At 39.2% G+C, this 70,602-nt stretch overlaps 1 protein-coding gene across 1 annotated transcript; it reads right to left on the reverse strand.

Moving 5' to 3' along the window:
- Nucleotides 1-31,169: 31,169 nt before the first annotated feature.
- LOC311080342 (interleukin-8-like) lies at nucleotides 31,170-32,625 on the reverse strand. The gene is made up of 4 exons (XM_084110258.1): nucleotides 32,466-32,625; nucleotides 32,253-32,379; nucleotides 31,601-31,680; nucleotides 31,170-31,438 (listed from the first exon to the last, which is right to left on the reverse strand). Coding segments are annotated over exons 1-4 (279 nt in total). The 5' UTR covers nucleotides 32,536-32,625; the 3' UTR covers nucleotides 31,170-31,436.
- Nucleotides 32,626-70,602: the final 37,977 nt, after the last annotated feature.

Raw genomic sequence — 70,602 nt, forward strand, 5'->3', positions numbered from 1 at the left:
CAGTCACCAATCAATTAAGTATTGACAGAATAATAAATGCACTTTTGTCTATTATTGTCTGTTATGTGCATTGCACTATGTGCACAATGTACCAAATACATTGTGGTTTAATCTAACATACAATTAAATTAGAGGTAACAGTAAGTCAAGATACAAAATGAACTGAATCTGACCACCATGAAGGGTGATATCAAGGAGATGTGCACTAAAACATGAATCATACAGTGGTGGTCAGAATTAATGGCACCCCTGGTAAATATGATAAAAAATGGCTGTAAAAAAATAAAGCTGCATTGTTTATCCTTTTGATCTTTCATAAAAAAAAATGCACAAAAATCTAACCTTTCATTGAAGTAAAAGAATTGAAACTGGGGAGGAAATCAGATTATGAAATAAATGTTTTTCTCCAAAACATGTTGGCCACAATTATTGGCACCTCTAGAATTTTTTATGAGTAAAATATCTCTGAAGTATATTCCCATTAATATTTACCTTTATTTAGCACACCAGGGTGACTAGGAACATGAAATTGTCTAGCTATGACTTCTTGTTTCACAGGAGTTTAAATATGACGAATACACTGTTGTGGCAAAAATTCTCATTAAACAATCATCACTGCGTAAGAGACACTCTGAATCAAATAGTCATTCAAAAAGAATTTATTCTTGCAAGAATAGGCCCAGTTGCCCGCACAGAAGTGACACAAGGTTACTCTGTGGAGCAAGTGCAACAAGGGGGAAGGGAACAGGACAGTCTTTTATATCGTTTTCTCAAGGTTTCTGCTTACAGGCTTTCTTATCCATAGATGGGAAGGTTTCTTAGCTAGTAATCTGAGTTTGTGCTTACAAGCTCCTAGATCCTAAATCGGACCACCTCTGACCTTAAGGGTCAGAGGTCCTCTGTCCAGCTGCCCCTCGTATGCCTCACTCGCTCCTTTCAGGTGTAGGAACTTACATTAATCACAATAAAGTTCCCTGCTCCTACACAGACTATAGATAGTACAAACAGATAGCATTTTGTTAGTCTTACACTGCAAATCAATGAAAATCAAAATTTTCCACTACAATTCCCCCTTTTTATCATTCACTGATAATTGATCACTCAAAAAACAACAAGCAAAAACAATAAAAATAATAAAATGCACCAAGTTTAAGTGTTACATCACACTTATACTCTTCATTTCTGATTTTCATATAACTGATCATTCTTCTTAAACTTGTGGAGAAAAAAGATTAAAAGGAAATAAGCTTAGGCTGTTTTTGTAAGGATAGGCCCTTAATTTTATAGCAAGCAAGTAAAGGTTTATCTGAAGCCGGGCTGAATGAATAAACACTGTTATTGCACCCCCGACGCTAGGTCAGACCCTCAGTCACCTCAGTATAAACAAGAAATAGTATAGATTATATTAGTAGGAAAAAACATATCAATTCAACACCCCTAGTTAATTCAACAAGCCATAAAAATACAAAAGGATAAAAAAGTAAGATAAAAAATCCATCATTTCAAACCCTGTCCTTGTACGCCACCTCGTAACACGGATGACTGCTGCTTTTAACCCTCTTTACATATCATCGTCCTCAGAAAATAAGAAAAATAAGAAAAGAAAACGTACTCGGTTACTAATGTAACCTCGGTTCTCTCTAGAAGAGGGAACGAGTATTGCGTAAGTAGCTTACGCATCGGGAAAGTCTTCTTTCTTCGAGATCTGAAGCCAAAAAATTATCCTTAATTTTGTATTCATTGTCAACGCAGTGCAGCAGCCGACAGACCTAGGCAGGCTAAATAAGCGTGCTCATTGGCTGCTCGGCTGCAACTGCTTAAGCCTATCGGTGAGCGCTCTGAACGCGGCAACCAATGAGGGCGCTTCGCGCCCTCCACACCCTTCTAACCGTCAGAATGGGCGTGGCCAGCGTGTATATATTCAGCGCTCACAGGCTAAAATTCTGGTTTTCGCAGTCTGAAGCGCAAAAGCTCGTGGCGCGACACGGCAGGTTACGCAATACTCGTTCCCTCTTCTAGAGAGAACCGAGGTTACATTAGTAACCGAGTACGTTCTCTTACGAGAGGTTCTCTCGTATTGCGTAAGTAGCTTACGCATCGGGAACCCTTTGTCAACGCCGTGTGCGCCGAGCATCCAGCCCATGAATCCCAGGGGAACCGGGGAAAACACTCTGCTGGGAAATGTGGCCGGTCGGAGAGACGGGCCAGCGCAGTACATGCACTTCATGCAGCATATGAAATAGAGCGGCGCGGCCGGTCTATAAACATAACAGTACAAACAGTAGGGCCGGCGGAGCGAGCCCATACAGTACATAAGCACTCATAAGGGTAGGAGAAAACGACATAGTCGGTCTCACATGAAGAGAAAAATTCCCGCGCGGCAGAGAATAATGCGGGCGGCCAGCAGCGCGGGCCAGCACCGATAACAGCGCGTAACGGGAAATAAGAAACAGAACGGATCAGCCGGTCTGAGTCAAACACTTCACCCTGAGTAGTTACCAGAATAGCGCCAGCATATGAACGTAGTCTGCACACGGGAGCTGGGCAGAGCATACATGTCACTTATACTGACAATATTTTTGCCTGTAGGGCAGGAACTTCCAGGTTATAAAACCTCACGAATGTTGACGGGGAGGCCCAGCTCGCCGCCATACAAATGTCGTGGATAGAAATTCCGCTGGACCAGGCCCACGACGAGGCCATGCCTCTAGTGGAATGGGCTCTGATGCCCAGAGGGCACTGCAGGTGTTTGGAGGCATAAGCTGCTGCTATCGCATCCACTATCCACCTGGACAAGCTCTGCTTCGAGGCGGCAAGACCTTTGGTGCGTCCGCCGAAGGAAACAAAGAGCTGCTTTGAACGCCTGAAAGCGGCGGAGCACGTGATGTAAACTCTCAGCGCCCGGACAGGGCATAGGAGGTTATCACTGTCCCCACTATCGGATGCTGGCAGAGCCGAGAGGGAAATAACTTGTGCCCTAAACAGGGTTCCAATCGCTTTGGGGATGTAACCGTGCCTCGGTCGGAGAATGACTTTCGAGTCATTCGGCCCGAACTCGAGACATGCAGGGCTAACAGATAGCGCGTGCAAATCACCCACTCGTTTGACTGAAGACAGAGCTATCAGAAAAACGGTTTTAAGCGACAGATACTTTAAATCCGCGGATTCAAGCGGTTCAAAGGGAAAAGCCTTTAGGGCCGCCAGGACCAAGGACAGATCCCACGAGGGAACCGAGGGGGGCCGCGGGGGATTCATCCGTCTAGCTCCTCTGAGGAAGCGGATAATGAGCTCATTCCTTCCCATTTCCCGGCCGCGCGTCGTCTCAGCGAACGCTGTAATAGCGGCTACATATACTTTGAGCGTGGAAGGGGATCTGCCCTTTTCCAACAGCTCTTGTAAGAAGGAGAGCACCCGCGGGACCCCGCATGCGCGCGGATCCAGGTTTTGAGTAGCGCACCATTTAGAAAACACCGACCATTTAGACGCATAGAGCCGTCTCGTGGAGGGGGCTCTCGACTGTGTGATCGTGTTCACGACCCCTTCTGACAGGTCAACGGGTATCCGTTGATCACCCATGCATGCAGCGACCAGCGCTCTGGATGGGGATCCCAGATCGATCCAGCGGCTTGGGAGAGGAGATCCTTTCTCACCGGGATCGGCCACGGGGGTGAGTGCGACAGCCTCACTAGCTCTGGGTACCAAGTTTGGTTTTCCCATCGCGGGGCTATAAGCAGCACTGAGTGGTGCGTTTCTCTGATCCTCGAAATGACCTGTGGCAACAGGGAGATCGGAGGAAAAGCATACAGCGGGAGGCTGGGCCATGTCTGGGACAGCGCGTCCTCGCTCTTCAAATTAAAACTTCAGGCATTGAGCATTGTCTTTCGACGCAAAGAGGTCGATTTCCGCTCTGCCGAATAGGCGCCAGAGAAACTGGACTGTCTGGAGGTGCAGAGACCATTCTCCCGGGGGAATGTTGTCCCTGGACAGTCTGTCTGGACCGACATTCAGGTGGCCCGGTACGTGCGCGGCTTTCAGCGAGCGGTAAGCCCACACGAGAAGGCGTTCTGTCAGCCTGCACAGATTCCTGGATCTGACACCGCCCTGTCGGTTCACATAGGATACCACGGACATGTTGTCCGAGCGGACTAGCACATGGTGATCCCGTATGAATGGGAGGAAGCGCCTGAGCGCGTTCTCGACCGCTATCATCTCCAAACAGTTTATGTGGAGGCATTTTTCCCGGTCTGACCATAGGCCAAAAGCCGGTTTGCCCTCGAACAGAGCGCCCCAGCCTGAGGTGGAAGCGTCCGTCGAGATAATTTTGCGGTGTGAGATAGCTCCCATTGTCACTCCCCGCTGGTACCAGTCGACCGCTAACCAGGGCTTCAGAGCTGAAACGCAGCTCTGAGTCACTCTGATGCGAATACCGCCGGAAGCCCATGCTCTGTGAGGCACTCGGGCATTCAGCCAGCGTTGTAGCGGGCGCATTCGTAAAAGACCCAGCCGAAGCACTGCTGCGGCTGAGGCCATACAACCCAGTAGCCTCTGAAATGTTTTGAGAGGTACGGTGCTGCCCGGCCGGAGGGACGCGGCCAGGCGTCGAATGCAGCGCGCGCGCTGTGTCGACAGGTGGGCCGTGTACTGATATACCTGACCGTCGAAGGCGAATCTCAAGAATGGCCTGTGACGGGGTATTATCAGGATCTGAAAAGCACGCGTCTTTTAGATCGAGAGATATAAACCAGTCCCTCGGGCGAATTTGCGCGAGAATTTGTCTGGTTGTGAGCATTTTGAACGGTCTTCTCATAAGAGCCTCGTTCAAACGTCTCAGATCCAAAATTGGTCTGAGTGCTCCGTCCTTCTTGGGAACGAGGAAATAACGGCTGTAAAAGCCCGACTCGCTCATGGAAGGGGAAACCGGTTCCATAGCCCTTTTGCACAGAAGTGTAGCTATTTCTGCTCGAAGTAGATGTGCTACTTCCCCATTCACTCTGGTCTCGATACGCGCTTGAAAGCGCGGAGGGCGGCGAGCGAACTGCAGAGTATAGCCCTGTTTTACTGTGCTTAGCACCCGTTCTGATGCGCCTGGAATAGTTTCCCACGCTTTTGCGTGTGCAGCCAGGGGCAGAATGGCCTCCGGGCTCCGATCGCCGCGCATCGCGGGCTCGAGAGCTCGAAACGGAGGGGCGGGCGCGGCGCGCGCGCTCTTGGTGCTTAGATACGGCAGATCGCACGCAGCGATAGCTGGCCGTTTTACACACAGTGTCCCGGTGGCTTTAGACGGGGAACATAAAGTGTGAGGCGCGACGCGCGATGGCGGCGTCGGGGCGAAAATGTTCGTTAGTATGTGTGAGCGCTCGAGGGCGGGCACAGGAGTTACATTCAGGGGCGGGCGCGGCGCGCGCGCTCTTGGTGGTTAGATACGGCGGATCGCACGTAGCGATAGCTGGCCGTTTTACACACAGTGTCCCGGTGGCTTTGAACGGGGAACATATAGTGTGAGGCGCGAAAATGTATGTGTGAGCGCTCGAGGGCGGGCACAGGACTCACATTTAAAACATGACCGGTCGTGCGAGGCCGTGTGACAGAGCGGGCAGTGAGTAGGTGTGGGCACGGAGAAGTGGACACGTGACCTACTTTTAACACTAAAGCGGCTTTTGCCTGCTTCATGAGAGTGGGCTCTGTGAGAGACACGGGATGTATAGTGCTTGTGTACAGGGGTGAGCACAGAACGTGGGCACATTCACTGTACTAGAAACACATACGGCGTCAGCCGTGCAACCAGACATTATGCTCTTTTGACATTTTTCTGGGTTGCCGTGAGAACGGCGGATGCGCGCAGGCGAGCGGGTAGATACCGGCTCGTTGACTGCGGGGTAAACAGCTGCAGTAGCCGTGGCAACGGGGACTGACAGAGCGTTAAGCTTCGACGGTGGTCCAGCCGCAGGGCTGCGGGATTTAACCGTCTTTTCTTCTCTTGTGTTTAGACGCTCAAAAAATACTCGAGCACCCTGAGAAGGTGTGGTGCGAGGGGTGGGTTCGCTTTCTGTAAGTAAGAAAGACTGGCCGCGAGCTCGGAGAAGCAAGCAGCATAAATTTTATTTTCCCCGAGAGCTGAGCTCGAACGCGGGTCTCTCGCATGAAAGCGTATGATTCTGCCACTGAGCCACAGGGGAATCACATAGGCTTTAAGTTAGCGCGAGCATATAAAAAGCGACCTCATGTGTCGCGTCGGCGTTCGTTTGCAGGCGAGCGTGTGTTTAAAACAGGCTCGTTTACTGCAATAGTAATATTTCCAGTCGCCTGAACTTAAGAGGGGACTGAGAAATGTGTGAGAATTGGCGGTTGTCCAGCCGTTGCGAGACTAACACACTCTCTTCTCTTTTCGCCGGTGAGTGAGGCGCGTACGCTGAACGCTGCTCGTGACCGTCCGCTTTGTCATCCCTTGAACGGCGCAATCTGCGCGGCCCAACGAGGGAGAGAGCGGGCTTGTTTTCTGTATGTAAGAAAAACTGGCCGCGAGCTCGGAGAAGCGAACAGCATAAACTTTAACTGCCGCGAGAGCGGGGACCGAACCCCGGTCTCTAGCTTGACAGTCTAGGATTCCGCCACTGAGCCACAGGGGAGAATACATTAGTATCATGTCTTGTGACGGCTTTGCTTGCAGGCGAGCGTGTATTATAACAGGCTCGTATACTGCAATAGTAACAATTCCAGTCGCCTGAACTTAAGAGGGGACTGAGAAATGTGTGAGAATGGAGGTTATAGTCCAGGCCACGGCGGGACGAAAACACTCTGTTCCCCTTTCACCAGTGACGCGCGAGGACGGAGTAGCTTTCTTGTAACGTAAAGAGAGCTCAGACCGTCCGCTCCTGCCATCCCTTGTGAGCGGCGCAGTTTGCGCGGCTCGAACAGAGGGAGAGGAAACTCGCTCCGAGACCGTGCCATCCCTCGTGAGCGGCGTATTGCACGGCTCGAACAGAGGGAGAGGAAACTCGCTCCGGGACCGTCCGCTTCTGCCATCCCTTGTGAGCGGCGTACTGCACGGCTCGAACAGAGGGAGAGTACGGGTATCTATCACATTCTCCTCATCTCCTGACGCGGCGGCGGCGCGGGCAGAGCCGGCGGTAGAGCGGCCGGGAGGGAGAGGGCGAGAGAGAGCTCGAGGGAGAGGTTCCGGCGAGCTCCTCAGTCACAACAGTCTCCGGTGGTCGCTGCGAGCGGCGCTTCTTATTGCGCGGCCCGGCAGGGACAGGCGGAGCGACAGCTTGGTCGAAAGCTTCAAGTCGAGCCCGCAGGGTCGACATTGAAAGCTCTTCGCACTCGGAGAGTGCGGTGGCGGCGTGCCCGCGGCCCAGGCGGAGAGCGCAGAGAGGTGGCGGTCTCCGTTGCTGAGCGGGGCGCGGCACGAACCGCAAAAACGAGGCGTTTTTACAAAAACGCCTCGTGCTCTTTTAGAGTACACACAGAAACAGTAATAATGTAAAGGATATGTCGCCGGATAGCGTAGCAGGCACGGATGGCTGAAGGCGGCGAAGACGGCCGGCTTCCTCAGGCGCTGTCCTAAGCTTGCTGGTCGCTGGTTTCAACGGCGGCGGCTCTCAAGATCCAGCGATGCGAAGAGCGTCGCTGAAGACAAGAAAATCAGAATTTTAGCCTGTGAGCGCTGAATATATACACGCTGGCCACGCCCATTCTGACGGTTAGAAGGGTGTGGAGGGCGCGAAGCGCCCTCATTGGTTGCCGCGTTCAGAGCGCTCACCGATAGGCTTAAGCAGTTGCAGCCGAGCAGCCAATGAGCACGCTTATTTAGCCTGCCTAGGTCTGTCGGCTGCTGCACTGCGTTGACAATGAATACAAAATTAAGGATAATTTTTTGGCTTCAGATCTCGAAGAAAGAAGACTTTCCCGATGCGTAAGCTACTTACGCAATACGAGAGAACCTCTCGTAAGAGAACATACCCCAATTTACCACATTTCACTGTAGCTTCTACTATTTGCATCACATTCACATTTGTGTTCACCAGTTTCAACATCAGATAGACTGTCATGATCAGACATCCCTGCTCTCACCAGTCTCTGTACTGAGCTGGAAACACATTTCATAATACATGGCAAGCATAACAATATCGCCAATCCTATTGCATTCCAGTTTTCTCATATTCACCTATGAATAACACAATTATCAGAATAACATACAATCATAACTCCTATATCAGCCTTTTCCATTAATCCACGCCCATCTACATATTTCATAACCCTTTTCCTAACCATATTTTGTTAACTTTTAATTCAATCGGGAAATGGTTTTACTTAGTAAGCTCTATTTAATGCCCTATTTAATAAAATCTAACCAGAAGAGTTTTATGATGTTATCCATTCTATCCAATGTGGTTGTTAAAAATTAACTCTGACTTTTCCATTTCAGACCGACCGTCTTTTTGTGCTTATGACTGTATTTCACATCATTGAATAGATTTTCTACTTTTCCTGAAAACATTTGCACCAATCAAATCATTAGATCTATATCAATACTAAGCCCTAGTTTGATTTAATCAAATAAAATCATCAAAATCGTCACAAAACAGATTCTTCTGCTAAACTTCAACCATTAGTTGGTCCACATCCTCCTCCAGGTGTGTTGATCATCTCTTTCGCCCCATGGACATTCCGTCTTCACCAGGGTGACTCTTTGCGAGTCGTTGCAATGGTCTTTCCCTCGTTGGCAAGGGAGGCTGTCTTAGGTGAGAGGCTTGGACCCAGGTGTCACACTCTCCAACCATTTTCTGATCATTACAAGATTTTTTCCCTCAGATCACGACCGGCCGGTCGTCCTTTTGGTGTGACCTGTGGAATTTTCCATTTGTTTACCTTGCTGATGATATGCTCAACATTTGGCCAATAAACCATAAGTTTCTTCTCATTTTACAAACTGAAACATTATCACTGGATAATTTCTTGCTCACTTAATAGCACTCAGAGTCCTTTTTACCCCCTGAAAAACACTCAACCCACTTTGCTCATGTTAACAAAACAATATTTATACATTTGGAACAGAATCAGTTCTGTTTGACACAATCCATCCTGACATTCTGCAAAAGGAAAGTTTTAAGTTATGCGCCACGCAGGTGTGGCACCTCTCTGCCACAATAATAACCCAGGCCAGGATAGTTAGCCAAATTCATCCATAGCCATTATTTTACTGGGCACAATCTGCCCTGTATCAAAAGTCTGCATGCTCTGTAAAGAAAAACAAATGTCGAGGTTATTGTCAGATAGTAAAGTACACATAGTTTCTTTTGTCTGCTGTGCTGCCGCGGCCTTCGCTGCCAAATCTGCCCTGGCGTTCCCTGTTGAAACAGTCCTTGTTATTAGCACACTTACAGACAGCAATTTTGTTAGGGAGAAGAATGGCTTCTTGCAGGGATTTTTCCCAATTAAACCCCGTGTCCTCCCAACATTTATTGTCCCACCTGTGCGATTGCATTCAGCAAATGTGAACCCCTTGGTATGGCAATTGTTACCATCCCCCTTTTGATGCATGATCCAACTCGTGCATCGAGTAAGGAATAATTGACGACAGGCCGTTGAATTATTAGAAAAATAATGCACACCCGAGGTGGTAATGCCTCGGGTGTGCATTATTTTTTCTAATAATTCATTGTTCAGATTATGTATTTCAAGACGTTTGTAAAGTTTTTGTCATTAAAATGCTCTTGTATGTAGGACTCATTTCTTACGCATCTAATACCATGCCTCCGTTGCTAATTCCAAAACGTAGGTTTGAGCCACTGATAGCAGACTAATGCTGGGGACACACGACTAGCTGACACATTCTCTGACTGTTTTCATCGACTGCAGCAGATTTTAAACACCGACTTTGAACACAGACTGAACACGCTGAACACGCGTTTGGGCATGATCAGTCAAATTACATTCATTGTGCAGTTATTAATGCAGTTATTAGAGAGAGATGTTGCAATAATGAGACAGAAAAGCATGTGCGTCAATATTATTATTTATTTATTAATTCAATTCGTTTTAATTAATTCGTTCATTCTTTTTTTTTTTTTTTTATTATTGACAGATGACAGTAGACTATAGCCAAATAAATGAAACACAAAGCCCTTTTAACAAGTAGGCCTATCAATAATTATTTATTTGTCATATTATCTGCAATAAAAATCCGTGCTGCAGGACTATCCATTTATTTAGCCTATATTCAGTTTAATTTTCTATTGATTATAGATAGGACTATATACTTTATTTATTAAAATTAAACTGCATGTTTCTATTGATTGTGAAGCTAGACATTGAAAATTCCATATCAAGCGCATGGGGCTAAATGCTTTTTCTTGTTATGAATTGTATCCTTTTTTTCCGTTATTACAGTTAACTACGCGACGTGATATGGAACTGTAATGCGGTCAAGACCTGCCTGGAACTACTTTAGCTGTGTGTTTCCCTGAAAATAATGCACACCTTAGAACGTTCGTCAACCAATCAGATTCAAGCATTCAACGGCCCTGTAGTATAATTTAACATAATGGTGTTTGGGTAAACAAAGTTTGCAACACTAACCCAAATGCCGTCCTTCAGCCAAATTTCCTCCAGACATCTTTCTCTGCCTCTGAAACAAAAATATGACGTAAAGCCACAATCTCATATTCTTATCTAATAATTTGAAGGGCAACGGCCCTGAGTCTCACTGCTTTTCAGGCCTGTTGTTTGGTCTCTTAAGTCAGTCATCTACAAACATTTTTCAATGTCAAAGTCATCAATTGTTTCTATCAGGTCAGGTCGTGGTGTACAGACTTGGTCAGTGTCAGTCAAACAACATTCTCCTCCTTTGTTCACTATAATCTACCAGACAGAGCTTGATGACCAATCAACTTAAAACTTGCCCCATGTTCTGTATTGTCTTTTCATCAGATTTTCGGCTTCTTTACAATTTGTCATTTGCCTTAACCCATCTGTAATGATAAAACACTCATTCCAGAGGTTAATGACACAATATACACACTATGGAGACAGAATAGCTCCCCTAAACTAACACATACCAAACATGAATTAACACTCATAAAACATACAATGCTGTCACCATCCAACACACATACTCATAACTGACTATGAACCGCTCATATTCTCATATTCATATCTTTTGGTGTTTACTCTAAACATATTTAAATTTTAAATAAGATTTTAAACTTCTCATTTTCCTGTAGCTTTTATCTAATTTTACATGGTTTAACCAGTTTCAAAGCACGTCTGTTCATTATACATTTTTTCTTAGAAAAGTCAGCTGGGTTGTTTTGGTTCATTATCATTATTTTGTTTAAGCTTGCTTTAGCAGGCCTATAACAGAAAGACAGACAGAGTACCATCCCTTCCTCCACTCAACAGTCTCTCTCACATAATGTAGACTGTGACAAATCCAAGATGGCTGCTATGGTGTGAGTGTGCCTAAGAAGCTGAAGCCTGCTTGCTCAAATTTTTGTCAACTAAGGTTCATGTGAGATATACTTTCTACTTTTATTTTCGGACAATAATTTAAGGTATTTGAGGTCTTTCTAAAATACTAGTTGAATATTTCCCCACTCACTTCTATGCAAGTAGTGGAGACAACGCACAATGACTCATGAACCAATCTCCCTCCAAACAATTTGGGAAGGGATGCAGCAAATTAAAACTGAGATGATTTCCCATCTGGACTCGAAACTGGATACTATCAATCAGAGCCTAAACAAAATTGAAGGCTCTGTTGCTATACTTGGTGAACATGTGACACAACTTGAGCAGAGACTGAGTTCCAATGAGGATGATGTGAGGGATTTGATACAACGAGTTAAAACACTAGAAAAGGATGATTGATCGTACTGAAGCTGCCGAGAATCGCAGTCGTGCCTCCAACCTTCGTTTTATCTCTGTGCCTGAGAAATCAGAGGGCAGTGATATCTACAGCTTTATGACTCGCCTGATACCGCAGCTCCTAGGCGGGGAGAATTTCCCTGCTCCTCCAAGCATTGAACGGTGTCATCGTACTCCTCTCTCGGATAAGTCAAACTCGACCAGACCAAGGCCAATAAAAATAAAACGAGCTTGTGTACAATGGATCACGGATTCATATCTACCCTGACTTCAGCGCTGCTCTTACCGTGAAACGACGGCAGTTCGACCCGATAAAGAAAAAGCTTCGGGGTTTGGACTTTAAATACTCACTGATCTTCCCATGCATGCTGAAAGTGATCCATGGTGGTAAGGTAAACTTTTCCAATCTCCTGAAGACATTGAAGTATTCCTCACGGATCTCTCCACTGACTCTCCTTGATATCTGAAGCTAAATGTAGCATAACGTTATTGATCAATATGAACTTTTTCTTTTCCTAAATTTGGTTATTTCCCCACTCTCAGCACCGAGCTGCTCAGGGGTGATAGTTTTGTGGACTACTACTGAGAGTAACTGTAGCCTATTCATTGGTAGCGACAACACTTTGTTTTTGGCTAAAGATACTCTGTTAACCTGTGTTCGAGCCTACTGTTATTGCAGCTCTGTTTTGTTTGCTGTTAACTATTTTGTAAACTTGTGTACCTGAGTAGCCGCTGCTGTCACAAAGTGTTTAACTGTTTTTTCTTTTCCTCTGCTTTTGAGCAAAGCAGGCTGAGCTGTATGTTGTTTTATTATGCAGCCTATTTTTGTTTTTATTTTTGCTTTTGTATCTGTTTGCATTTATCATCCTTTATTGTCCTGTGTGTGTATTTTTTGTTGGTATGTGTTTATGGTGTGTGTCTCGAGTACTTTATGTGTGCTGCTATGTGTTGTGAATAATGTCTGTGCTTGTCTGATGTGTGCCTGTCGCTCTTTCACCTGCTTTCATCCAACTCTTTCTTATCTGACCTGTTGCTATTATAATCTCCTGAAATACAATAGAAACAACTAAAGGTTTGAGAGTAATTCATCTTAATATTAGGAGCCTTGTATCAAAAATTGATGAACTTAGAGCCTGGGTTACGCATTATAAACCCAATATTATTACTATTTCAGAAACATGGTTACACAGTAAGATCACTGATGAAAGTGTTGAAATTGATAATTTTGTTCTGTATAGATCTGACAGGGCCTCTAGAGGTGGCGGGGTGGTCACTTATGTTGCTGTGAACCTAGTCTCTGAGTGTGTTATTCTGAATGAAGAACCAGTTCATTTTGAAAGTCTTTTTTATTAATATTACGTTTCATGATAATAAACATTTAACAATTGGTAACATATATAGGCCTCCGTCTTCTACAAGTGACTCTATTAAATGTATTTTGGCAACTATTAACTCACTTGAGAGGCATAATGAAATGATTATCTTGGGAGATTTCAATAGGAATTGGCTTGATTGTTACTCCTCTATTGATAGAAACGTAATTAGCAATGTAAATCTCACTCAGTTGTTAATTTAAACAAAGGGATAAAGCTTGGGCCAAATATCGCTCCTCAAAAGATTCTACTGACTGGGAAAATTTCAGATACCTTAGGTAAGGTATCAGATATCTTACTTATGTAAGACAAAAACAAGGAACGCCAAATCTAATTACTATAAAGATAGTTTCTCTCAAGATTTTCGTAATTCTAGACAGTTTTGGAATCATTTGAATCACATTCGTAATAAAACAAAAAAAAGCCCTATAAATCAGATAAAAATAAATAATGAAATTTCTTCAGACCCAGTATTTATTTCTAAGGCTTTTAATCAGCATTTCTCTTCCATTTTTTATTCCCATCACTTTAACTCCTATGAGATGACTGGTACCTCGAACTTAATTAATACTAATAATTCTTTTTCTTTTATTAAAATCTCTCCAATTGATGTTTTTCATGCCATTTGTGAGCTAAAAGAAAACAGTAAAGCGGGTCCGGATGGTCTAGAAGCAAAATTTGTGAAACTTGCTGCTCATGTATTAATGTATCCTCTTGCAGACTTATTTAACTTATCTTTATCTACTTGTGCATTCCCCTCCATATGGAAATGTTTCAAAGATGGTGATAGATCTGATATGAACAATTTTCGTCCAATTTCTATTATCTGTATTACTGCAAAAAAATTTGATCATGAAATGGGAGGGAGGCCGCACTATGCTTAAATATATATTTTTTTATTTTTTTTATTTGTGCAAATAAAATAAAAAATATATATATTTAAGCATAGTGCAGCCTCCCTCCCATTTCATGATTATAATTATTTAGGCCAGCACTCTTAAAGTTGACAAGTATACTCGAGTGAAGCCTGCTCATATCCACATTTGCAAAAAAATTTGAGACACTTATTTTTAATCAATTATCAAAGTATTTAAGTCAATTCAATATTTTATCTCCATCACAATCTGGATTTAGACCGAATTTTTCCACTACTACCGCTCTACTGAAGTTCACAAATGATATGTTGTCATCCTTTGATAAATCCCAATTTACAGGTGCAATCTTTATTGATCTTACTAAGGCTTTTGATTTGGTTGATCACTATCTTCTTCTTGATAAGCTCTACTCTATTGGTTTGAATCAAAATGCTCTTCTTTGGTTTAACTCCTATCTTCATAGTAGACGACAGTGTGTTGTTTTTCAGGGTTGCCAGTCCGACTATTTACTTGTTGACAAGGGTGTTCCACAAGGCTCCACGTTAGGACCACATCTTTTTACTATTTTTATTAATGACTTACCTCAAATGTGTTCTAATTCTTTTGTTCATCTATATGCTGATGACACTGTTATTTACACCTCTAACTCAGATCTATTACAAATTCAGAATTCCTTACAGTCTGACTTCAACCTGGTACAAAAATGGCTTCATAGTAACAAACTTATACTGAATAGGAAGAAGTCATGTTGCATGTTGTTCGGAACTCGACATAGTCGTGTTTACTCCTCGGAGTTACAAATTAATTTCGATAACGGGATCCTTCTTGAGAAGGTTGACTCATTTAAATATCTTGGACTCTGGATTGACCCGCAACTTTCATTTAAACCACATATTGACTTTATTACTAAAAGATCATATGGTTGTCTAAACTCACTGTACCGTTCTATTAATTGTTTCACTTTTCCTGTCAGAAAAAGAATAATTTCTCAGATGATACTGCCTATTATTGATTATGCTGACATTGTATCAGAATACCATTGACACCAATCTAATGCCCCTTGATGTTGTAGCTAACTCGCTTTGTAGATTTATTTTGAGGTGTCCTTATAGAACTTATCACTGTTTAATGTATGAATCACTTAACTGGTTGCAACTTAAATCAAGAAGGCAATTCCACTGGGTTCAGTTTATCTTCAAATGTGTTTATTTTAACTGTCCCTCCTATTTAAAACAGTATCTAATTCCATGCAGATCTTCATATCCACTCAGACACATGCAATGCCCCCTTTTCTTTGTACCCAGAATTTATAAAGAAGTTGGATGTAGAACGTTTCAATATAAAGCTCCATGTGTCAGGATTCCATCACCATCTCCTTCCACTCATTCCCTCACTCCGCCCACTCAGTCATTCACACGCTCATTGTCACCTGATTACTAATCACCGTCACCTGGACCTCATCATCAGTTCACCCATATATACCTGCTACAAACATTCAGTCATTGTCTGATCTCGTCTACACATGACACAGACTCTCTACCATACTTACCTGTATACCTACCTTCGATCCCAATCTTCTCAGCCAGTCACCATTCTGTCTTCTAAGGAACTCCTTCATCATCATCTGCAAGAGAAAGAGAGAGAGAGAGACTTGGTTACACTTTAGTTAAGCTATCATCTGACATTCAACTTACTGTTTACTCACCTGTTTCGCTGTACCGATCCATTCTGCAAATTAAAGCATTTAACTTACCATTCTGTCTGCTTCGTCTATGCCAAACCTGACAGAAGATCAGACCACCATGCAGAATCCTTCGGAATCCACAGCGAATTCACCTGTCAATCCGATCACCATTCATCAACACCAGCGACCAGCGACATTCTCCGGTGAGGAGGAGGACTGCAGTGGGTTTCTACTTCAGGTATCTTTGTATTTCTCCATGCAAGAACATCAATTCATCAACGATTCAGCTTGTGTTGCTTTCATCATTTCACTTCTGTCTGGGCAAGCACTTCAGTGGGCACAGTCTCTGTGGAATTCGGATTCGGAAGTCGTCAAATCCCTCTCCGGTTTCATACAACACTTCAAAGAAGTTTTTGGTCAAACAGCTGCCGATCTATCAGTACATGATCAACTCTACAATCTTCGTCAAGGCCAATCTTCTGTGAGTACTTTCTCTTTACGATTCCGCACTTTAGCGGCATCCAGTGGTTGGAATGAGGCAGCATTGATCACAGCTTTTCGTCATGGTTTGAACCCTAACATTTGTCAGTTGATGGTGGTTTACGACGACAGTCTGGGAATTGAGAAATTAATTCAAAAATCCATTCGAGTTTCGCAAAGACTATCAGCCTGTGATTCTCCGACTCCCACTGTATGTCCTCCGCCCACGGATCCATCAGTCACTCCTCCAGGACCAGAGCCTATGGATCTCGGCTCCGCCCATCTTCCAGCTTCAGAGCGTCAACGACGAATTCTTCATAAACTCTGCCTCTATTGTGCATCTGATAATCATCTTCTCAGCTCTTGCCCTGTTCGACCTCCATGCCCAGCGGTAAGCACAATTCAAGTCTCACCTAAAATTGAAGCTTTAAATCGCACCACTGTGCATGTATTAACTTCTCGTATTTGTGTCTCAGCGCAAGCCCTTATTGACTCTGGTTCGGCGGGGAATTTCATCTCCACACAGCTTCTCCAAAAATTGAACATCCACAAACATCGCAATTCTCAAGACCTCCATGTACAAACCATCCAGGGAAAACCGCTGGGTCGAGGTCGAATTCGTCACTGTTCACCTACTCTGACGCTGCGTGTTGGTTGTCTTCATTCAGAGGAGATTTCTTTTATGGTGCTGGAGGAGTCCACTGCTGAGCTCATCCTGGGACGCCCCTGGTTAGTTCAACATCAGCCGACGCTCCACTGGAAATCTGGTGAAGTATTATATTGGAGTGAGTCCTGCCATTTGTCCTGTCTGTCATCCATCAAGAAAATCCCTCCTTCATCATCGACGCCTCAGAAGAGGTCCAAAGTTCCTGTTTGTTCCACCTCGGTTGAGAGCCCTGAAGTAGAGATTCCAGTGGAGTACCAGGCGTACCAGGATGTGTTCAGCAAGAAACTGGCTACTAAACTACCACCTCATCGGCCATGGGACTGCGCAATCGACTTGCTACCTGGAGCCACTCTACCTAAAGGTCGTATCTTTCCACTGTCCATCCTGGAGCAGAAGGCCATGGAGGAGTATGTGGAGGAGGCTTTACAACAACAGTTCATCCGCACATCGACCTCCCCTGCCGCTTCAGGTTTCTTCTTTGTGGGTAAGAAGGACGGAGGCTTGAGGCCCTGCATCGATTATCGTCATCTCAACTCTCAAACCGTCAAATACAGTTATCCCCTTCCTCTGGTCCCAGCTGCCTTGGAGCAGGTGCGTGGGGCTCGCATATTTTCGAAACTGGACCTTCGGAGTGCATACAACTTGATCCGTATAGGGCATGGAGATGAGTGGAAGACAGCGTTCGTCACCCCATCTGGCCATTATGAATATCAGGTTATGCCCTTCGGGCTGTCCAACGCTCCAGCGGTCTTCCAAGGGTACATGAACGAAGTGTTCCGTGAGTACCTCAACCGCTTTGTGATTGTTTACATTGACGATATCCTCATCTATTCATCTTCAATTGCTGAACACCATCGTCATGTCATTCAAGTACTAGAGAAACTGAGAGAACACAAGCTTTACCTGAAATTGGAGAAGTGTGAGTTCCATATCACCTCTGTTCAGTTCCTGGGTTACATCATAGATCAGCATTGTATCCAGATGGACCAGAGGAAGGTGGAAACAATCAAAGACTGGCCATTACCCACATCTGTCAAAGAACTTCAAAGATTCCTCGGTTTTGCAAACTTCTACAGAAGATTCATCAAGAACTAGAGTCTCATCAGTGCTCCTCTCACATCTTCATTAAAGAATCGACCCAAGTCTCTGTCCTTGAATCCCACAGCTATCCAAGCCTTCCATCACCTCAAAGAAGTCTTCACGACAGCACCAATCCTCATCCATCCCAATCCAGAACTTCCTTTCATCGTTGAGGTCGATGCATCTTCCACTGGGGTTGGAGCGGTGCTGTCACAGCGGCAGGGTGAGCCTCCCAGACTCCATCCATTTGCCTTCTTTTCCAAAAAGCTGTCCCCGGCGGAGCAAAACTACGACACCGGCAACCGGGAACTGCTAGTCATAAAACTGGCTTTAGAAGAATGGAGACATTGGCTGGAGGGAGCAAATCACCAGTTCGAAGTAATTACAGATCATCGCAACTTGGAATATCTTCGTGAGGCAAGAAGATTGAATCCTCGCCAGGCCCGCTGGGCACTCTTCTTCACTCGATTCAACTTCGTTGTTACTTACCGTCCAGGAAGTAAGAATTGCAAGGCAGACGCTCTTTCCAGACTCCATCATTCATCTTCAGAGGACCTCAGTACTGAAACCATCCTTCCTCCAGCCTTAATCTTCAGTCCCATTCTCTGGGACATCGACCAGCAAATCTCTCAGGAAAATTCTCGCCATCCTGCTCCGCCGGGAGGTCCAGAAGGGCGTACTTTCGTACCTCAACATCTTCGTACTCCCCTTCTGGACTCTGCTCACACAGTTACGGGCTCTGGACATCCAGGTAGCAAGCGTACCCTCTTGCTCCTCAGTCAGCGGTACTGGTGGCCGTCCATCTCCGAAGATGTCTCCAGGTTCGTCCGTGGCTGCTCAGTCTGCGCCATCACCAACACTCCCAGGAAACTACCTGAGGGTAAACTTGTGCCACTACCTATACCCAGACGCCCTTGGTCACACATCGGAGTGGACTTCATGACTGACCTTCCTAGATCCGGTGGATTTACCTGTGTGCTCGTCGTTGTGGATAGATTTTCCAAAGGCTGCAAGCTGATACCTTTACCTGGTTTACCCACGGCTTTAGAAACAGCTGAAGCATTGTTTCATCATGTATTCAGAAATTTCGGCATTCCAGAAGACATCGTTTCGGACAGGGGACCCCAATTCATCTCCCGGGTGTGGCACGCATTCTTCAAACTCCTCGGGGTCACTGTCAGCCTCTCTTCAGGATATCATCCGCAGACCAACGGCCAGACTGAGCAGAAGATTCAGGAGATAGGACGTTATCTGCGAACTTATTGCCACCAGTACCAAGACAGCTGGAACTGATACCTCTCCTGGGCGGAATACGCTCAGAATTCCCTCGCTCAGCGTACCACCGGGCTCACCCCCTTTCAGTGCTTCCTCGGATATCAGCCACCTCTCTTCCCTTGGTTGGGTGAGCCCTCGGAGGTTCCAGCTGTCGACTTTTGGTTCCATCAGAGCGAGGGGGTATGGGACTCAGCTCATGTGCATCTACAACAGGCAGTGCGGAGGCACAAGGATCAAGCGGATCGTCTATGAGCCGATACACCCCAATATCAACCTGGTCAGAAGGTGTGGTTATCGACGAGGGACATTCGCCTCCGCCTGCCTTGCCGTAAGCTGAGTCCTCGATTCATTGGACCTTTCACCATCCAGAGGCAGTTGAACGAAGTAACCTACAGACTCAACCTTCCACCTCAGTACAAGATCTCTCCTTCCTTCCATGTCTCTCTCCTCAAACCCTTCACTGACCCAGTCTCTTCTGTTCCCTCAGATTCCACCTCGGATGACGTGCCTCCTCCTCCCGTTCCTGTGGAAGAAGAGGCAATCTACAGATTCCATCACCATCTCCTTCCACTCATTCCCTCACTCCGCCCACTCAGTCATTCACACGCTCATTGTCACCTGATTACTAATCACCGTCACCTGGACCTCATCATCAGTTCACCCATATATACCTGCTACAAACATTCAGTCATTGTCTGATCTCGTCTACACATGACACAGACTCTCTGCCATACTTGCCTGTATACCTACCTTCGATCCCGATCTTCTCAGCCAGTCACCATTCCATCTTCTAAGGAACTCCATCATCATCTGCAAGAGAGAGAGAGACTTGGTTACACTTCAGTTAAGCTATCATCTGACATTCAACTTACTGTTTACTCACCTGTTTCGCTGTACCGATCCATTCTGCAAATTAAAGCATTTAACTGACCATTAAGTCTGCTTCGTCTATGCCAAACCTGACACCATGGGACTGGAATAATCTTCCTCTTTCCTTGAGATCTATAACTTCTTTTCACTTTTTCAGATCATCCCTAGCTCTATATCTTAAAACAACTTGTTTATGCTTTTAACTTTTAAGTTAACTTCAATCCTTTGTTCATTTGTTTATCTGTTAAAATGTCATAGTTTCTCATTTATTTATTTAACTTTGAGTAAATAAAACTTAGGTTAGTGTGATGGGTCGGTGTGAGTTGGTGAGAGAATTTGTGTATGAATGAGTTGTGTATGGATGAATTTGTAGGTGTATATGTAATGTTGTTATTTACGGTATTTTTGCTTATGATTTGTCTGTTGTATTCTGTATTTGTGTTTCTAGGACCCTCTTGAAAATGAGATGTTGCATCTCAAGAGGCTATCCTTTAATAAATAAATTCAAATTCAAATAAACAAATAATCTTTTCAACAGCTTCCTAAGACTGTAAATTAGACAAAATATAATAATAAATTCATTACAATAACCTTTGACCATTTACCTTTGTTATCCAGACTTTTCTCAAATCTACAAAAGCTCCAGAACCTTTGGACATAGCTGTCTTTACATGTCTTACACAGCTATCATTCATATTGGCTAATTTGGTTTTATCATCAACTTAACTCATTACAAAACAAGTACATATTTATTCTCTGGAAGCCGGGCTAAATAAGCAAGCACTGTTGCTGTATTCCTAGCATGGTCTAGACCCGTAGTCACTACTCAGATAAATACAGACATTGTCTATAATCATAAATACCAGGATATATAGGTTTCTATACAGTTTCCCTGCATTTTCCATAATGCAACTAACATCATAAAAAAGTTTTCAATTACTTCAATGTTTTTTTCTTTTTTTTTTTTCTAGGAGTTTAACAATCTGCAATTAGGATTCACACTAACTTTTAGGAGGCTAGCACTCTCCGCTTGTGATGCATCTTTTGCAGTTATCATTGTAGTAAGTTAGTAAATCATCCGTGAGATTAGTTTCTCTATATAATCTAAACCCTTTCTAAAAGTGTTCCATTAAAACACAATCATCCCTTTAGTTACTTTTATGTATTTTGCAACTCATATTTTTAGTCATTATCTGTAATTTTACATCAATTCACTTAAATATTAAACAAATATTATTATAGCTCTTTCCTTCAAAAGGATTCCCTTAAGACTTCAATATTTTTACCTTGTTTTTATCTCTTATTCTTTAGACGAAAACTTTGATATCGTCATTTAAACACTGATCTACTTTCAAACCCACATTAGCAGAAATTTCTGTTACTTTAACATTTTCTCACCTTCTGACCTGCTGACAGCTTGCAAACAGCTCCAACTTACTGCACACCCTTGAAGCAGTGTGTCAGGAATTTAAACAGAGCCACTGATAAGCAGTTCTCTGTATTCTTTTACAGTCCACCAGTGGCGGATTCAATCACAATAGCCGAATCATAATCTTCATCATTATCATTGGCAGCACATTAATTTTCATAAGCTGCACAAACAGAATTGACACCCTGACTGAACATTTTCTTTTTAATTTCACATTTCTTTGAAGTCAGAGCTTCAGAGCACAGCTGCTTACAGTGTTTGCTCTCTTCTGTCTCGCTGTTTGTTTCAGGACTCTTCATAAAGTATAAAATTTGTACTATATGTCATCAATTTCATTAAAACTGGTTTGTTTGTTCTGGTCTGCAGATTCAACTTAATGTTATCATTATTTTCTCAGTCCCACTTATCTCTGCTGTTTCACAAAACCCAAAATATTATATTACTCATATCTCAATCCCTAAAGTGCACAGACAGCCATTATAGCTGCTTGTTCCTTCAACTCTTGTTATGAAAATTCTCTAGACATCATTATTTTACCACTAAGATATATAATTGTTCCCCATTCTGCTTAATAAAACTTTTGTTCATTCCTCATCTTTATATCACTTAATTTGACTTAACAGGCGTTCATATGGTAAATGGACTGCATATATATAGCGCTTTCACAGACCTATGGCCACCAAAGCGCTTTACATAGCCTCACATTCACCCATTCACTCACTCATTCATACACCGACGGCGGTGTCAGCCATGCAAGGCGCCATCAGAGCCCGTCTACGGAGAGCCTTGGCACTCCCTATTCAGCCCCATTGTATTGATTTTGGTTGCAGTTCCATTAGAATTCCACTGAGGGTGATCGCGAGCGAGTGCAGACTGAATGGGAGTCAATGGGGCTATACGGCTAAATGTGTCTCTTTCACCCGATTGCCGTTGAGAAATCTCAGATTTTATTGTAGGCTTTGCAAGTTCAACATGGGTTATAGGTCGAAAGTTGAATGAACGAGTACTTATGTCCTTTCGATTTCTTACAGGTTGAGTTGTTGTTGCCCATAACACGCTAGCATTCTGCTAATGAATGCTGATTGGTCAGTGAAGGACTGATTACGACCAGAGATACCGCTTGATGGCATCGTGGCATCCGAAGCGGGACCAGAAACAAACAAAACAAAAACTCTTCTAGCACGTGTATTTACCTGTGTCAGCTGTGTTGTCGATGCCTCGAGAGAAAAGAAAGTGCAGAGCGCGAACTCACCAGAGTGAGTGAAGGATTGCCGTGAAGCAGTATCTCGCCATAGACCTCCATTCATTCTGCACTCACTCGCGAGCGCCCCCGCATGGATAGAGACGTGTTACTGCAACCAATCCAGAACCCGGAAGTAAGCAGAGAGTGCCAATTCTCTTCCTATTAGACATTCTCTGGCGCCATCCAGCTCGTCGGGAGCAGCTGGGGTTAGGTGTCTTGCTCATGGACACCTCGACACTTGGTCAGGTGGAACCGGGGATTGAACCACCAACCTTTCGGTTTGTAGACAACCTACATGAACCACTGAGTGAACCACTGACTTAATTTTATTTTCATAACATACATTTTTTACTACATTTCTTCTCATCTTTCCCTCTTTCCCTACATGCTAGTTCCTTCTGCATTCTTTTCCTTTCTTTTCGCTCTGCCTCATCTAACCAGTACACGGTTGTTTGCTTACAATCCACACACACGTCTCTCACACAACAACCTTTTTGTTTTGTTTTTCACTTCCCTCTTCCATCGAGTCTCTCACCGCTGTCAGCCTAGTGACACTTAACATTCCCTCCCTGGGAAAATCATGGTACTTGATCAACTTCTTGCATGCATTTTGCCCTTAATTCTTTCATTTGACAGAAAACCGGTGTACAAAATTTATCAAATTTGCTTTGAGCTGACCCCATAGTGGCTGTTTTCTTTCTATCTCTGTGGATTTCCCAATTCGGCGCACGCCTAGTAATCTGTCAGACGTCTCTAACAGATCCGATTTATTAACCCAAAATCGGACGGGGTTAGCAGCACTCCCTAGTGCTTAATTAATTACGGTTTACTCAATATCTTTCCCTGGAGTACGTTCCAGCAATCAATTGTTTTAGTTCACCTAATTAATTTTGTGTAGTTCTTTTGGAACCACTTCACGAGTACTCAATCTCAAACTGGAAATCTCTTGACCTCCCCTGAGGTCTCAATTTCTCCCTGAGAACTTCTTGCACTCACACCACAGTTATAATTCAATCCCAGCCACCATAGTTCATTCACTTTTATACCCAAAAGAAAATACATTTTAACTGTCTCTTACCAGAGATACTTCTGTTGCCACCCGGGTTCGTTTTCACTTAATTCCAGTGGTTGCTTCCTCCGGACCCCGGCGGAACGGCCCCTCGTCCCTCAAAACTGTTTGGGGTAGGGCTGTGACTCTGAGTCCAGGAGGCCAATTCACCGTCCGCTCTCGGGTCCGAAGGTCACATCCAAGGAATCCCACTCTTCTGACACCAAATTGTTGTGGCAAAAATTCTCATTAAACAATCATCACTGCGTAAGAGACACTCTGAATCAAATAGTCATTCAAAAAGTATTTATTCGTGCAAGAATAGGCCCAGTTGCCCGCACAGAAGTGACACAAGGTTACTCTGTGGAGCAAGTGCGACAACGGGGGAGGGAACAGAACAGTCTTTTATATCATTTTACAAGCTCCTAGATCCTAAATCGGACCACCTCTGACCTTAAGGGTCAGAGGTCCTCTGTCCTCTGTCCAGCTGCCCCTCGTATGCCTCACTCGCTCCTTTCAGGTGTAGGAACATACATTAATCACAATAAAGTTCACTGCTCCTACACAGACTATAGATAGTACAAACAGATAGCATTTTGTTAGTATTACACTGCAAATCAATGAAAATCAAAATTTTCCACTACAACACAAAGGCCAAATTTCTTTAATCATCCATCACAATGAGTAAAACCAAAGAATATAGTTCTGATGTGCATCAAAAGATTGTTGAGCATCACAAAATAGAAAGTGGCTGTAAGAAAATAGCTAAAGAATTGAAAATCCCCATTTTGACCATCAGGGCAATAATTAGGAAGTTCCAATCATCGAAAGATGTTACGATTCTGCCAGGAAGAGGACGTGTGTCTATATTGTCTTAATGCACGGTGAGGAGGAAAGTTTGAGTGGCCAAATACTCTCCAAGGATCACAGATGGAGAATTGCAGAGATTAATTGAGTCTTGGGGGTCAGAAAGCCTAAAATTTTTTATCAAACAACCCCTACATCACCACATGTTGTTTGGGAGGGTTTCAAGAAAAATCCTCCTCGTTCCTCCAAAAATAAACTCAAGCATATTCAGTTGTCAGACACTACTGGATCTTCAAAAGGGACGGGATTCTATGGTCAGATGAAACAAAAAAATGGCTTTTTGGCAGCAAACCCACCAGATGTGTTTGGTGCAAACAGGGATGAAGAGTACCCCATGCCTACGGTTAAATATACTGCTGGATCTTATATGTTGTGGGCCTATTTATTTGCTGGAGGTCCTGGACATCTTGTTCAGATACATGGTATTATGGATTCTAGCAAATACCAAGAGATAAAAAATCAAAACCTGTCTGCCTCTGCTAGAAATCTTATAATGGGCCATGGTTGGATCTTCCATCAGGACAACGGTCCAAAACAAACATCAAAATCAACACAAAATGAGTAACTGAGCACAAAATGAAGCTTCTGCCATGACCGTCCCAGTCCCCTAAACTGAAACTTATAGAAAATGAGTGGGGTGAACTGAAGAGAAGAAGCACCAACATGAACTTATGAATCTGAAGGATCTGGAGAGATTCTGTTTGGAGGAATGGTCTCTGATCTCTTGTCAGTCATTCTCCAAACTCATCAGGCATTATAGATGAAAACTCAGATCTGTTATCTTGGTAAAAGGAGGTTGCAAAAAGTATTTAATAACAGGGAGCCTAATTATGGCCAGCGTGTTTTGGAGAAAAGCATTTATTTTATAATGTGATTTCCTCCCCACTTTCAATTCTTTTACTTCAATGAAAGTTTAGATTTTGGCAAATTTTTTGAAGGAAAGATCAAAAGGATAAACAATGCAGATTTATATTTTACTGCCATTTTGATCATTTACCAGGGGTGCCATTAATTCTGACCAGCACTGTAATTACTACAAACACACACAGCATTAACTGTAGAGTATCAGTGAAAAATAATTAGGCTAAATATTAGTTTTGGATGGACAGAAATTCTGATCACAAAATTAAAAAAATTGAATGCCGCTATACGGCATTTAAAAAAATCAAACTGGGATCAGGAGTGTGATCCTGAAATGAATTATACTTTTACAGGTTAAATCACTACTTCTCTCACACTGTTTTAAATAAAGGTTCTTTATTGGCATATACGTGTCACCATCACGTTCATCACCACTGTCATCGTCTTCTTCACTGCCACTGTCATCGTTATTGTCTGCACTACATTTCCCATGATCCGCCTTGACACACACCTGCACGTCCTTCTCCATTACCCGCACCTGCCAGTCATCTAGTCATCATCGTTATCATTCATTGTCTTCAGCTGTGTCATTATTGTTCTTCAATGTATTTAAGATCCTCTTGTGTCCATGTTCATTGTTGGTAATTGTTTGTGGTTAGCACACACTGTTTGTGGTTAGATCACACTGTTTCACTGTGTTAACTAATCGTTGTTTAGAATAAATCATCTTGTTATTTTTTTGTATCCATTGCCTCCATCGTCCTTTTTGAGAACCACAGCGTGACAATACGGTTCCATTAAAAACATCTATGGAACCTTTCCATAGTGATGGTGAAATAAAGCTTTGTTAAGCACTGGGGCTTTCCCCCTCGACTGTATTGTAAAATGGTTCATTGCTCAAAGCTTTTCAACACGTTGCACACTAACGACATCTTGTGGTCAGAAGGTGGAAAAGCTGCCTTTCTGTCCCAGAAGACCTTTTTTTTTTTTAGTTCAATAAATCACTTTCTGCTCTGTAAACCACAAAGCAATACAATTAATCCTCATAATTCATGTGTTAGTGTAGATGCAGTTCTTATACAATGTATGAACAAACAACTGTATGAATTAATTTATGAAAAAAAAACTAATTCACTTGTACAGAAACAGTTCTTATGAATCTGCTTTGATCTACAAATGCAGCCTTATTCACATAAATTTAAGCCTCAGTCCTAATCCTACGAGTTCATAGGCAAGGCTCATGTAGGCATATATAATCAAAATAAAAGAAAATTATTGTGGAATGGTGAAGTGCTTGTGAACTGGGTAGTGAAAGTGCTTGTGAACTGGAGAGCTGACATTTTATTTTGTTGGTAATTTAATAAATTAAAGTTTTTTTTATTAAGGAACAGCACTTGTTCAACAGTGTGAGGGCTAAGTCTATTTCTTTTTTTATTTACTACTACCGAAGAGCATGACACTCGAAACCTGCTCAAGTTTCGCGCTATTTTTGAATCTGAATACGAAGCAGTCACATGAATGTGTGTGGAAACGAAGCTTCGGACGATCACGTGGTTATGGTAAAACGTACTCGGTTACTAACGTAACCTCGGTTCTCTCTAGAAGAGGGAATGAGTACTGCGTAAGTATCTTACGCTAGGGGAAAATCTCTTTTCCGCGAGATATTGAAGCCAAAAATTATCCTTAATTTTGTAATAATGTAAAACGCGTTGCGGCAGCATGCAGACATAGGCAAGACGGCTCGCGTGCCTATTGGCTGACCTGTGGCAACTGCAGCAGCCTATCGAGAGAGGCCTCTCGTGACGTCAGATCCACTGCGTCACGTCCCGCCGAAACAGGCGTGGCTTAGGCCTATAAATACAGCTCGACAGGCTGATAGAATCTGTTTTTTCATCGCCGAAGCGTACCAGAGCGTGTTGCATGCACGGCTAAGATACATAGTACTCGTTCCCTCTTCTAGAGAGAACCGAGGTTACGTTAGTAACCGAGTACGTTCTCTTACGAGAGGTCTCTCGTACTGCGTAAGTATCTTACGCTAGGGGAACCCAATGTAAAACGCCGTGCGTGCTGAGATCCAACACCAAAGTCCCAAGGGCAGGTGCTCGGGCTCATATAGTGCATGATCACCAGGGAACTCACAAAGAGTCCGGGAAAAAAGGGTCTAGAACAGCATTTTTTCCCCAATTTAGTAGCGTCCTATAAGGCGCAAATTACATTAATAGTATTCCATACAGACAGGGCGAAAAAACTCGGCCTAAACTGATGAATATTGTGGGTCTTACACACTGCCCATAGAGTTATTCAGTCGATCAGCGAGCAGCGCTCAGCAGTTTCAATGTGTGATGTTTTGTTTTTTTGATACAAGCTTCGAAGCCTTGGTGCCGAACGTCACATCACTACCTTTCCATTCCACAAAAGGTTCTAGTCGAAAAAGGTTCTTTATATTTTTAGAATGCTTTTTTACACTAAGAGAAAAATTGTTCTTTTTAAGAACTGTTCACTGAAAGGTTCTTTGGAGAGCCAAAAACGGTTCTTGAATCGTTGTGAAAACCCAATGGAACCTTTATTTTTAAGAGTGCATTAACATGTAAATGAGATCAGATGTCATGAGATTCAATAACTTGAATGGCTTCAGATGTATGCATGAGTTACATGGTCCACATTTGTGACATATTTTGATGCTTTTGAAATGATTCAGTCTCTGTTTATTGTAACTGCATGTAAAATTTTTCCAGATTGTAAGACTTGATTTTCCTGCCAAGATATATATATAGCTGAGATAAAACGCACTCTGCAATAAAACGCACTCTGGAGAGAAGACCTCAAAGAAAGAACACAGTACACACTAAAAAAAAAAAAGTTTTGTGGCACTGTTATTTTTACCCAAATATTTTTTGTTAAAGTAACACACAAATATTCATTTTACCACCAAAACACTATTGTGTTGCGTTTAATTAACTTAAAGCTGGGGTAGGTAAGAATGGTCTAAAAAACTTATTTTTCAAATTTGTTTAAACTTTATGTATATATCAATACATAATTAAAATGTAAGTATTCTGAAAAAGAAAGTATAAAAATCGAGTGTATGTAGACCTCTAACGACTGTTTTAAAGCGAGCTCATTATTTCCATTCAGTCCACCCTCTCCCTTCTGGGGTCCTTCCAAAGCCACGCCCCCAAAACACATGAACGCGCGACTCCGACAGCTAAGCTGGAAGACGCATTATTTACCTGAGACAAGCGGAGAGGAAGGAGCGCAGTGCATGTAGCATCATGTCAGAATCACATGTAATAAAAAAATCTAACTTTATCATTATGAATATAAACAAATAAGATGTATTTTAGTAGCCTACTCACTATCAAGCTATCATATCGATATTGGTAAAGTTTAAAATATATATTTTTTGATTCGCTAACGAGCTAGTTATAACTATAAGGCAAAGCTAAAAACAGGTTGCATTGATACACGTTTTTCCATTTCCATTAGTTGCACTGTGATGAAGATGAATTTCGTGTAAGATTCATAACATATAACGTTAGGCCTACTAGCTGTTAAACATGTATTTTGTTATGTAAAGTTCCCCCCACAGCGGAGCCTGCCGTGAACGCGCAGGCTAGTAAACATGCAGGGTCACCGATGACGGCGGATAAACAGTTATGGCACATTCACTGGTAGGGACGAAATGCTTTACATTGACTGGCCTGCCCATACTTTGACTACAAACTTGGTCCTCAAATCATTACGTATTATGCAATACATGTAATGTAACTTTATAACGTTGCACTCTTTCTATGAGTTATAAATAGCTAGTAAGATAATATAATGGTAACTAACGTTGCAGTAGGCTATGTAAATAATTATTCTAGCGATATGTAATGCTAAATAAGGTTTGCTAGTACATTATTTTAGCAACATGACAAGCCAGTGAATTAGCAGGTTTCAATTGTTGCTTTGCACAGTGCGTGACATTTTATCTGTATGTTATGCGGCTAGAGTTTTAACACTGAGTCAATGGGCTCCGACGGGCTTGTTTATCGTCATCGGTCTTTTTCCGTTTACCTGTCTTTGTTGTATGAGCAGGTGCCACTCGAGAAATTGGCAGTTTTGGTTGTTTGTCCGCCATTAGCACAGCTGCTCGGCACACCGGCAATCTTGATTTTGAATGACAGTACGCGCTGTGCAAGAGAGGGGCGATCAGCGCGTACGCGAACTTGATTGACACTGCTAAGACACTCCTCCTGGCTCTGAAGGCATCTGATTGGTTCTTTACACTCGGACCGAGTGGCAGTGATTGGTCAGAGTTTTTACTGTCCTGCAGCTGCTACAGAGGTCTGATTGTTTTCATTCCTTTTTCTGAACACATAATGTATTGACTACTCTCAGGATGGAAGGACCATTTCACCCAGTATAAAAAAAAGTGTTTCTGAACAGGATTACCTACCCTAGCTTTAACCTGAATAATTTTCCAATATACTTAATTATCAATTTAATTAAAAATTACATTTAACTAAAAACAGATGTGACGATTTCCAACGTAGGCTACTGGATGAAGACGGCGTGCGAAGAAGGTGGCAAGGTGCATGTCAGAGCTAGAAGTATCAGCCAGGTAAGAAAATATAAAGTTAATCTAAAGGCAAAGTCTTTCATTTCTGTTAGTATTTCAGAAAGTCTGTTCTGGGATGCTTTTAATACATAAGGGTAAGTGGCAGAGCAGTCTTTGGGAACCTGTAAGCAGAAAACCCCCAATGCAGTGCTGTGTCAGTGTCTTCCTGGGTCTTGCACTCAGAACACACTCACACACACAACTGTGTGCCTTTGTCAGGTGCATTTCTTACTCTAGTATAGATCAATGTGGAGTCTGGTGTTACCTCAAATCTCCATCCAGGATAGATCAAACTGAAGGCACTAATGAATGGAGCATGGAGCAAATCATTAAGGAGACCTTCTGATTTCTGTCTATCACTGACTTACTGTAGCAAGTTGCAGCTCGCGACTATTAACAATTACACTTTTTGTTATGAGTCAGCAGAGAGCGACCACTTAAAGATAAAATAGTTTACACTGCATCCTCTGACTATTTCAGAACTTGCTATTTTATGTCCGTGATCTCGCGATATTCGGCGCGATACTGGGTCCCTTAATGAACGAATAATTGAAAGTATGAGATACCCAGAATAATCAAAGATCTCAATTAAATCACAATCAATATTTTCTAATAAGAAACACAATCTAAATTTGATAATCATTTGAAATTGGAGTCAGATTAAGTAAGATTCAAAACTAAATTCTACAAATTGAGTGAACTTCACAGAAAACTGAAAAGACATACGCATTATACCTTCGCCCACAACATTGGATTCCGTCATTGGGCCAATGGATGGCCTTTACAAGACTTCTCATTTTGTGTTCTGTAGAAGAACATCATACGGGTTTGGAATGACATGATGGTGAATAGCTCAGGGAATAATACTGAATTAATCTACAGTAACCTGGTAATGTTTTGCAAGATGACAAAATGGCACAATAAAAAACAACAAAAAATCCATTTTGACAATAAAACCATCTTTTATTGCTAGTATAAGTGTCAAAAAACAATGCAAAACTATATCAACATATAAAACTATAATTCAGTGAGACAATAAATATAATTAAAAAAAACATCATTTCACAGTTTATTAAACTAAAGCATGTTTTCACATTCGATACTTCACTTATCACCAAGAGATGATAAATTAAATAGAAAATTCTATATTACAGTAGCAATAGTTGAATTAATCATTTCATTTAGTTGCTCTTTGTGATGTTCCTCTTGTTAATCCTGCAGACATGAAGAGACATACAGTACATTACAATCTGAAGGATGAAAAGTGCTGCAATGTCCAAGTTTAAAAGTATGAATTAAAATGATTCATTAGCATGATTTGATTTCACTTATAATAAGCAGATAATAAAAGCAAAACATCATCATAGACAAACTTACATGAAGAGAAAACTTCCTTGAGAGAAATCACCCAGTCTTCACTAGGATTGAGACACAACTGTACTTTCTTCAATGTAGCACTGTAAGAAAACAAATGTATGATTATTTAAAATCTATTATTATTTTGTAAGACCACTGTAAGGAAAAATACATGACATTCTGGTAAATCATGATTTTATAGTTAAATTATGTTCACCCCCCCAAAAATTGACATTCTCACATTATTTTCTCGCCCTAATGCTTTTCTAAATTTGTATGACTTTTTTTTCTTCCGTAGAACACAAAATTAGTTATTTATAGCAGAATATCCAAGCTGCCAGGTGAAAATAAAAGCCATACAGGTTTGAAACAACATGAAGGAGAGTGAATTAAGCCTCAAATTCATTCATTCAGACGAAACATCCATGTATCATCATCAGTTATGAATTTTCACACGCTACCAGCCACTCTAATGATCTTAAAGACCTTTTATATGAAGGCTTAAATCACTCAAATTAGTGAAAAAAGCATCAAAAAATGTCCACCACACTTGTGAACTCATGAAATGATGAAGAGAAGAAGAAGAAGAGGAGTGTGGAACCTTGACAGATGGAAGCAAGAAGCAATAATGTGTCTGTATTTGAAGTGTTGTTTTAGTAAGTTTCACACTCACATGATCTCCTCATTTTTGCAGAGTGGTCCAGCAGGATTCACCTTCAACGAGAGTATTCTTCCAGTAGGAATTGGTGGGTTTGAATGTGTTTGAATGCACTGGCAGCGCCTGTTCATGCGAGGCATTCCTGCAGTGACAGAGAGAGAGAGTTGGTGTAAATATCTGCAAATGAATTGATTTAAAACACTGTTATGAATGTTATATTCTGCTTACCTTCTGTTGTGGACAGCAGTGCAGCGGTGCAGATCAGAAACACGAAGGCTGTTACGGTGAACTTCATCATTCTGAATCAGCGTTGTGCAGAGAAATGCCAGTAAACGTGTGAAGTGAGCGTCTGCTGTAGTCTAACACAGGCCTGCACTCTCCCTTATATAGAGAGAGACTCCCACACGACACGAGAGTGTGTTGCGCAATCACGGTTCCGACTAATCTTCTCTTCCAAGGAACTCTCACTTTCTCGCTCTCTCTCTCAGTGGCTATTGTTCTATTCCGATCAAGCGAGTATAAAAACACTTCTTAACCCTATGAAGCATACTGTGTCATATTTGATATGCTAATTTCTGAGGCCTCTAAATAATCAACATGGTCAAAACTTTGCTGAAACTTGCAGTTGCACACAATCTACTACAGTCCTTCTGTCGTCTGATTGACAGTTCATACTTTTTTGGGCAAGTTAAAGGCCTTTTAGTGTAATTGTAAAAATGTCCAGCTTCAGCTTGTGGTTCTTTTTTTTTGCTGTGAAATCTTTACTGATTTTTATAAAGTAAAAGAATAAGAATAACTAAGCAACTTAGCTTTACTTGAACTACAAACATAGCTTTGATCATAAAACTAAGCATTTAAATATCATCATATTATAAGACATGTTGGGAGATATCAAGTGAAAACTGATATTTATATGCATTTTATTTAAGTCTGTGATACTGTTATAAAGATCTCATTCATTTACATTACAAGCTTTCAGAATTTCGAAATAATGTGAATGTTGACCTCACGTGCTATTGGAATTATCTTAAATACAAGTTTCCTAGTTGAAAATTGGACGTGAATACCCTCTGAAGTAGTATTTTTCTACTGGGAAACTGGGATCATTTCAATACCCAAGTAATAAACTCTCCAGAAAAGGTATATACTTTTATTTTTAATCCATAGTTTTTCATCTAGTTAGATTTGTCTGAAATTACTTCTGTAAAATACATCTAGCCTCTTTCCTAAGCTCATACACACATTTGTTCCTTCCATCTGGCTCTGCGTTTTGTTTAGAAACATACTGGATTCGTGATTACATACAATAATTCTGAAATTAAAATAAAATGACAGAAACAAATGAATGTCTTAATGTGTTTCTAGAGCAAAAGTGCATAGACCAACATTTAAGAGTAATACTGATGTTGTTAGAAAAAAGAATATGTAGGTTTCATAAGATCTGGATCCAAAATTGGATATGAACAATCAGACGGATACAGCCGTGCGTTGCCATGATAGTGTTCAGTTCTTAGATCACGTTGAAGATGAGGACTAGAGCGGTCAGCTAAGGCAGTTTCTTGCAAAGTTTGCACTATGCCCCCACAGTATGGATCATGAAGATTTCTAATGGGCCGATACTCTGAATGCGAATGACAAGTATGTGTATCTGCAGGAGAATGACTGAAATCTCAAGGGGGGTAGAATGATGGATTTGGCATCATCGCACTGCAAATAAGGAGGATTAGATGGACTCTGCTGAGAACCACGGACATTAGCAGCTCGGCCAGGAATGTGTTGCGGTGAGTCATTCGCACTATTAGGAGGTTCAGTATACTGAGATGTTGACTGGCCTGAATGTAATTGGCTACTCAGTCCACCTACTCTATTTAGACGATTAGTAAGATCTTCAATAAGATCTTGATGACCATCAAGACATGTGTGCAGGGACTCATACCTAGGGGGTGTGGGAATCCAGATTTATTAAAATGTTTAATTTAGGTTTACATTGAATTTAGCAGGTTAAGGTTAGGTATAAATTATGATTATCAGAGTTTTCTAGCAAACGACTCTGGTCAGTCCTGTTTTACTGAAACTCTTGGAGTTTGTGTTTTAGCAAGAAAGTCCAGCCAGTCCTGTACTCGGGTCTCAGTGTTTGAATAGATATGCTGAGTGGATTAGGGTGGGCAATGCTCTCAGTCTAGAACCGGTTCTTAAACCTGTCTTTTTCGGTTCCTGCCCCTAAATGTATATAAACTGTAAGAGAACATTCACGTCAGGCTTGGTGACTGCAGCTGCCGACGGCTCGTGTTCTCAATAAAGAATCCTGCTGAAGAAACAACCAAGTCTCCTGGTCGTTCGATTCTAAGTTCACAACAACTTGGTGCCGTGAACCCGGATGGAGAAAAAGAAAACTCAAAGAACGTCAAACTCAAAGACCTGAATCCAGATTTAAACAGCAAGCTCAACAAAATATCTGCTTTCCAGACTGCATCTTTTGGAATCCAGAGTGAAACTTCCAGCTAAACAAAGATTACCAGACTGAATCTTTCCAGCTTCCTCCAGATTGAAACTTCAAGCTCAAAGATCTCAAAGCCTGACTGAGTTCCAGAATCTTCCTTTACAACCAAGGGTTGGTGAGTTTTTTTTCCGCTCCATTCAAAGAACTGCTACAGACCAGTATATGTGTTTTGCCTCTGCGCCGTTCAGAGAAGAGTTAACAGACAGCTGCAGGGTTTTGTTAACTAAGTTATCCTTTAAAAAAAAGGGTTTTTTTAAGAGATGAAAGATACCCTCTGCCCGTCAGGGAAGATTAACATTACAGGTTAATATTGTGTACCCTTTGCTTTAGGCAGAGAAGAATTAGCTTTACGTGCTAGTTATTTGCAGTTGATCCTCTGTTTTTGTAGACAGGGAAGATTTTAGCGTAAATTGCTAACATTTAGTTTGATCCTCTGTTTTTGTAGGCAGGGAAGATTTTAGCGTAAATTGCTAATATTTAGTTTGATCCTCTGTTTTTGTAGGCAGGGAAGATTTTAGCGTAAATTGCTAATATTTTGTTTTATCCTCTGTTTTTTTTGTAGGCAGGGAGGTTAAGTGTGAAGTGTTGGTCATTTGGAAAGTTAGCAATAGCTGATGTGTTAACAAGTGTACCGTAGAGAAGTTTTAGTTTTTTTGTTTATTGTGTGGTAACGAGAAAACTCACAGAAATGTTTAGAAAAAATGCCAGACTGATGGGCATTATTTGTGTTCATCGAGAATTTGTCTTAGCAAAAGCCACAGAACAGTCTAAGCGCAACGCAGAGCTAGAGAAACAGGTAAATGAGCTACGTGCTAGAATATCTTCGTTGACTAAGAAATTGAGCCGCAACAAAGCTATAGAAAAAACTGATGTAGAAGTTAGTCAGCCAGATACCATTTACCCTGACTTACAAGCTTTTTTTGAAACAGATGTAGCCATCCAATCAGTAACTGATAAGCCAGTAGATTCAGTGAAGGTGTGTGGGGCAAGGAGAAGGTCTCAGGGAATTGAGGGAACTGAAAGTGTTCCTCTCAACTCTTCTGTTGTACAAATGTCATATAATACAAAATAAGTAGAGCAGTGTGATTGATTGGTTAACCTTATTTTATTTTGGAAATTGTTATTGATTGATATAGCAATTCTGTCTTCATTTTCATATTTGTTTGCTGTGGACTAATTTATTATATTGTTTGTGGTGGATTCACTTTTATATTGTTTGCTGTGGTTTTCCTTGTTTGCTGTGATTTTGCTGGACCATTGATGGTACTGTTTTTCCTTCTTCACAAACTGCAACAACAACAAACACTAATTGACACACCTGTAGAACCCCAATCACATCAGCGATCTAATTTGCCAGCTGATCAGATCACTCCCAATAAAAAGGACGTTAGATCTCTTACCGGTGGTGAGAACGCTCTGGACAGATGAACGAGCTGTGTGCTGAAGTGGACTTTGCTGATCTTTTCCCTCGGTGTTGTTGCTGGCTGGATTTTCTGTGCCTGGTGGAGCCGAATCCCAGACTCTGCAGTGTCAACGCTCACAAAACACCGACTAAAGGGAAGTGGTTCTTTTTTTCCCACGCTGATGCGCGTGTGTTTTTAACATCTGAGTTAAAGGAGGCGTTCTTAGATGTCCATTTCTTCTAAGTGACAGATCCAGGAGCTGATGGCGGAGTAGCAGACACGATAGCATTCTTGATGAGCTCACTTGAAGTAGGAAAGGAAAGTTGTCATTCTAGTCATCTAAGTTTTTTTAAGTTGCCGGGCTACGTGCAAGCTGCCCATTGATTTCACGATCTCTCCACTGACAGACGCAGAGCGGCGCCGCGGAAATCCTGGTCCGGAATTTTTCGGGATTTGGAATCAGCTATTTGAGGTCTCGCTGAAACAGACATTCTTTGCCGGTGGCAGGGGAAACACGGAGCTAAATCCGGATTTGACTGGATTTAACTGGATTTGGGTATTGTTTCACCCTGGGACAGAATATTGGACAATTCATGTTTTTATTGTCTCCCCTGGTTATTGAGGATGAAATTGTGATTATGCTGCCCTTTTAAATCTAACTTTTAAAGAAATAATAAAATACTGTTTTGGTATTTTCTTTTGTCTTTCTCTCTGTGTTGGTGTGGCTGGGAATTTAGATTTATTTAAAATTAACAGACTTCCAATCTGTTACACAAATACAAACTGTTGTCAAAGCGCTAGGACCTAAAGATGTAGAGAGACTATCCCAGAGCCTACCCTCAGCACGCACAAATTTTTCTGAATTTAGAAGAGCATTGATAAGTAAAATGCGTCTTTACGACATGTCGTTGCCAGAAGTAACACAGCTGATGTCACAAATTCTAACTGAATCTGAATTCAACAATTTTGAGTCTGCTGTTACGTCTGAACTACAACATGCCAGTAAAGGCGATTTGAGAGAAGGTGTTTTGAAAATCCTAAAGAATCTCTTAGGACCCAAAATAGACTGGTCGAAAGTTACTAGATGTGTACAAAAGAAAGGAGAGACTATAAGTGAATACACTGAAAGATTTTCTCAGGCAGCTGCCACGTACAGTGGAATAGTGGAGGATTCTGAAAGTGTACTAGATGATAGAGGAGCTCTAATCCGAATTTGGGCAGATGGTCTTATAGCTGAGTACAGATCAGCCTTGCCATTCCTACATGTTACGTGGGCTAACGGAACTCTCAGAAGTAACCTAGACAGGTTAGCTACATGGGAAAGAGATGCTGATGTTAAAAGCCAAGTGAGAATAGCAGCAGCTACGTTTAACCCAACGAAACAAGAAAACAGGTGGTCTAAAAAAGAAGGCAAATGCCACTACTGTGGAAACTTAGGACATTGGGAGCGAGAGTGTAGGAAGAAGTTGCAAGATACAAAAAGAAATGCTATGCATAATTCTGCTCCTTCTCAGCCTGCCTACAATCCTGATGTAGTTCCGCCAATGTCCACTGAAACTTTAGGACAGCTCGCGCAGGCTCTTCTAAGAGCACAAAAAGAACAGGAAAAAAACTAATTGTTGGGGCTGTGAGTAGCTACCTTTCCCCTGTAATCCATCATAATGACAAAATAATTTTTGTGAAAGGTAGCATAAAAGAAAAAGAGATTGACTTTTTGCTTGATACAGGTGCAGAGATTACGATAATTCCTACAAAATTGGCTAAAGGTTTAGACATCCCGTACAAGAAAACCAAACTTTCTTTAACTGGCGTAATAGGTGAAGATTCTGTTTTGTTTTAAACCCCGCCCATAGAGGTACAATTTGGCCCGAAAACTCTGACGACAAAATTGCTATGTGCTCCATTGAATACAGGTGCAATTTTAGGCATGGATCTCCTGAGACAAGTACATCTAACTTTAGACATGTCCTCAGAATCTGCTAGCATTAAAATTTCCTCAGCACACATTTCTACCAATAATGCAATCCCTCCAGAGTATGCTTTCTTACTGAATCATCCAATTTGGGCTAATGACAAGGATGATTGTGGTTTATTGACAGGTGTAGAACCAGTCAAACTGACTGGAACTCCACCCCCAGTTACCAAACAGTATCCGATCAGTAAGGAAGCCATACAGGGAATCAAACCTATTGTAGAAAAGCTGCTGACGCAAGGAGTGCTAGTTAAAACCAACAGTCCCTGTAACTCACCCATATGGCCCATCAAGAAATCCAATGGGACATGGAGACTCACCATAGATTACAGAGTAGCCAATAAAAACATTGATAAAATCACCCCGCTAGTGGCAGATCCATCTACAATTTGTAATGGCTTACCATTAGAGTGTAAGAATCCCAGAATCCCATAGGTTGCACACCCTATCTCCAAATGTGACACGTGTACCTTATTCGATCACCATACCAGTGAAGTATTCAACAAAGATACATGTCACAACGTAACCATTCCTCCAGCTTCTCAGTGTTGCATTCCTGGACTACCATCCTGCAACCTAACTTCAGCTACTCCCATCATGACAGATCTACTCCTGCCAATGATGTTCCACTGGTGCATGGAAAATTATGCTCCAGCATCGACTCCACTGGGTGAAATTCCTCGTGAACGTTGCAGTTTTGTGATTGAAAGAGGAACAGATGAATCCCATGTGTATGTTACTACTACAGAGAAGAAACAGGAAAATGACTTAATCGAGTGTCTCTCCAGGAACCCATCCCTACCGAAACTTTTTGCAATAAATCAGTGGTGTATGATTCCTCCACCAACTGGCACTTTTTGGTTATGTGGAACTTCTGTCTACAGCATCCTACCCAGCCAATTCAACGGCAGGTGCACCCTGGTTTATGTTCTGCCAGCTATCAGAGAAAACACACACTACACTCCAAGCTCTCCACAGTTACATGATTCAGCCCCTTCTACCAACAAAGATGGCTGCATTCCAGGACTCACTTGTGTTCAAACGTGGTGGTCAAGAACTCTTGGAGCCTTAATCCCATCGTATGGTGTTATGCAGGCTCTCGATCAAGTCAGAAGCCTGTCGGATTCTGTACAGAAATTGGCCAATGATACGGCTTTGGCCCTGGGCAACATCACGAACACTCTCGCTTCGCACAAGATAATGATCTTACAGAACAGAGTAGCCTTGGATTACATTCTTGCAACGCAAGGAGGAGCCTGTCATGATAGAAACACGGAAGCAAATGCAAGTTAACTCTTTTCTCTCTATTGTAAACAAGTAGATGATAGATAATGTCCAGGGCGAAACAGGATAGTGGCGCAGGGACTTCGATGGTCAGATGTGCCGTGATGAAGGGTGATGACGTGACGTGACAAATCCAGGGTGAACATCCACGGGGACACGAACAGGAACGAGGAGACACCGAGACTGGAACAAGACGAGATCACACACCGGGAACCACATACAACGATCTGACAAAGGAGATGAGAATTGAGTGAGCATATATAGGTGCTGAGATGAGCTGCAGCTGGTGACGGAGTGATGAACTTGATTGTTGATGAGTGCTGATCAGCCGACACGCCCACACAATCAGCACGCAACATACAACAACAGAAACACGAGACAAGAAAGAGGCATAGGATTTATGAACCGTGACAGAGCCTGCACCATTATTGGCCTTGAGTGCTGCACCGGGTTAATGGATCCAACAGAGAATTTGAACAAAATCCAACAAGACATTCTTGATCTTTCAACAAAATTACACCAGATGACTGAAGACAATTCTTCATGGTTCGGAAACTTGATAGGTAAACCCTGGCTGTGGATTAAAGAAAAAGCAATGCTGCTGTTATTTCTCCTACTGGCGTTCTACGTATGCTTCCACAGTATCAAGTGTTTCATTCAACAAATGACTCACGCCTCGCACGAGAAAATGACTGGTCCAACCATAAAAGAATATTACCCGTAAGAACTTCACGGACCCTAATTGCATGTTTGTTTCTGTGTCAACATGCAATTACAGATGAACAACACAGATCATGCTTTGTGCCTGTAACTTACACAAGTTACAAGATTGAACTTGCTTTGTGCCTGTAACTTACACAAGTTACAAGATTGAACTTGCTATGTGCCTGTAACTTACACAAGTTACAAGAATTAACTTTTAAGTGTATAAATTTGTATTTTGTGAGAGTTTTTTTAAGACTCTCAAAGGGGCAAATGTGGGAATCCAGATTTATTAAAATGTTTAATTTAGGTTTACATTGAATTTAGCAGGTTAAGGTTAGGTATAAATTATGATTATCAGAGTTTTCTAGCAAACGACTCTGGTCAGTCCTGTTTTACTGAAACTCTTGGAGTTTGTGTTTTAGCAAGAAAGTCCAGCCAGTCCTGTACTCGGGTCTCAGTGTTTGAATAGATATGCTGAGTGGATTAGGGTGGGCAATGCTCTCAGTCTAGAACCGGTTCTTAAACCTGTCTTTTTCGGTTCCTGCCCCTAAATGTATATAAACTGTAAGAGAACATTCACGTCAGGCTTGGTGACTGCAGCTGCCGACGGCTCGTGTTCTCAATAAAGAAACCTGCTGAAGAAGCAACCAAGTCTCCTGGTCTTTCGATTCTAATTCACAACAGGGGCACCGATGGCACGTACTCAGATTGACCTGGATTTCGATCATCCTGATGTAAGGCCAACATACTTATAGCTCCTCTCTCATTTCACGAATACACACGAGAACATCAGCATTCATTACCGTATTAACCTGCTCATCTGCAAATGTGAGGTGCCTCTGAGGATGACTAACCTCATAGTCCTGAGGATACAACAGCTGTCGAGTAATTGATGCAAATAATGTTTTCTGTGGAAAAATCCTTTCCAAATAATGGTCTAGTCCTCCTTTCCAAATAATGGTCTAGCACGCTGAGAGACTGAACAGAGCAGTGGTCATACAGAGGACACGAGAGATTTTCATCATTTTATCTGGAAGGATAAATCTGTCAAAAAAAAGGAACTAAAAAACAAAACGATCAGCATTAGTTTAGAGGCGTAATGCATGAAGAAAGATTTGTTAATAAATAAAAGTTTCAGCACATGAGTGTTTAATGGACGCCACTATGACTTCCATGCATGCAGGAGGAAAGTAATTTGATAACAGTCAATGAATCTTCTGGTATAGTATTACATTAATCATTTATGCACTTCAGAAAGAAGTTCAGTGGAAGATATGCAAGTAAAAAAAAGATGATTCTTGCATGATTAATTATGTATTGTAAAATCACAATTTTCCCAGGCATCAAAATATAAATAATCTCAGCTCTTTCTTATGTTTTTCTTACTTGCTGCTATAAATATCACAAATCACATGGCTCAAACTGTATATATATATATATATATATATATATATATAGTTGTATTGACATTTTTGCAATGGGAGACAACATATGTTTGCATTGAACACATGCATTTTTCACAAGTCTCTAAGAATAGAATAGAATAGAATAGAATAGAATAGAATAGAATAGAAGAGAATAAATCTTTATTGTCCACCAGGGTGGAATCTTTGCCTCACCAAACATACTGTAAGGATGGATTTCTACTAAGACTGAATTCAAGAATTCGAACCTGCAATAAAACAATAAAACTCACTAATCTGAAGAAGAGATCTATAGGACAGAGAGCACAACACAACTGGCCCAATCTCATCTCTTCCCCTTCATGTTGAGTTTCTGACTCTGCACACTATCTTCTCCCCTACAGGTCTCATTCAGTCATGCAAATCTCACAAACCTACTGTCTCCAGCTGTTTTATGTGAGGTCAAAATAAATACTTCTGGTGCGAATGGTAAAGGGGTTTCATTCACGCAGCAGCAGAACAGTCAGAAAAAAAGAAAACAATGCCTGTACTTCTGATGTGGGAGATTCCCCAATAAACATCACTGATAACCATTTGTCTTTATCCCCCAAACTCAGGCGTGACCACTTGGGGCACGAGAAAGAGTCCAACGAAAGCTGAATAAATATTTGGGTGCTAGATGTTTATTGTTCTTTTGTTCCACTTGTGTATTTAAAGGGAATAGGCAAACCACTCAAGGAAGCATCTGTGAACAGAACTTCCCACACTGTTGCTGTGTGTCACTATTGCCAGGTATGCTGACTCTTTTAAACTATTTTTGATATTGCATTTTGAATTATGTTTGTATTTTATGCTGATCAGTTATGTTTTCTTTTTAATCCTTTTAATTGATGTTTAACTCGGCCTGGCAAAATAAATGTTACATCTTGATTTATTCTGAAGTATTCTGAAATCATTATTTTAGTAGATTATAAGGAGGCTGGTACTACCGCAAGTCTTAGTTAGGGTAGGTCAAACTAAAGGCGCATGAGTAATCCTTATAAGGGACCTTGTGTCAAAATGATTTACGACTTTGACCTTTGACCTTTTGACAGGTTGAACTTCCTGTGACCTTTTATGATTGATGGGTTGAACTTCCCGACTGAGGTCATGGGATTAACCTTTGCCCTATCGATCATGTAGTGTGACAGTTAGTTTTGCCCTATGACCTTCCTATGCTAAATCATAGTTTTGACAGATAGTTTTGAAGGAAAGTTTTGCCCTATTTGAACAGAACATAATGTTTTGACGGATAGTTTTGAAGGATAGTTTTGACGGATTCAAACAGCCGGTGTCATGTCCTATGTGTGTGTGTGTGTGTGTGTCACAGACAACAAGCTTTGTGTTATATGTGTGTGTGTGTGTGGTGTCACAGGTATCCCCAAGCATCGCGCTCCCTCCCACCCTCGCATTCCAGAGCATCGGGCACTGACAGCTGTTTGGTCACTGTGCTGAAACAATTTCACATCCTTTTTAAAGTAAAATCTATACTGAAACCAATTCTTTCAGTTTTAGATGAATTAAAAAATCATCTTACATAAAACATTCTATCCTTTATATCATTTATATAATATAAATTATATAATATAAAACAATTAAACTAAAGTTGAAAACATGCCTTTAAAAGTATAATATAAATATCTTATTGATCCAATTGTTTTAGCTGAATAAAAGTGTATAAAAGAAAAAAGCTTACTAAAACCAATTATTTTAGATAAATATAAATTACATAAAACATTCTGCTCTTTATATTCTATCCTTTATATAATTTATATAATATAAATTATATAATCTAAAACAATTAAACTAAGGTTGAAAAAACATTCTATCCTTTAAAAGTATATAATGGAATGCTTACACAATATATCTTACTAAAAAGAATAAAAATAAAAATCTTCTTACATGTTTGTAAGTCTGGACGGTCTCTGACTTCAGTGATCAAGATATCAGGGGTTGAAATTATAATCCTAAAAGTTTAAAAATGTTTTAAAGTTGTAATAATGCTTTTAAAATCAATGAATTATTAAAAGTGGTAAAACAAAAACACTCCTTTCCTGAGTGACCTCACACTGTCTCAAAAAGTAAAGGAGCCGCATGCGCGTGTCTGTGTCCGTCTATGCGCGCCCCCTCTCCGTCTGAGCTCTGACCCCCTCCTTTGCATACCAGAGTACGGTGAAATCTCACACTAACAAAAGTTGAAAACATGCCTTTAAAAGTATAAATGAAATGCTTACTGAAACCAATTATTTTAGCTGAATAAAAGTATATAAAAAGCTTATTAAAACCAATTGTTTTAGCTGAATAAATAAATAAATAAATTCATCTTACATTATTTTAGAGATTTGAATAAGCTCTTAACACAAAAATAATTAAACTGAAGTTGAAAACATGCCTTTAAATGTATATAAAATATAAATATCTTATTGATCCAATTGTTTTAGATAAAGAATATAAAACCATCTTACATGTTTTAGAAAGTTGAAGTATGTCCTACCATGGATGTCCACAAAAATGCAATGTATGAATGGGTTCAAAATTGTTTTACACAACTGAATTCATATAGTCATTCCTGAATGACCTCACACTGTCTCAAAACATTAGAAGCGCGCGCGCTTCTAATGTATGTGCGTCAAAAAGTAAAACACACGTGTCTGCGTATCTCTCTGGGTGTGTGTGTGGGTGTGTGTGTATATGCGCGCCCCCCTATTCCTGCGTGCTCTGACATCTGAAACAGGACCCCACTCCACATTCCTGAGCACGGTGAAAGTGAGATTAAACAACGTTACACAAATAATATAATATACAATAATATAAATAAATATCTTACTAAAAAAATCTACTGAAATGTTTGTAAAAAGAATAAAATTCATCTTACATGTTTAGAAATTTACAACTCTTGAACTTACATGTTCAAGAAGCTCTTAAGAGAGTTAACATAAATCACAGAGTGGTTCTCTCTCACACCAGCGTCTCTGACTCAGAGGAGTGTATTCAGTGATGGGATGAGACATTGTGAATGTTGTGTTGAATTTACTTCAAAGTAAAATCTTAAAAGTTTAAATGATATCTTTTAAAAATAAAATTTAAATAAATTATTAAAAGTCTTAATAAAAACAAATATTCTACAACGATGGTCTGTGGAAAAATTCGACTTGAACTTATTTTTATTTATTTATCATGGGTATGTAAAATAATTTGAAGCGTCACAAGTCATCTCACGCCTGTGAAATGTTCAATAATTCCTTAAGTTGTATCTGTGAGAAAATGACAACAACATAGGCCTATCTTCAGAGAGAGCAACCATGAAAACATTTAGAAACTGGGAATCTTCCAGAAATAAGGTCCTTCCGATCAGCGCTGAGAAAGAAGTTACTGGACAATAATGTTAGCTTCAGGATATCGGGTGACAGACCGAGCCTCTGTGCATCGTGTCAGAGCGTATGTCATGTTAGTCTGTTAACGCCTTTCCAGAGCCAAAGTTTTGTACACACTAAATTTATTTCAAATCATAACCTTAACATTAAAAGACTGTTTAAATCTTTAAAGTTTGAATACATTCATATCTTCTATTTATCTTTTAGAAGACTTATGTATAATATAAATTATTTTGTTTAACGGTGACCTAAAGTATAATTGTTATTAAACAATGTCTGTTTCAAAACTGTACTTGGTCGTCTTAAGTCTCATTTATATGAAAAAGATTCAACCAGCATTTTTTGTCCATGGGGGGGTTTCAATTTTTATGGTGGGGGCTTTCCATAGCTATCATGTACACCTGTAAACACAGAAAACTACATTTGTACATTTTCAAAATGAAATAAATAAATAATTTAATAAAATGTAAACAAAGTTTTAGCTAAATAAAATCACCTTACATTTCCAGAGAGGCGAAGTAGTTCTTTATGCAATGATAAAAAAAACTATCCAAAAAGCAAATAGTTTATGTTGTCCTATAACAGCCCCAGACCCTTCAGTGATAAACTACAGTGTGAACTGAAGCTTCAGGATATAGGGGCAGACCAGATGAGTCTCGGGGGACAATGTCGCAGTACATCTAGTCTGCGTTTCAGAGCATACTACATCCAGAGTTTATACGAAATTCATTTAAAAGCATAACCTTAAAAGTTTAAATCAAATCTTTAAAGTTTTATTAAAATCATATCTTCTATTTATCTTCTTAGAAGACTTGGGTATTATTTTTACTAAACAGCATCTGTCCAAAAACTTTAGATTGTTGAAAAACTGTGCTTAGACGTCTTAGATCTTTTGTCCATGAAACATGTTGTCAAAGTTTGTCACAATGTTTTGCTGCTGCGTTGTTTTTAAGAAATCCGAGGACTTCACATTGCTCTTATTTAGACTAAGTTGTATCATTTGGAAAATCACCGCACAATTTGAGAGACGCAATGTGTGATAAGTAAAAATCACACATCGTCTTAATTCAAAGTATAAGATCATTTTTACTTGTATCTCCCGAACTATCCTTAATCAGTGCGGAAATATATCAGTGTGAGAATATACTATCGGTCATCTACTCAAAATACATGTAGAAGTTTCAAATGTTAGCATTTGTTGATGGTGGCCGCATGAACAGACTTTGGGGAGAGCTATAGCAGGAAGCTATGCCCTTTGACCTCCTCGATTTTGCAGGCCTTTTTGTTAAAGACCCTACTACAAGTTAGTTCTCCCATCTAGCGGTGAAATTCTATTTTGCATTTAAACGAATAGTGCTTTCTAGCGGTTCTCCCATCTACTCGCTTTTTCAACTTTGGTAAATGTGCCAAGAATCTATGACAACATGTCTTCCGATAGCGCTTCATCGAGTTTAATTGTACATGTTCTACCGTTATGCTGCCTATATAATGATTTACACAACCAAGCTTGTCATTTTAGACCGTACCTTTGACTTACCCGTCGAGAAGAAAGCAGGCAACTTCCCTTTCAAAGTCTTTCTCCTTCATTAGCTCTTTCCACCTGGGAAAAGCTATCCCGATATTTATTTACATACCGATAAATTAAATTTTAGCTTTTTGGCTTTTTTGGGGGATTTTTGCCCCGTGCAGTGCAGCCTTTCAAATGTGCCGCGGGAAGTATCAACGTCTCCCATATGGTCTAGCGGTTAGGATTCCTGGTTTTCAACCAGGCTGCCCGGGTTCGACTCCCGGTATGGGAAGACAATTTTTTTTACATTGCCAACAAAATTCAAGTTATTCAAGTTCATCAATAATCATTTTTAGTCTTAGAGGCCTACACGAACTGCAGAAACAAGCAGAAGATATGTAAAAACTCATAAATGCTGTTTCAGTACTGAATCATTTTCACAAATACAATTATATTGAATTCAGAAAATTTCACTATGGAATATTTACTTTATCATAATTTCAATTTAGTACGTCGTCATTTAAACTTTTCATCTCATAATTATGACGCATAGTCATAATTTCAACTTTTTAAGTCATAATTTCAACTTGTCATAATTTACAATTTTTGTCAATTACGCCTTTTTAATGTAATACTTAAAACGGTTTTAAGTCATAATTTGGTTGTTGACTATAGTAGTGTTGCACCTGCATGCCCACTAACTCGCTAGTGAGAGTCAGAGTAAAGTAAACTCTCATTAGTGTTAGTAGAGTATTAGTGGACTGGTAGGGTTAGAATAAGTAATATTAGAATAAAATATCTGTTGGGGAGCATCACAATAAAGAGTTAATGTTTAATGAGTTAAATGACAACATACCATTTTTTTCAACCGAGCGAATCTGCGCATGAGAGGCCTTCAGAAGTCATAACTTCAGGGGTAGGCCAGTTGGCGAAAACACTGCGTGTGTAAAAATCAAATACTGTATGACACTTTTCAAAGTTAGAATAAAAAGTTAAGTGTCACAAAGTCTGACACAAGGCCATTAACTTTTTTGTTTTTATAAATGTATTTTGCTTATTTCTACAAATATCAACCTGATAAATATGAATACGATTAAACAGTGATTTAAAATACAACTAAACCATGATAATGTTTAGTTTAGATGTTGATGGCTACGTTTCAGGCATAGTGCAACCAGATTTCTCTAACATCTCACTCACAACGCAAAACGTTGTAAATAAACATTTTCAAACTGTAATTTAACCATATTTTATTAATATTATGTTGATTTAAAGTTTTTGTTATTAACTAATGCCTACTAACACTTCAACACACAAAATTAAAGAGATGTATTATTTAAAAAAAATGGAATGTTCACAATCTACAGTTAGATATTCTCCTACTTAGTATCTTTGGGTGTATTTTTACACGCCATACTGATGCAAAGTTCCACACTCTATGGACTAACTTTAAAAAACAAAAAATACTTATACATAAATATATATAACATACACATATAATTTCTTAACTAAGCAACTGTTTCTTAAATGATCAGACACTCACCACACTGATGTTAACATCACCATATATTGTCTTTTCTACCATGATTGGAGCAACTATTGTCCCACCATTCTTCTGGTCAATTGTGAAGTTAAGCTGATTAGGGATCTGAATTAATAGCCGTCCGAATGATGTAGAATTATTAGTATTATTATGCTGTCGTTGTAGATGGTTGTTAGGCTGTTGATTTGTCATGTTTCCAGAATGTGTTTGAACGCTCAGCGTTTGAACGTCGCCATCTGTTAAAAAAAATTAACAATTAAATACACAACCAAAACCATGTAAACGTTATAGTAAAGCTTATTGAAGATTGAGAAACATATTGACTACTAACAAAGTAAATTATAAATCTTTTCCTACGTTTGATATTCTTTTTTCTGATTTTTTTTCACTATGGACTTGATCCTTTTTAATGCAGTTTTCTCTCCATATTTATTCTGTAGTTCCTCTACGGTGTCTTCCAACCTCCCTGTTGTTCTTCTCCAGCTGTGCTAACCAAAGACAAATAGAAGAATAAAATGTATGTACAATAGCAAAAATAAAGTTGGTCATTAGTTGTTAGGGTTAGATACACCTGTAGACACATTCATACACATTCAGAAGAAATAAATAACAGCCATTTTCATCATATTAATAATGAATGTGTACAATTTAATAAACATATTTACCTAACATCCATAGCCTTCAGTAAATTAAGGCTAAGTTCCTTTTTGTGGACAAAGTGAACTTTGGAGCGCTTAAAAGTGTGGGGCTCAAAAATAAGTGTCATTTGGAACTCTTTATAGTTATTTTTATCAAAAAAATATGTTGATAATGATTAGTTATGCCAAATGATAGTTTGGCATGCATGGGATTGTGTGTCCATAGTGAGAGAGAAATACTTTTATTATAGAAATACCTATTTTTTATTCTATTCTTTAATCCACAAATAAAATAGGTTTTTATACCAGCTCAAGTACTTCTTGATGAGTTTCTTCTGTATTGAACAGCGAATCTTCTCAGTCAGATCGTCGCAAGATCTCAGGAATCCTCTCACACTGCTTGTGTTCACGCGCTCCATCGCTGCACTTGTGTGTATGACTCGAACGATTCAAACTTCTCTCTGGCGACATGTAGGACTTGTTGGTTATGCAGGAACTAGTTATTTATGGCTTTCCTGAGGCCAACCTCCGTACATTCTACAGTGGGGCGGACCCCAGTCGTTGTACTGATAAATATTTCACGCACGCTCTGGCTCTATAGCCTCGGACTGCTGCGCCACTGCAAAAAGTTGAAAGTCCTGTGTGCCTGACGCAAACTACGCTTCTGACCCAAAAACACAAACTTCCGAGCATTAACCCTGGACGACTGTGCCGCAAGGACTCAGGAGATTCCAGGAACATTCCAAGAGATTCAGGAGACTCTTCGAAAAACTGAAAAAATGGCGACGCAAAACCTAAAGGAGATAAAGGACATTTTTGCAAACTGTACAAAAAGAAGCAAGATGTCAATGATGACAAACATTCAAAAGCTAAAACGGATCACTATAGTGGCTTTTCTGTATTTGTTTTAAATGGCTCATGATGATGAAGAATTAGAATTAGAATTTACTTTTGTGCAATTTTATCTGCAGGTTTTAACAAAGTGTGGGACTTTGTTTAACAGCCTCGAGCTTTAATGAATATGCATCTCTCGGTGCAATAGTCGGATGTGATTCTGTTGTAAAAGTGTGTGATTCGTATTTGTGTGATTGATATCAATTTAGTCAAACAGAAAGACTATTGCTTAAATTCTTAATCGTTATTTATTTCTATAAACGGCTCTCAAAGAAACGTCTTCACTTAAAACACATACAGTCCAACATACAACATGTGAAACAGTGTCGCCTGCTATCTGAACAAGATGACTAAATCTAGCGGGGTAATAAAACCATAATTTGGAAACTTTTCTTAGCGATTTGGTCTTTTGAATCTTACATGGAAAATACACCCACAGATACACCCAAAGATACTAAGTAGGCTAACTGTATAGTGCGAACATTCCATTTTTTTTTTAAATAATACAGTGTGTATTAGAAGTGTTAGTAGGCATTAGTTAATAACAAAAACTTTAAATCAACATAATATTAATAAAATATGGTTAAATTACAGTTTGAAAATGTTTATTTACAACGTTTTGCGTTGTGAGTGAGATGTTAGAGAAATCTGGTTGCACTATGCCTGAAACTTAGCCATCAACATCTAAACTAAACATTATCATGGTTTAGTTGTATTTTAAATCACTGTTTAATCGTATTCATATTTATCAGGTTGATATTTGTAGAAATAAGCAAAATACATTTATAAAAACAAAAAAGTTAATGGCCTTGTGTCAGACTTTGTGACACTTAAATTTTTATTCTAACTTTGAAAAGTGTCATACAGTATTTGATTTTTACACACGCAGTGTTTTCGCCAACTGGCCTACCCCTGAAGTTATGACTTCTGAAGGCCTCTCATGCGCAGATTCGCTCGTTGAAAAAAATGGTATGTTGTCATTTAACTCATTAAACATTAACTCTTTATTGTGATGCTCCCCAACAGATATTTTATTCTAATATTACTTATTCTAACCCTACCAGTCCACTAATACTCTACTAACACTAATGAGAGTTTACTTTACTCTGACTCTCACTAGCGAGTTAGTGGGCATGCAGGTGCAACACTACTATAGTCAACAACCAAATTATGACTTAAAACCGTTTTAAGTATTACATTAAAAAGGCGTAATTGACAAAAATTGTAAATTATGACAAGTTGAAATTATGACTTAAAAAGTTGAAATTATGACTATGCGTCATAATTATGAGATGAAAAGTTTAAATGACGACGTACTAAATTGAAATTATGATAAAGTAAATATTCCATAGTGAAATTTTAGCTTTTCCCAGGTGGAAAGAGCTAATGAAGGAGAAAGACTTTGAAAGGGAAGTTGCCTGCTTTCTAAGTCAAAGGTACGGTCTAAAATGACAAGCTTGGTTGTGTAAATCATTATATAGGCAGCATAACGGTAGAACATGTACAATTAAACTCGATGAAGCGCTATCGGAAGACATGTTGTCATAGATTCTTGGCACATTTACCAAAGTTGAAAAAGCGAGTAGATGGGAGAACCGCTAGAAAGCACTATTCGTTTAAATGCAAAATAGAATTTCACCGCTAGATGGGAGAACTAACTTGTAGTAGGGTCTTTAACAAAAAGGCCTGCAAAATCGAGGAGGTCAAAGGGCATAGCTTCCTGCTATAGCTCTCCCCAAAGTCTGTTCATGCGGCCACCATCAACAAATGCTAACATTTGAAACTTCTACATGTATTTTGAGTAGATGACCGATAGTATATTCTCACACTGATATATTTCCGCACTGAACCTGTTAGCAATCCTGCAAATTCTGCCAAAAACGCCTAAAAAAGGCCTACCCAAATTAAATTGCAGGCTGTTCTTGAACCATTTGGAGTATATGCATGGTATTGGTCTCTTTTGAAAGGGGACACTTTGAGGTTTGTTCCCAAACAGTCAGAATCACTGTAAGTCTCACTGTTATTGAGTAATAGAACTTTGAACACACTAAAAAAGAGGAAAAACATTTCCGCCTAACTTTTTTTTTGTAAAAAGATGCCTGCAGATAACTATAGCTGGGAGGTATTAGCTGGAAAACACAGTGGGATCATAGCATGAAGCCTTACCAAGCCCAATTTAAATGTTGATAACAATACCTAAGCTAATGAGTGTTTTACACAGGTTTATCTAAGTTTATGTCTAGGCGCTCCCCAAAAAAAGGCCACTTGGAGACTCCAAATGACACTTTGTAACCACAGACTCATAACATGCTGCTATTCTTGAATGCTTTACTGTACAGGCATAATTTTGGGCTCTAATGAAAGGTTACACTTAGAGCTATTCTATTCCTTATTCAGATTCACTGAAAATAATTGTTGACACATAGTAACTGAAGTATAAACATATTATATTGTTTTTTTGCAATTCTTGAAACTGAAATTTGTGCAAATAACAATACAAAACAAGTGTTATGGTATTAAAATATTGTTTAATATTAGTATTTTATACACTACATATATATCAAACTATTTACAAATTTATGATTAGGTTTTTCTTTGGTTATTGAACCTCTCTAGGAAGGTGAAGGAAAGGGTTCCTCTCTTGATGTCCATCATATGGCTTTCTGCTGACTCCCAGTCTTCATCCAGTTCAATGTCAGATGATTTTCTGTGATATAAAAAAGCAAAAAAACAGATATAATTTACATCTTTTATGTATTGTGTACTATTTTATACACACACACACACACACAAACAAACCCGTGGATAAAGACACACATGGACATAAACAACGATACACGCACACCTCATAACAATAACAAGAGCGCTAAAAGCACCAAACACACACAAACAAACACGGACAAACACAAACCCGTGGATAAAGACACACAGGGACATAAACAAACTGATAAATGTACAACACAACAGTAACATGAGCGCTCAATGCACACATACGCTTGAGGACGAGCTTTAGCCATCACCAGCTAGCATTGGCCATCTCAAAACAGTGAAACACAAACACAAGATACTCAGAAAAACACGTCAAATATGTTATATAGTATAATAAAACACTTACTTGTCGAAAGAGACGATTTCCCATCAAAAAAGCCTTTCTCCAAAGTCATATGTCATTTGCTACAGCGTTACGCAGTTTTGCGCACGGACGCACTGATCCAAAACAAACATTTGCGCATCGTCATTGCTGGCCGTGTTTGGATTCCTCCCACTAAAACTGCATATCAATGTCTTCAGGAGATCATTGGCTATCAGAGACGTCCATGGTACTAGTACCCCGGTATTTTTGACAGTACCATGGTACATGTACCATGGTATATTGATGGCACCATGGTACATAAACCATGGTATTTTTAATAGTACAATGGGACGTGTACCATGGTATGTACCATGGTATTTGTACCATATCTACAACTGTCAAATGTACATGAATTTAAATATTTAGCTCAGGCAAATAAAAAGACAGTAAACTAAAAAATGTTTTTCCCATTTTATTTTTTCCATAGATTTAGCATGATTGTCTTTTTATGATCTTGGCCGCATTTGACAACTTCTGGCGAATGAATCCCTTAATTTCAGCATCCGACTTTTCTGGGAAGACAGATTTAACTTCACCTAAAGAGAGAAAAGAAGGGAAGGAAAGGAAAGGAGAACAGACACGTTACAGATAGATACATAGACATTAAGTACAAATAGGTACATATACATACACAGATATTACAGATACAATGACAAACTATTGAGAGTGAAAGAGTAACAGTAAGGGCAACACATACCCACGCCTGCTTTGCAAAATACCTGGTTACCTTAATTTCTTAATTAAAGTCTGTATGGCTCACTCAATGTTTTCTAATGTTTTCTAATGTTGTGAAATGATACAACACTACACTACACAGTGCGGCAGGCATTTGTCACTCTTTACGGACGGTACATTACTGACTGTCACTGAAGAACAAATACTTACCAACAATCTTTTTAACATCTTCAGTGGGGAGCAGTGTTGTGTGTAACGCGTTACAAAGTAACGCGTTACAGTAACGTAACTACTTTTTCGGGTAAAAAGTAGTGTAACGCGTTACTACTAAAAATTTGGTAACGAAACGTAGTTCCTTTTTCAATTCGGCGCAACGTTACTTTTCCCATGGATATATTTCACAGCGACATGCCTCAGCTGCGCGCTTGAGAGAAGAGAACTGTTGAGAACTGAAGAAAACGATTTAGTTTCATATTTATGTTTAAATTAAATTAAATAAACATTTTGTGTGGAGACATGATTTTGACCACTTTATTAAGTTTGTTTTTGTAGAAAACCTGTATTTAAAGTGAATTTCGTTTTTTATTAATTGTATCTTAATTTTAATCAATGTTTTATCAACCAATTGCCTGAATTTAATAAGAAGTAAATTAAAGAAAACTATTTAGTTTAATATTTATGTTTAAATAAAATAAATAAATAAATAAATAATTTAATCTATGTTGATTATATGAAAAGTGAAAAGCATGAGTAAGATCATAATTTTGTGCAATATATCGGGAGATAAATGGAGTGGGCAGACAAGATTTAGACCACTTTATTAAGTTTGTTTTTGTAGAAAGACTTTCTTTAAAACGAATTTCGTTTTGTATTAATTGTATCTTAATTTTAATCAATGTTTTACCAACCAATTAATTGCCTGAATTTAATAAATAAGTATGGCATGCAAAATAATCATGACGGCACCAGCGCGTGAACTGGAGCTCGTCTCCATACTGTAAATGAACCGAACCTCAGATAAGCTATACTTGTCTCACAGACCTGAGAAATATATAGAAAGCTTGAATATGTGTACTTTTAAACAAAATATATTTTTTTCTCTCAAAATCTCTTTTTTTTCTCCTACTTCCTTGATAGAGTGAGTCGTATGTCTGAAAACTATAAGCTTATGTCTTCTATATCATTTTGTCCTATGCTATCAAGACGCGATTCGCACCGGTGTTAGAGAGCAGGAGCGCTTTATTGGCTGTTGCCGAAATTTAAAGTTCGGTGGATAGGGGGAGCGGAGTGGAGAGAAGTGGCGCGGACGCGCTGCTCATCGCGGAGTGTCGCACTCTACCCCATGATGCAGAGCCGGCTGAGAATAAAAGTTGCCGCACACAGCAGCGCCAATGAGAAGGACTTTTTTTCTTTCGAAATTGATACTATTTTTTTATAATAAAGAGCACAAAATAATTACCTGTTATGTCCTCCATTGTATAACTTTGTCTACATATTTAGGAACAGATATTGGGTTCTGCCCAAAGTCAAGCAACATAAAAGTAACGTAAAAGTAACGAGTAACGTAAAAAGTTACTTTCCAAACAGGGTAACTAAGTAAAGTAACGGATTACTTTTTTAAAAAGTAACGAGTAACGAGCAAACACTACTTTTTAAAAGTAACTTCCCCAACACTGGTGGGGAGTGATGGTCATGTCTCCCCCTTGCATGATGACCCAAGCCCAGTCACACTGTGAGATGCCATGAATGCAGTGGTGTACAGGCTATGCATCAGATCGTTTGTATATTTGGCTGCTGTGACCTTGTTGCAGCGGTCCCTGATTGCCTGTGGAATATCCTAAGAACATAAATTGGTATCACATTGGGTCATATTACCAAAAGCTTGTTATAAAAAAGGCGTGTTGGGGTTCAAAGGGGACAACTAAAATGATTTAGTTATCTTCCTATTTATCTCAGATTTCTATTTGCAGAAGTTCCCTGGTCCCACTTTATAGTATACTTCTGTTATTAGTGAATATAACTTACCAGACAGACAGAACGGTCATCCACAGGCAGCTGTGTTCTGGAAGACTGCATACAGCATTTAAAAAGCACAGAAGAATGTATGTTAGCCTACTCACAAGAAACCAACAAGAAGACAGACAGACAAAACAGTAGGGCTGTAATCAACAAAAGAAAATCTTGGTCGACTGAAGTCCTGAAATTTCTGACAGCGTTGCATCACGTGCACCTGCGCAATATCATATCAAATATATATTTGCATTTGACTTTTTCCCCGTTACTAATTAAAAAAAAAAAATGCTGCCACGCTGTCGATGTCTTTGTTGGCATGATAGAAGAGGACTGATTATAAATTAAACGCTCTGACAATTAAATAAATAGTATACAGTGTGTGATTCAAAACATAGCTTAGTATCAATTATTGTGCCAAGGTACTTGTATTCTTGTACTATCTCAATAGGTTGGCCATCAATGATAGTGAGGGGAAGAGGGGGGCTCTGTTTCCTAAAATCAATAATTAATTCTTTAGTTTTGGATTTCCTACCAGTATTTCCTACTTCTACAGCAGCAGCTTTCTTCAGAAATGTTGAAGTCGTGGAGCTTTCCCTCTGTTATGGGTTATTTTGTTGCTGCTGAAATCACAGAACATTTTTTTATCAATATTTGTTTACCACTGAGCTAACGTAGTTTCAACCAATTTTCTCACTAAATGTAAGTGACGTCACCGATTACATACGTTATGTTTAAAGTTACTTTGTGTAAAATAAATTAGCTCACTTCCAAGGAAAACATATACACATAAGAGGTGATTAAAAGCCCAAACTTTCATAAACAAAAGCTCAACTGAGTTAACGTTAACTTAACGTTAGTTTACCTCTTCTGAAAACGGTTGAGATGCTAACGGACTTTTCCGAAGACACAAAACCATGTCTATATAAGTAAATATTCAACAGAAGCGTATCAATTACTGTACAAGTAAGAGAAGTGTCAAGAACAGTTGTGTGTATTATTCTTGTGATTTTAGAGACTAATAACACCTGAAAGTAGTGAAAACAACAGCGAGAGAGGGAGTTTTCCTGCTTACCAGTCGCAGTGGTCCAGCGCCGTTTCCATGGCAACTCTGCGCCGCGGCCGCTCCAGTGTTTGAAAGCGACATGAAAGTTCAAAGTTCACGCGCACGGCCTTTGATTAAACCACGTCAAAATCATGCAGCATTTACAAACATCTAGAATTAGAACATTACTTAAATAAAAATCTCATTAATATTAAATTATGAATTTAAAACTGATTTTGGAGATCTATTCATAGACCAAATGGCCTATGCCCACACTACTGCAGTCACTCACAATAATAATAAAAATAAAATAAAAATATTTGGCTTAGTTATTATTCATTAGTTATTTTTATTTTTTGCTAAAGTATAAGCCTAAAGTGTTAATTCCTCTTTACCCGGGCTTAAAGTAAAAAGATGTCTGTACCATGCAACCATGCAAAGTACCATGGTAATATTTGAGGTACCATGGTTATATCTGAGGTAGTATGTACCATGGTAATATCTGTACGGCAGAATGTACCATGGTTATATCTGAGGTACTAGGGCATGTACCATGGTAAATCTGAGGTACCATACTATGTACCATAGTAACATAGTACTGTACTGTACAGTATATATACTTCAGATATTATCATGGTACCATGATAATATCTGAAGTACTATAAAGTATGTACCATGGTTATATCTGAGGTACTATGGTATGTACCATAGTAACATCTACAGTACCATGCAATGTACCATGGTACCATGATAATATCTGAAGTACTATATAGTATGTACCATGGTTATATGTAAGGTACCATGGTACTACTATGGTATACCATGGTATGTACTATAGTACATCATGGTAAAATTTCTTATGGGTTGTTTACATGTCATTTGAAGATGTAGTATGTTCGATAGTTGTGAGAGCTCTGTCGGCTAACTTGGAATGCTACTATTCACAGTAAGTGGATGTTTATTGATATATAAATGTGTTATGGACTAAATACTTCGCTGAATTGATTGTATGGAGCCTTTACAGTGTAACTAAACCATTGTTGTTGCAATGTAATGGATCAGTGGACGAACAGAAGGCTTTTTAGGCAAGTGTCTTCCACTTCCTGTTTGTTTATTTGGCTGTTGGTGGTCTGACAAAGACACAGATTGTACCCGCTGTGTTTATTGTATCCTAAAATGGCTTATATCGTTAGAATCACAAGAATCTCAGCTTTCCATAGATATGCGACTTGTAAAAAAATTTTTTTTTGTTTTTTTTGTCTTTCATAAAGTTAACCCTTCAAACACCCAATGTCCCGCCCACGACCCGTCGGAACTCTAACAGATAGTTCGGGAGATACAAGTAAAAATGATCTTATACTTTGAATTAAGACGATGTGTGATTTTTACTTATCACACATTGCGTCTCTCAAATTGTGCGGTGATTTTCCAAATGATACAACTTAGTCTAAATAAGAGCAATGTGAAGTCCTCGGATTTCTTAAAAACAACGCAGCAGCAAAACATTGTGACAAACTTTGACAACATGTTTCATGGACAAAAGATCTAAGACGTCTAAGCACAGTTTTTCAACAATCTAAAGTTTTTGGACAGATGCTGTTTAGTAAAAATAATACCCAAGTCTTCTAAGAAGATAAATAGAAGATATGATTTTAATAAAACTTTAAAGATTTGATTTAAACTTTTAAGGTTATGCTTTTAAATGAATTTCGTATAAACTCTGGATGTAGTATGCTCTGAAACGCAGACTAGATGTACTGCGACATTGTCCCCCGAGACTCATCTGGTCTGCCCCTATATCCTGAAGCTTCAGTTCACACTGTAGTTTATCACTGAAGGGTCTGGGGCTGTTATAGGACAACATAAACTATTTGCTTTTTGGATAGTTTTTTTTATCATTGCATAAAGAACTACTTCGCCTCTCTGGAAATGTAAGGTGATTTTATTTAGCTAAAACTTTGTTTACATTTTATTAAATTATTTATTTATTTCATTTTGAAAATGTACAAATGTAGTTTTCTGTGTTTAGGTGTACATGATAGCTATGGAAAGCCCCCACCATAAAAATTGAAACCCCCCCATGGACAAAAAATGCTGGTTGAATCTTTTTCATATAAATGAGACTTAAGACGACCAAGTACAGTTTTGAAACAGACATTGTTTAATAACAATTATACTTTAGGTCACCGTTAAACAAAATAATTTATATTATACATAAGTCTTCTAAAAGATAAATAGAAGATATGAATGTATTCAAACTTTAAAGATTTAAACAGTCTTTTAATGTTAAGGTTATGATTTGAAATAAATTTAGTGTGTACAAAACTTTGGCTCTGGAAAGGCGTTAACAGACTAACATGACATACGCTCTGACACGATGCACAGAGGCTCGGTCTGTCACCCGATATCCTGAAGCTAACATTATTGTCCAGTAACTTCTTTCTCAGCGCTGATCGGAAGGACCTTATTTCTGGAAGATTCCCAGTTTCTAAATGTTTTCATGGTTGCTCTCTCTGAAGATAGGCCTATGTTGTTGTCATTTTCTCACAGATACAACTTAAGGAATTATTGAACATTTCACAGGCGTGAGATGACTTGTGACGCTTCAAATTATTTTACATACCCATGATAAATAAATAAAAATAAGTTCAAGTCGAATTTTTCCACAGACCATCGTTGTAGAATATTTGTTTTTATTAAGACTTTTAATAATTTATTTAAATTTTATTTTTAAAAGATATCATTTAAACTTTTAAGATTTTACTTTGAAGTAAATTCAACACAACATTCACAATGTCTCATCCCATCACTGAATACACTCCTCTGAGTCAGAGACGCTGGTGTGAGAGAGAACCACTCTGTGATTTATGTTAACTCTCTTAAGAGCTTCTTGAACATGTAAGTTCAAGAGTTGTAAGTTTCTAAACATGTAAGATGAATTTTATTCTTTTTAGAAGCATTTCAGTAGATTTTTTTAGTAAGATATTTATTTATATTATTGTATATTATATTATTTGTGTAACGTTGTTTAATCTCACTTTCACTGTGCTCAGGAATGTGGAGTGGGGTCCTGTTTCAGATGTCAGAGCACGCAGGAATAGGGGGGCGCGCATAGACACACACACACACACACCCACACACACACCCAGAGAGATACGCAGACACGTGTGTTTTACTTTTTGACGCACATACATTAGAAGCGCGCGCGCTTCTAATGTTTTGAGACAGTGTGAGGTCATTCAGGAATGACTATATGAATTCAGTTGTGTAAAACAATTTTGAACCCATTCATACATTGCATTTTTGTGGACATCCATGGTAGGACATACTTCAACTTTCTAAAACATGTAAGATGGTTTTATATTCTTTTATCTAAAACAATTGGATCGATAAGATATTTATATTTTATATACATTTAAAGGCATGTTTTCAACTTCAGTTTAATTATTTTTGTGTTAAGAGCTTATTCAAATCTCTAAAATAATATAAGATGAATTTATTTATTTATTTATTCAGCTAAAACAATTGGTTTTAATAAGCTTTTTATATACTTTTATTCAGCTAAAATAATTGGTTTCAGTAAGCATTTCATTTATACTTTTAAAGGCATGTTTTCAACTTTTGTTAGTGTGAGATTTCACCGTACTCTGGTATGCAAAGGAGGGGGTCAGAGCTCAGACGGAGAGGGGGCGCGCATAGACGGACACAGACACGCGCACGCGGCTCCTTTACTTTTTGAGACAGTGTGAGGTCACTCAGGAAAGGAGTGTTTTTGTTTTACCACTTTTAATAATTCATTGATTTTAAAAGCATTATTACAACTTTAAAACATTTTTAAACTTTTAGGATTATAATTTCAACCCCTGATATCTTGATCACTGAAGTCAGAGACCGTCCAGACTTACAAACATGTAAGAAGATTTTTATTTTTATTCTTTTTAGTAAGATATATTGTGTAAGCATTCCATTATATACTTTTAAAGGATAGAATGTTTTTTCAACCTTAGTTTAATTGTTTTAGATTATATAATTTATATTATATAAATTATATAAAGGATAGAATATAAAGAGCAGAATGTTTTATGTAATTTATATTTATCTAAAATAATTGGTTTTAGTAAGCTTTTTTCTTTTATACACTTTTATTCAGCTAAAACAATTGGATCAATAAGATATTTATATTATACTTTTAAAGGCATGTTTTCAACTTTAGTTTAATTGTTTTATATTATATAATTTATATTATATAAATGATATAAAGGATAGAATGTTTTATGATTATATATTTTAATTTATACACTTTTAAGGAACAGTGTGTTTTTCAACTTTTAAAGAACAGTATGTGTTTGTGTGACATACGCTTCTCACTTTCACTGCGGAGGGTGGGAGGGAGCGCGATGCTTGGGGATGCCTGTGACACCACACTCACACACACGCACATATAACTGAACCTGACACCATATAACCACACTCACACACACACATGACACAAAGCTTGTTGTCTGTCACACTCACACTCACACACCTGCTAGAACCTGACACCGGCTGTTTGAACCCGTCAAAACATCTGTTCTATTCAAATAGGGGAAACTAACTGTCAAAAACCATGATCGATAGGGCAAAGGTTAATCCCATGACCTCAGTCGGGAAGTTCAACCCATCAATCATAAAAGGTCACCGGAAGTTCAACCTGTCAAAAGGTCAAAGGTCAAAGTCGTAAATCATTTTGACACAAGGTCCCTTATAAGGATTACTCGCATGCATGAACGGAGCAGTAGGCACGTCATCTGAAGACCTTTTGATTTCTGTCTATCACTGATTTAGTAAGTTGTATGGAAATGGCTAAAATAAACTACACTTTTTTTGTACGAGTGAGCAGTAGGCAACCGACGTAAGAGGTATTAGCTAACCCTGCATCCACTGACTAAAGTCAGAAGTGACAAGTTTGTGTCCGGGAGAAACACGAAGTATGAAATGCCCAGAATAATCAAAGATCTAGATTAAATCACAATTAATCTTTTGATCAGCTGTTAAGATAGAAAATCAGTAAACATTAAAGAGTCATTTAAATTTGGAGTCAGATTAAATTATTTATGGAGTCAGAATTAAAATTAGAAATCAACTGTTTAATAAATTAAAGTGATTTTTCCAGAAGCGCCCGAAAAGACATACACGCTGAATTCCCTTCGACCACGACACCGGATACTGTTTTTGGGCCAGTGGGTGGAGTTTACAATACAAGACAGACAAACATACAGACAACATCTCAAACATAGTAAAGGAAATATAAAAAAAGATAAAAGGATACAATGGAAAATATCATAATGAAAATTATATACTTAAATACATTAAGACAACTCATTTGTTGTTGTCACTTGGTTTGGTTAAGGATGCTAATGGCATTTGGGATAAAAGATTTTTTTTTTTTTAAATAGGCTACTTTTAGCAAGAGACACTCTAATAAACACCATAAGCTTTTGCATATAAACAGATGAGAAATTATCCTTCAATGATCTTTTTCACCCATTCATCTTTGGGATTGAGGCAGGTCTGTCCTTGTTTCAGAGTGGCAATGTATAAGACAAAGAAGGTTTAATGAAGGCAGATTGAAAAACAGATTAAATAGATCATAAGAGACAATTTTAATTTGAATCTATCATGCATCCAGATTGCACTGATCTTTGGTGTATATCACACTCACTTGATCTGCATGTTTTTGCATTTTGCTCATGCAGGAATCGTCTCTATGTTCTGAATTAGTTTTGGATTAATTGGTTTTCCTGAATTTGTTGACGAGCAGCGCAGCTGTAGAGCCAACAGTCTAGCAGCAAAGACTTCATGAAAAGAGAGAATTCTTTCAATACATCTTTAGAGCTGATTTACAGCAGAATTGCCATTCAGGTCAGAAAAAGGAAGGCTGCTACAGTGAACTTCATTGTTGTGAAATTTCCCACCGAGCAAACAACCGGAATTCACTTTCCTGTTGATAGTGTTTGCGCATAGTTTGGCAGGACTTTCTCTTTTAAAGTGTGCCACTACTGACATCATGTTTGCTGAAAGTGATTGTGCAACAGGAGCTTCTTCAGTGAACCCGTACATATTGTAAGTTGAAGGCTTCTTACGTGTACAGCGCATTGCCAAATCCAAGGTCCATCCAATCGGCGAGCATCTCATTTGGCCTGTCAAAGTTGACATGTGGAATTATTTGGAGCAGAGAATGCAAAAAATAAGTACGAAAAGGTTTCCAGGTCAATGTCAAACATGGTAGATGATATAAAAGCACAGAAGTGATGGATTGATGTTTTGTGAAGTCAAGCACAAGTAGCACAATTTATTTGTAAATGTTAAAGTTTACTTTATATAATATATGAAATTTCATATTATAATCTTTTGAAATATGTAATAATAACAATTAATGATAATAATAATAATTTTTATATTTATATAGTTTATATGCTTTTATCAGCACTCAAAGCACATTTAAAGTGCCCCTATTATGGATTTTTGAAAATGACCTTTCATGTAGTGTGTAACATGTAGTGAATGAAAACATCCTGCAAAGTTTTAAATCAGAAAGTGCACCGCATATAAAGTTATTGTCTTTCAAAAGTAAGAGTCAATGAGTCAATGAAATGAACTGTTTTTTCAAACGATTTTGTTTCGTTGTGACGTCAAGACGAAACATTAGCATATTGCCCGCCCACTTATTGCATGCACAGACACCAGGGAAAACTTGAACCTCAAACACTGCAGCTGATTCCTGTGGATACTGGATAGCATCATGTCGAGAAGACGCTGTGCTCTACAATGTGAAGGTAAAGCCAGTTTTTTTACTCTGCCCAAGGACGATCATATGAAGAATCAGTGGTAAAAAATTAATATTTACCATGATATCACAGCAGTATAATCCTAAACTTTTGCTGTGTTCCCTTTATTTTACTGACGACTGCTTCTCAAATCTCCGAGTTTAATGCAGGATTCGCAAACTGCTTGCTCTTGAAAGATGGTGTTCAAAATACTTAATACTTGAGTTTTATATTGTGTAGGTCTCCTGCTAACTGGCTAACTCACGTTATTACTGTCTTACTGAAACACTTCTGCTAATCAGATGTGGACCACTATTACCTAAAACTTTGTCTATTAATGCAGATTGTCTGTCGTTATCACTACTTTGAAGAATGATTAGGCATGGAGCAAGATTTGTTTTACCAACGTTTATGTAACATCAGTCATTCACGCTACAGCTCGGCTAATGTATGCGCTGTTATTGATACAGTTTCCATATGTTCACCACAATAAATGAGAAAAATACTATAAATAAATAAAAATGAATACGCTATATCTGTAACGATAGAGATGAGGAAGCAATTGCAAGTAAAAGCTCTTTATTGAGTGAGAGAAACAACAATGACAAGTCCAGAAACAACAGGTTAGTGGCGCAGGGACCCCGATGGTCAGATGAATCCAGTGCGTGAGAGTGCAGCAGTGCGGTGAGAGGAATCCAACGGTGACGATAATCCAGAATAAATCCACAGGAACACGAACAGGAACAGGAACAAGGAAGGCACAAGACTCAAAACGCAGACTGGGACACAACCGGGTAACCACAAACAACGATCTGACAAAGGAAATGAGAAAGTGGTGAGTATATATAGGGTGATGAGATGAGCTGCAGCTGGTGACGGGAGTGATGAACTTGATTGCTGACGAGCGCTGATGAGTCGGCACGCCCACACAGTCAATACACATACACACACATAACAACAGAACACGAGACAAGAAAGAGACAACGGATTTATGAACCATGACAATATCTAATCAATAAAATTGTGGCAACAGATTACAAGCAATATTATTAATTAAATTTAACAAATTAGAATTGAGTAATAATTAATCAAATTAATTCCTTAAAAGTTAACCATTTCAAATGAGTAAAAATTTTTTTTATTGCCAACATTGAAGACACCTGATGTTAACAAGCAGAATCACTGAAGGAGAAAACCGTAATTTTAAGTCACCATTATTGTGATCGGTGTTGGCTCTTGACCCTTAAATCATTTACTTTAGATTTTGTTTGGCTGCTGTACCTGAGTTATAACAGCCAGATGAACAACGAGAAAAGGTGATCTGATGGTGTTGGTTGTGTTTTAACATAATCATTATTTCACAATCATTTGACCTGATTCACTGAACTCATATAGAGCCCAAATTCTGAGTTAGGTTTACTTTATTAATTATAGCAGCTCTGTCCTTGTACAGCATAATATTTTTAGCCTTTTCAATGAAATCCATATGATCAAATCAATAAATAAAAAAAACTTCAAAAAAAAAAGTTTTTATGTAGGCACACACAGACATCAAGAATTTGCGTATGAATCTTAGCAATGGTGACAAACAGATCACCTCTGATCATAAGCTCATTATTTATTCATGCAGCAATGTATGATGGGAGCCATGAATGAGTTTTAAGAATGCACTCCAACATGCTTTATAATTGTCACCATTGTTGAGATTCACAGGCTGATTATTGATGTCTGTGTGTCTAAAAACTAAATCAAAAAAAAAATATATATATCTTTTTTGTATATGAGACATGTTTAAGAAATCTTTGGATTACATTGTAAAAGTTTAAAATATTATGTTGTGCAAGAACAGTGCTGCAATAATTAAAAACCTAAATTGGTAAATTAGGTTCCCAAGTAAATTGGGATCTATAGGAGTTCAGAGATTCAGGTCAAATGATTGTGAAATAATGATTATGTTAAAACACAACCAACACCATCAGATCACCTTTTCTCTTTGTTCATCTGGCTGTTATAACTAAAATTATGTTTTTCTCCTTCAGTGATTCTGCTTGTTAACATCACTGCCCTACAAAGGCAAAAGACCTTAAGTCGCTAGAGTGTGGAACTGAGAAAAATGACTTTAAAGATTTTTAGTTGTCCCGTCAAATTAATTATAGGTAGGACACTGGAAATCTGGCAAATAGATGTTTTAGTAATGGAAATTATATACATAAAAAAATCTTGAGCTCAAACTTGACTTTTGACCACTATTTTAAAGTTACTGTACTCTGCCTTTGTATTGTCAGCAAAAAGTGAGAAGTCATGCCAAGGCAAAAGGCAGTAACTTTTAACAGTAAAATCTAGTGATCATGGCATTTATTTTTGTAATGCTGTTAATGCTGATGTTGAGGAATTACAGTTGCAACATCTGATAATGTACCTCAAACTGAGTAGTGTATCACTGCGAAACGTCCTGCTCGAGTCGTCCTTGCGATGGAGGTTCGGATTGAATAACTAGTTCTTTCAATGTTTCATCATCGGACTCACGCTCAGACAAGCCTCAGGACAAGCAGAGCTGGGGGGTATTGCACAAAAGCAAGATAAGGGATTAAGCTGGGATTTTCCAGTTATCCTGTCTGAATTTAGCCCTGACTCGGTTGCATGAAGGGAGGCTAAATTAATCTACATTAAGTTACTATGGAGATTTACACTTTGCAGCTAGCCTGCTCCGGAGCAGGCTAACAACCAGGTTAAGATTAATCCTAGTGATTTATCGGCCAGTTCCTCCCTAAATCCTACTAGATATTAATGTGTTTTAGTCACTTCATGGTCCTGCATTAAAATACTAGATATTCTGTCATTCATCCAAGTATGCGTACTGTTATTTTAGTTATTATTGAAAACTGCTGTTCATTTCAATGTCAGAGGTTTGATGAATATTATTCGAGATTTAAAGCATTTATTGTCATACACCCAGTGAGGAAAGCAGATTTTCCTGAGCAATTATTACTTTACTGTCCACAATGAATGCCAACACAGTGCAAAAGAACTATACAATACAATATGAGAAATAGAATATAGACTGTATATCTATATATGCAAGTATAGAGTAGAAATGTACTGTTGAATGAGAAAAATATATTATATATTATATTATTATATTATTATCAATATATTATATTTTATTGCAGTTGATGAGATACAGTGCTATGCATAAGTTTAGACACCCATGCTAAAAAGAGGAATAAAAAAATCATCTTTTGGAAATTGAACTTAATGCCTTATTAAAAAAATTAGGAAAAATCCAACCTTTAAGGACACCAATTTTCTTTGTGAATGAATAATGTATCGTAAATAAATAAATGTTCTTCCTTAAAATACAGGGTTTATAAGTCTGGACACCCCTATGTTAAATTCCCTTAGAGGCAGGCAGATTTTTATTTTTAAAGGCCATTACTTCATGGAGCCAGGATACTATGCATCCTGATAAAGTTGCCTTGGCCTTTGGAATTAAAATAGCCCCACATCATCACATAGCCTTCACCATACCTAGAGATTGGCATGGTTTTATTTCAGTTAGCCTAATGATTTGCATTGAGAGATGATCTTATGGAAAGAACTCCATGCCAATCTCTAGGTATGGTGAAGGCTATGTGATGATGTGGGGCTATTAGATGGATAAAAATAGAGCAAATTATCTGATTATAGATTACATCAAATCAATTAGAAACAAAACCTACATACAAATTGATAAGAGTAAAAAGATTATTGACATAAAATAAACTAAATAGATCAAATAGATGCACATAGTTAGTGGGTAGGTGTTTGCAATTATTCTACATGTTAAATGCATGTCCACTGGTCACATTTAAGGCAAAGTATACAATTATTTGTGAAAATGACTAGTAGGGCCTAACTCCTTGAATTGTAATTATGAGGGTTTCAGTGGAGCACTGGTTAATTGGACTACTTATGCATTCAATCGGTCCGCTATTGTTTGCCAAGCATTCTCTCTTTGCTTTATTACAGCAGCTGTGTTGCCTTTTTTACATATGTTTCACTTCTTTATACGTTTCCATAAGAAGCTGTTGCTCATTAGGCGAAAAGTATGCCGCACGGGTTTTGTCCATTTTTGCATCGGTGATTCTGTGATCGATTTCGTGATCTTTTTAAGAATGCCGTGAACGCGCATTTATCCAAACTATATACACCCGGCTTGACATATCCGCGCGTTCTCATCCTGGCTCAGCAAACGTGCAACGGATTAAGCCAGGATGCACTGATTAAACTAGGTCAAGCCGCGACTGTTCTGTTATCCTGGCTTTCTTAATTCTACTTTTGTGCAATACACCTCTGACGTTGTTATGGCAATGGGCGTTTTTGTTTTCGATATGCACGCTGTACACCACTATACCAGAGCCATAGAGAGAAAGAGTTGCGACACTCTTTGATGTCGCCGCTATGGCTGTCACGTGGTTCATGTAAGCCCCAATAGTTCCAAAACATACGCTGGCTGTCATGTTCTTCTATGGGACAGACAGCAGCATTTGCATTATTGAACGGTAAATATAAAATAAAACACACCCCAAGTACTTTTTCAGCTGTTATTGCATTTTGTTAATGTCAGTTTTGCATTTGGAGACAAGTTTTAGGCTATATTTTTGGAGGGAAAAGCTTAGTGTTCATGTTCGCATGGTAGTAGCACTGGCTTTAGCGGCTCTAACTTAACTTTTCCATATCATTCATCTGATGATGGACGTCTCATGATATTTATTTTAGCACAACTGGGCTGTATTAGGCTATTGATTCCCGTGATTTTGCTTATAAATTTTGATTCAGCCATTAGCCTACCTTGTACCTTCGTGATCACGCAAAGAGGTCTGCCGTGGCGGTCCGTTCAGAATTCGCTTAAGCTAGCTCACTTCTTCTGATGAAAGTGGCCACCCCAGGACCACAACGTGAAACATTATCATGTTAAGACTAAGAATATTATTTTAATATTAAGCCATACACATTATCAAAACTATAACAGATTAAAAACGAATTTAAGCATTGCTAATACAAATGAAGGTTTTCAAATAAAATATTTTTATTAAACAATGACAGACAACAAAAATGTGTGCTTGTGTGAACAAGAAAAACAAAAACCAGGGGCAGGTGATCCATGAAAGAGACAGGACTGGTGATGGCCATAACAATCCTAGAGGTCCAGCATTGTTCTCACAAGCCGCTTCACTCAAGACAATAAAACATAATGAAAAGTTAGTATATCCCAAAAAATTAAATTAAATAAAAGTTGCTATAAAGGTGGCAGCGATTCATTACCCAACTCTTAACTGACGAAGTCGCGCTAGCAAACTAGCCAGCAGGCAGTGCTTGAAAATTGGTTGAAACAACTAACACAAAATATAAATAATTACGCTGTGCATGTACAAATGAAGACCAGTATAAGCATCGCAAAGGGCCTCTGATACAAAATAGACAGTTGACAATTCAAAAGAGGTCGATATTTCAACAACTTAACTCTGGAACAACTCGACGCGCAGCAATGTAAGTGAATGGTGTCCAACGCCAAAATGACAGTGTTTGGAACTATTCCGATCTTCAAATCCCGGAAGTAGGCGGTTAAAAGCGCCGCCATTATTTACAACGGAGGTCTATGGGAGTGTCGCAACTCTTTCTCTCTATGGCTCTGCACTATACCAATCACAACAGACTGAGCTGTCTGGCCAATCAGAGCGGAGTAGCTCGCAGAAAGGCGGGATTTAGAGAGATTGATTCATCTGACGAGTCGTTTGAGAATCATTGAAAGTGTGGTGATGTGCAAATGTATATTATGAGAAAATGAAACCGTTTTTTGACCTTTGATGCATGTAAACCTGTTGTAGGAGACTCCAAAACAACAGTAGGAAACTTTAAAATAGCATAATAGGGGCACTTTAATGCTATATGTAAAATGTTTCTCAAGTGAACAAGCAAATGTGTTGTCAAATTCTAATATTTTAGATCAAAGGGGTTCAGATGACAAAAAACTTTGGGAATCCCTGAAGTAAGGAATGACACAAAATCACAAGGACAATGTACACACTGCATATGAACACTATGAACATAAATGGACATGAAATCTTGATTTGAGCTGAAAAGATGTGAGATGATAAAACAGAGAAATACATATTTATCTAAAAAATCTCATTCTGATTCTTATTTAGCAGATGCTTCTTTCCAAAGTGACATAAAAACGGAAAACATCACAAGCAATTTGTCATGAGAAAGAACAATATTAGCAGTGCAAAATGGCAAGTTTAAAGTATAAGGCTATTAGATTATACACAAGCAGGATCAGATAATTGAATAGGTGTTGGATATTGGATGTCAGTTATGCAAAAAAATAAAAAATAAAAAAAATTGCAGAATGCCACCAGTCACCAATCAATTATGTATTGACAGAATAATAAATGCACTTTTGTCTATTATTGTCTGTTATGTGCATTGCACTATTTGCACAATGTACCAAATACATTGTGGTTTAATCTAACATACAATTAAATTAGAGGTAACAGTAAGTCAATATACAAAATTAACTGAATCTGACCACCATGAAGGGTGATATCAAGGAGATATCCAAACCAACCAGACTATCTGATGCAAACTGTACAAACCAGAGCCACGAGCTGTCCAGAAACTCTCAACCCTTCAATGTGACTGGCTGAAACCTACACCGCTTCCAGGACTCATGCAGGTTTTTATTCTTTATTATAGATCAGTGTCATTAACACATTTTAAAAAGCGAACTTTGGAGGTTGGCAAGATCGAGTCACTTTTCATTTAAGGTGCTTAATAGCAAGCCGCCTAAACTGGATATTCATGAGATGAACTGTAGAGTATCAGTGAAAAATAATTAGGCTAAATATTAATTTTGGATGGACAGAAAAATTCTGATCACAAAATTAAAAAAATTGAATGCCGCTATACGGCATGTAAAAAAATCAAACTGGGATCAGGAGTGTGATCCTGAAATTAATTATACTTTTACAGGCTAAATCACTACTTCTCTCACACTGTTTTAAATAAAGGTTCTTTATTGGCATATACGTGTCACCATCACGTTCATCACCACTGTCATCGTCTTCTTCACTGCCACTGTCATCGTCATTGTCTGCACTACAGTTCCCATGATCCTCCTTGACACACACCTGCACGTCCTTCTCCATTACCCGCACCTGCCAGTCATCTAGTCATCATTGTTATCATTCATTGTCTTCAGCTGTGTCATCATTGTTCTTCAGTGTATTTAAGTTCCTCTCGTGTCCATGTTCATTGTTGGTAATTGTTTGTGGTTAGCACACACTGTTTGTGTTGGATCACACTGTTTCACTGTGTTAACTAATCGTTGTTTAGAATAAATCATCTTGTTATTTTTTTGTATCCATTGCCTCCATCGTCCTTTTTGAGAAC

Source organism: Abramis brama, assembly GCF_963993115.1.
Source record: "Abramis brama genome assembly, chromosome: 3".
Lineage (NCBI taxonomy): Eukaryota > Metazoa > Chordata > Actinopteri > Cypriniformes > Leuciscidae > Abramis > Abramis brama.

Excerpts from the sequence above, each read along its gene's own strand:
- LOC311080342 (XM_084110258.1), bottom strand. The coding sequence starts at position 32,535 with ATGATGAAGTTCACCGTAACAGCCTTCGTGTTTCTGATCTGCACCGCT. Across the intron at positions 32,380-32,465 it reads ACTGCTGTCCACAACAGAAG|GAATGCCTCGCATGAACAGG; the intron begins GTAAGCAGAATA and ends CTGTCACTGCAG. Across the intron at positions 31,681-32,252 it reads TGCAAAAATGAGGAGATCAT|TGCTACATTGAAGAAAGTAC; the intron begins GTGAGTGTGAAA and ends GTTTTCTTACAG.